Here is a 54,634-nt window from a genome sequence, read left to right as displayed (position 1 = left end):
ATAAACATAGATTCTTATCTGGTTAGCGCTATTGACCCCTTAATATTTATTTTTACAGTTCTGAATGATCTGCCACCAGACTACTTTAAGGCCTGTGTGAGAAATACAAACCTAAGTAAAAGTTTCAGTAAGCCACTGAAGTTAGGCTTGTTCTTCAAGAGCCTGGAAAGATAAAACAAACAGAGCCCGGATTGCCTCTGAGTTATGCAATGCTGTCCTCTAGGACAGGGGTCTCCAAAGTACGGCCTGTGGGCTACATCCAGCCTCCGATATGATTTTATCCGGCCCGCGGAAGAATTGTGCAGAAATGCCCCAATTGGACTAATTTTCCAATGAGAACCACAAAAACCAAACAAACACGGGGTGTTGATAGATTTCAAATGCATTAATTAAAACTGTGTTCAGAATATATTGATATTCCATATTATGTTAATATTATTCACAACTTTATTTAATACTGAATCGGAACTGTATACTTCACGGTATTTCTTCGTACTTGTTCAGCCTCAATCGACAGTGTCAATTCACAGCATTGTAGGTAGCTCTGGCGCTGTGACTAATCTTTAGATTGAATCTGGAAGTTCGTTAGTAGTCATTACGGTTAATTGTCCATAAGAATACTTGCAGTAGTGCAGTGAAAATATGAAAATTTGCTGGTAGTGTTTGTCATCATTAATATACGATAATTTAATCTCATATACTCTGTAACTAGTTTATAAAATTTTCTGCTTTCAATAAAACTCATATCTAGAGTTATTTATCTTTTTTTTATATATATATATACTACACAGCTAAAAAGTGCTGAAGTACCCAATGTGGCCCTCATGGCAAAAAGTTTGGAGACCCCTGCTCTAGGAAATCTGCAAAGAGAAAATACTGTATATTTTTTCAGAAGGGCTTTTTAAACAGGCCTTCCCTCAGGTTTAACATTCTCAGGGTTATTATTCTGTAAGTATTGCAAGAATTGCTGCAAAAGATAGTCTCAACTAGTCTGTAGCTGGATGCGACACATGTAGAGATTCAGCTACATTTACTGTTGGAGCTACTAATCTTGTATTAGAATGCCCATTTTACCACAGGTTCCATTTTATGTCGTGAAACCTGCTTACTAATTATACTTGTTAACATGATAGTTCACAATTGTAACCCTAGCTCAGGGGTAGGGAACTCCGGTCCTCAAGAGCCATATTCCAGTCAGGTTTTCCCCAATGAATATGCATTGAAAGCAGTGCATGCAAATAGATCTCATGCATATTCATTGGGGAAATCCTGAAAACCCAACTGGAATTTGGCTCTCGAGGACCGGAGTTCTCTACCCCTGCCCTAGCTATTCTTGGCCAGTTGATTCTTCTGTTTGTTTTATTTTACAGTTTTTTTATAGGTTGTTTTGGGTTTGGTTTTTTTTGCTTTGTTTATTCATTATGCAGGACTCGCTAATGCATTCTGCATTAGTTTTGCCATTTGAGCATACTAAGCATGTGATGTTTATTTTTATTTTGGGGGGAGGAGTATGTCAGGAGCAAAAAATAGAGGTTTATGCGCTATTTAACTAGCGTGCTGACATTACCACTGCACTAAATGATTGTGTCCATAATGCTGTAGCTCTTAGGGCCTGACTCTATAAATGGTGATCTAGACAGGCACCGCTAGGTGCCATAATTGAAGCTACCTAGCGACACCTAACTAAATCCCTCCCCCCTTTTATCGAGCTGCGCTAGAGGTTTTTAGTGCAGGCTAGTTAGGTAAGTGCTCCAACGCTCTTAGGAATTCTATGAGCGTCGGAGCATTTACCACACCAACTCCTAAAAACCTCTAGCGCAGCTTGATAAAAGGAGCCCTAAAATCTGTGTTAATAGTAGAATGGTACACCTCATGTCAAAATGATTGACAACTGTCAGAGATAAGGATTGACCAATCAGCGTTCACTTCCGGGTTAAGCCCCGCACACACCACGCCCCCCACTTTCCGCCCATGCCCCGTCCCTCCCATATGAATGAATGGTGGTAGCTCCGCCCATGTCCCACCCCCAACCATGGCCCCCGCCACTCATGCCCCGCCCCTCCCATAGGAATGAATGGTGTTAGCCCTGACCATGCCCCACCCCTGCCCACAGCCCCACCCCCTCATGCCCCGCCCCAGAAATGCACTTTCTGATGACATCACTGGAAATGGGGTCATGTTTGACCCCGGAAATTCGCTTTCTGATGACATCACCGAGGGGGTCTAGGATGATACATCATGGCCATTTAAGAGCCGCCAGTTCAACGTGGTCCTTTCATTACTGCCTTTAAAAAAACTACCAGTTCAGTGCAGCTCTTTCATTGTGGGACTGTTTAACACACCTGAGGCTCCAGGGCTCACCCCCCAGCAGCACTTGTCTGTGACACGAGGTCCCCACCCCACCCCACCCCACCCCACCCATCAACACCTCCCCTGATGCAGCATGGTGTGGGGGGGAACCCACCAGCAGCACTCATCCGTGGAGCGATCGCCCCTATCAGCACTGAGGCAGTTACAAACAATCCAAAATACATCCATAAAAATCATTACAAATTCAACCACGTTAACACCTCTTTTGAAAAATGCACATTGGCTCCCAATCACATACAGAATCACATATAAAATAGCCCTAATAATCTTCAAAATTAGAGCTTCAAGTCTTCCAGCCTTTCTCGATAAGTTATTAATTCCTTACAGTCCATTGAGGTCTCTGAGATCAAACGAACAACACTAGTTATCTATCCCTTCTCTGAAGGTTATTAATACATGACGCACTGATATTTTTTCAGTTACAGTCCCCCAAATGTGTAATCTATTACCTATCTATCTATAAGAGGAAACCTCATTAGACAGATTTAAAAGTTCACTGAAGAGTTTTCGCTTCAGAAACACTTTTGGCTACTAAAAAATTACATATTTTGACCGCATTTGGCTCTTTGATAGTCTCTCCTACCTGGTCTTTTTTATGATTTTAATATTGTTCACATCCTTTCACCACCCTTATGTTCTTACATAAGAACATAAGAATAGCCTTACTGGGTCAGACCAATGGTCCATCAAGCCCAGTAGCCCATTCTCACAATGGCCAATCCAGGTCACTAGTACCTGGCCAAAACCCAAGGTGTAGCAATATTCCATGCTACCGATACAGGGCAAGCAGTGGCTTCCCCGTGTCTTTCTCAATAATAGACTATGGACTTTTCCTCCAGGAACTTGCCAAACCTTTCTTAAAACCAGCTACGCTATCCGCTCTTACCACATCCTCTGGCAAAACGTTCCAGAGCTTAACTACTCTCTGAGTGAAAAAATATTTCCTCCTATTGGTTATAAAAGTATTTTCCTGTAACTTCATCAAGTGTCCCCTAGTCTTTGTAATTTTTGACGGAGTAAAAAAATCAATCCACTTGTACCCATTCTACTCCACTCAGGACTTTGTAGACGTCAATCACATCTCCTCTCAGCCATCTCTTTTCCAAGCTGAAGAGCCCTAACTGTCCTATCAGGCTATGTAGTTCCTCCCTTTATCCTAATGTCTTTGGTTAGTCAGTTGTTTTGTTTTTGGCTTATGTGAGATTGAATTTGTACATTACTGTGTTCCCTCTTTTTATTTTGTACATCGCTTAGAAATACTGCTAAGCTTTTGAATCAAATTTTAGTAAAACTTGAAAGTTGTCCATGTCACCTGTGGTGGAAGGGGGGGCAATGCCCCCCCCCCACACACACACTCCCCTGATCCTGCGCTCCAGCAATAACCCCCACACATCAGCTCTCCACCTCGATTCAGCAACAGCACTCCACCTCAATCTAGCAAGAAGGGTGGCGTTAAACAGTTCCATGACAGAATGGCCACACTGAACTGGCAGCTCTTAAACAATGGCAGTGAAGGGGCAGCGCTGAACTGGCGGCTCTTAAAGGGCCACACTGAGTGATCCCATTCCGGTGCCTGAGTTAGACACCGGTAAATTAGGCCCAGTAAAACCTGGCTTAATATACCAGGGCCTAGTGGCACCTAAGCATGCCTAGGTGCTGCTAAGTGGGATTCTATAAACAGTGCCTCGTGGTTGATTGGCAACCACATTGAGCAGTACCTACAATGTAGGCACCATTTATAGAATCTGGCCCTAGTGCAGGGGTAGGCAATTCCAGTCCTCGAGAGCCAGAGCCAGATCAGGTTTTCAGGATATCCACAATGAATACATACGAGATGGATTTGCATGCACTGCCTCCTTGAGGTGCAAATCTATCTCATGCATATTTATTGTGGCTATCCTGAAAACCTGACCTGGCTCCGGCTGGCGAGGACCGGAATTGCCTACCCCTGCGCCTCCTATATAGAAGTTGGTAAGTTCTCCTGCATTGATTTTTTTTTTAATGGTTATGTGCTATTGCTAACATTAATGCATGACCAGAATGCAACAAACAGATATATGGCTGTACTAGAAATGAGGCTTAGTATGTGGGAAAGTCTCACGTTATGATACACTGAGCCCTTTTATTTGCATATCTTTGTAAAAAAGGGCTCTCCAATTTTCTGTATGCAAATCATCAAGATTCACACATAGCAAATGAAGAAGTATTACTGAAATACATTCAGATGTTCTCCTCCATTATATTAGCATTCATTTTGGACATCTAAGTGAGCTGCATGTTCTACTGTTTCCAGATATCCTGATTGTGTAATCTTAAACAACAGAGTTACCCCTTCCTTTTACTAAGCCATGGTAGAGGTTTCTACCGTGGCCTGGAGCACTAAATGCTCCACTGCTCTTAGAATTCCTATGCGTTTTGGGAGCATTTAGCGCCCCAGGCCACAGTACAAACCTCTATCGTGGCTTAGTAAACAAGGGCCTCAGATTGTATGTCTCTAGAGTGCCAAAATTCATCAAAATTCTCTACTGACTCAGTTGCTATCCATGTGGATTCTAAAGTTACAACAGTCCATTATTCTCTTCAGCTGAGCCGTTGATGTTAACTGGCATTCCACCATCAGAGTGCTCCTGTCCTGGTCTGCCAGGGGTTATCTTCCCAGATATGCTACTCTCTCCCAACCTCAATATAGTGCAGACGGAGCCAGGGCAGCATTATTTCCAACCTTGTTCAGCTGCCTGAATTGAGCTTTTTGTACCTGCCTGTGATAGTCCAGTATTGAATTTGCCCCATCCTTGCTGATGTCATAGTTTAATTTTATAATTACAGTATATTTTGAATTGTTATGCTGTATTATCTGTGGTATATTGCTATGTATTATTTTGTTACGTATGATATTGTATATTATTTGTTATGATTATGTATGCATCGAGTATAGGTTTCATCCATAAAAAGGCAACTCAGGATTCCCAACTTCACACTGCCTTTGGCATTCCCTCTTTATTTGTTCTCCCTTTGTGGGAAGGTTGCTACTGTATGTGCCAGGTGCTGTAGCTAGATGAAAGTCTCTGAGGATAACAGTATAGATTTTCTTTTGTATTGATATTGTATATTACTGTTCTTATGGTTATTTTTATAGTGTCAATTACTTATTTGCTGTAATTTGCTTTGGTTTCTTGAGACAGAAGTAGAACATTAAAAGTGCTAATAAATTTTAAATGTTTTTTTCTAATTTAGATAAATATTTATGGAACTGAAATATTTGGTGCTATTTTGAAATTTCACACTTCAGCATAAGACATTTTTGGCACTTTGCATATGGTCTCTTAAAATTGGGGTAGGTTTACCTCTAAAATATCTTGCCAAATGTAACTTTCTATATGCAAGCACCAAAATATATTTTCTGGGTCCCGAGACACTTACCCCCTCTTCTACTAAACCGCACTAGCGGTTTTAGTGCAGGGAGCCTCACTGAATGGCCCGCGCTGCTTCTGTTGCTCATAGAGTTCTTATGAGCGTCGGGAGCAATGCAGGTCATTTAGCGCAGCTCCCTGAGCTAAAACCGCTAGCACGATTTAGTAGAGTCCAGCATATCTTCACCGCAGAGCTCTAAGCAAAGTCAGGTCTTTCCGCGTGTATTCTGTTTTTTGATATTGAGTTGCCTAACTTGAACTATGAGTTTTGTTTACTCTCTTTTCTTGGCAGTCACTGCCCCTCTCATATTGATGCACTTAAATTGGGAAGTAGAGGATATTACTTTGGATTGTGTAGTATTGTTATTGACTATCAACTCTTCTGTTTGTGCATATTCTCATTTGATTGTCTAAAAATTAAAATATTATTAAAGAGACAGTAAAAAAAGGAGATATTCATGGCATTTCTATAACCACCTTCTCTTCACAGGCAGAATTTTTTTTATAGAGCCCCTTATATGATGTAATATAAAGTTCAAATGACTAGGTTCCAGCAAATATCCAACAGCATAATATCCATCATAAAATATTTTGAAACAGAGGTTTTCTGAATCTTAGTAATCCCTCATCCTATCTCGACTAGACTACTTTTAATGTAACACCAGTTCTTTGCTCTAAAATATTCCAATCACACCAACTAATTCAACATGCAAAAGTAAGACTCGTATATGGACTATGGAAATCAGAACATCTACAGCCCTACTATATGAAACTACATTGGCTGCCCATAACCACAAGGATCAAGTTTAAATTAAGCATCACTACCTTTAAGATCCTCAAAGGCAACGCCCCAACTATCTAATGGAGTGAGCCATCCTACTCCGGGGTGCCTCCAACAGATATTCCACCAGAAACCTTTTCCATTTAAAATTCCTAGCATGCAACAATATAAAGTCTACCAGGCAAATTACCTTATCCATCCAATATCAACTAGCAAAATGCTGGAGCCAACTACCACGTACACTATGATCTTGTGACCACTATCTCCAATTCAGAAAAATTTTAAAAGCATTTCTGTACCAAGACAGAGAGTAATCTGAAATGGTAATTGTAAAAGCCCATTTCTAAACTTTCCAATGCAATTCCTGAAACAACCATGAGCAAATGATGACCTACTTGAACTTGTAATGTATTTGTAACTATGACCCACTGTCAACTCAATCACATAAGGGGCTGAAATCTAAAACACAGGCTAAGTTGTGGGCCAAATTTTTTTATTAAGATACTTAGGCCCTCTTCTATCAAACTATGATAGCAGTTTTTAGTGTGGGGAGCCACGCTGAATGGCCCGCGCTAAAAACCGCTATCGCAGTTTGATAGGGCCTTAGTCTTAGTAGAAGGATTCTGGGTTAGATGGACCATTGGTCTGACCCAGTATGGCTCTTCTTACGTTTTCATGCTCCTCAGAGCGATCTCCATTGACCACTACCCTCTGTCATCTTCCACTCAACCAGTTCCTAACTCAGTCTGTCACTTTGGGGCCCATCCCGAGGACACTCAATTTATTTATTAGACATCTGTGTGGAACACTTCTCAAAGGCTTTGCTAAAATCTAAATCTAAATACACCACATGCAGTTACAATCAGAGAAATAGAAACATATGAATTTCTTCCTGAACAGTGCAAAATATAGACAGATGTAAATTTTCAAAACAAACATATTTCAATCACTGAACTGAAAATAAAATCATTTTCCTACCTTTGTTGTCTGGTGATTATTTTTTAATCTTTTCCCAGTCTCTGGCTGCATTTCCGTTTGTCTGTGCTCTTAACTGTTTCCAAGACCTTCTTATCAATTTGCTGATTTTCTCTCCTTCATTTTCTGCCCTAAATCCATCTTTGGCATTAACCTTTAACATTCAACTTTCTTCTATTCTGCTTCCTTCTCAATCTATCCCTCGCTGCTCCTTGTGACCCTGGGCAAGTAACTTAATCCCCCCATTGCCCCAGGTACACTAGATAGAGTTTGAGCCCACGGGGACAGATAGGGAAATGTAATAAAGTACCTGAATGTAAACCACTAAGGATATAAGTGGTATATAAATAAATAAAAAATAAAAATCTATCTTTCCATATCTTCCCCGCCTCTCCATACATGTGCACCATTTTCTCCCTCCTTTTCCCCTAGTTTCATCAATCCTAAAAAGCATTTATTCCATCTCTTTTCCCTTCCCCACTCCTCCCATCCCTGTACACCATCTCCTCCCTCCTGTGTTCTGACATCTCTGTATTCCTTCCTATTATCTGTCATATTTATTCTTTCCTTCCTACAGTTTGACATCTGTATCCTTTCCCTCCTTACTGTGGTCTGGCATCTCTCTCCTTCCATCCCTCTTCCCCATATCTGGTATCACTCTCTTCTCTTTCCCGCAATCTGGTATATCTCTCACCTTCTTCCCTTCTCTCCCCTTCCCATGGTCCATTTCCCTTCCCCCTTCCTGTGGTCTATCTCTCCTCTCTATGCAGTCTATCATATCTCTCTCTCCCCTCCTCTTCCATCCCTGCTCTGCACCATTGCGCACTATCTTTTTCTCCCTTCTGTTTCCAACGTTCCCCTTTCCCTCTCCACCCCAGTCTCCCCCCATTCTACTTAAGAAGCTGGTCCAGGGGGCTTCCTGGCCTGGCATTTCCTCCCCCTTCTATTCACACCAGTCCGACGTTGTCTTCACCTTTAGTCTTGCAACAAAAATGGATGTGTCTGCAGGGGACCACCAGCCTCGGCAGCAATTCTTAACCGCCGCATGCGGCCTCTTTCTGTACTTTCCTTCTGCAGTGGTTAGACCCCAATGATGCAACTTTCTGTTTCTGCCTGGATGAACCATGGCAAAAGGAAAGCACAGAGACGGATCGTAAGTAGTGGTTGAGAATCTGTCAGGGACGGCAGTCCCCTGTAACAAAAATGGGTGTCTGCAAGACCAGGAGAGGAAGACAGACTGTCATGGATAGAAGGGGGTGGACATGTCAACCCACTCGGGGCCCAGGGCAGCTGCCCTGTTTGCTCCCTCCTAACGCTGGCCCTGTGCTGCAGCAGTCACTGCAGCCACATAAAATAGCCAGGTGGGCCAGATTCGGCCCACCGGCCTTGTGTTTAACACATGTACTCTTAATGCATTGTCACTTTGGGTTTTTATGATTGGCATGTTTTATGTGGAAATTCATTATTTAAAAGAATTAACCAGTGTTATCCAACTTGGTTATATGCTTTTTGTGGATATAATTCCATGCCAAGATTTAATCTGACTTGGGCACTGCTTATGAAGGTTCTATCTATGTTGTAATGACTGGAATTGTGCTGATGTGAAATCACAAATCTTTATAAATTTAAAATGTATAGAATATCCCACTATTTATTGATGGGGGTCTTAACCATCTGAGAAAGTACTTCCAGATTACTTATTTTGTGGATTGCAAGTGGAGGTGTGGAAAACAAAAGTAAGAACATCAAATTTAAGTTTGATATCTCACTGCATGGACAGTATGAAGCAACACACACTATCCTTGTTGATCTTGCTGTTGGATTAAAGAAATGGGTCTTTTGATAGATTTACAGTGTATTTGCAATTTGATATACTGCCATATGGATGTACCAGCATAGTGGTTTACAGTACTATAAGGAAAATAAAGTGGAATAGAGCAAGGCAGAAAGTAGATTGAGAAATTATAATCTATATATTAGAGAAGTAAAGAACAAAGTATTTGTTTTGATCTCTAAAGAGAAGGACTTTAAAGCTTTTTTTTTAAGTAAGATAAGATGGCTCTAACCTTAAGATATATAGTAGGTGGTCCCTAGATTAGGGCCAACTGCATTAAAAGCCAAGCAGCATCCAAACATATGTGATAGAACTGAGAGCAGATTTTCTGTGGCTGAGCATAGTGCATATGGGGATGAGCGAGGTATCCCTTCAAGCCCATCAAAGATATCTCTTCCAGGGGTTCATACAGAGCTCTAGCGAGCACTTGTAGGACCAAATTAAATTTCCATGTCAGAAAAGGCTGGCGCACTGGTGGATGAAGGCGTAAGGCTCCCCTTTAAAATCTGGACATGTCTGGATGTGAAGCCAGTGTTTGTTTACTTGAATGTCCCCTGAAGCAGGAGAGACCCACAGTCTGCACTTTGAGCGAGCTCACTGCAAGGCCCATTGTCCCTTCCAAGGTGCACCAGATCTGCGTACAATGGCCACCTCGGCCAGTCTGGGACAATCAAAATCACCCAACCCAGGTGGGACCTTATTCTTTGGAGGACTTTTCCTATCATTGGTCACAAAGGGAACACATACAGGTGTTCTACCTGAGGCGAAGGCTGAACCAGTGTGTCCAGACCTTTGCTTCTATGCTCGTATCTATGATTGAAGAACTGAGTTACCTTCCTGTTGCAAGGTGATGCGTCAGAGGAGAAGCTTCCGCCCACACACGCACACGAATGCACGAACACTCCGGCGACTTTTAACAAGTACTCTGAAACCTTAAAACGCGCCGAGAAGGTAAGGGGGAGGGAGATGCACGGACCGCTTGAGGGGTGCCGAAGGGCCGTGAGGGAAGGGTGAATGCTGCAGGGGTGGTGAAGGGTACGGATTTTTTCCCATGTCATTCTCTATTTGACACCCCTGCATTAGAAGTATAAAAATGTTTAAACCATTTACATCTAAATCTGATTTCTAATGACTCATCCAAGGAGGAAAAACAGGAAAGTAAGAGAAAATAAAACTTGGCAATTGCTCTGCAGTTCTATCATAAACACAAGAAACTGTTTCATAATCAAATTAAACCCTCTCCATCTCCCACACACCAGTGGTTCATTGGCATACTGGGAGGGGAGAGAGTAGAAGGTAATTAAATATTGAACTAGGCCAGTACTGGGCAGACTTGCACGGTCTGTGCCTGTGTATGGCCATTTGGTGGAGGATGGGCTGGGGAGGGCTTCAATGGCTGGGAGGGTGTAGATGGGCTGGAGTAAGTCTTAACAGAGATTTCGGCAGTTGGAACCCAAGCACAGTACCGGGTAAAGCTTTGGGTTCTTGCCCAAAAATAGCTAAGAAGAAAAAAAAAAAATTTAAATTGAATCAGGTTGGGCAGACTGGATGGACCATTCGGGTCTTTATCTGCCGTCATCTACTATGTTACTATGCAATTCAAGGAATTATTTCCAATATTCTGGTGAAATTATAAATCAAGACAAATTTTAAATGCTCTCCCACCCCAGAACCTAAGTATACAAATGTTTTTTTATACTACAAAAATGAAGGCCTTCTACACAAGGTACATTGAAGCCACCTTCTACTAAGCTACCACATCCAATGGAAAGGGGGGAAAATTAAGGCATTAGAAGAATTACAACTAGTCTGATGTCAGGAGGCATTTCTACCTATTCAATCCAACCTCACAACCCTTCTAACATTCTTTTTTAAGGATGGCTCAAGTAACTGAAGTTAGCCTACAGTATATTTACATGAAATTCAGAACTATGACAAGAAGTAAAGAATTGCTTTATTGGCAAAAAGTATTTCACAAACAGTATTTCTGTTCATAGTTGTGCGGTAACTCAGCCGCTGCTTTGCTTGGCTGCCAGTCTCTTGTCTCTCTCTTCAGCAATGGTGAGACGAATACCCTTTCCTCGGGGCAGGGAGATCCAAGGCTTGTTACCCTAGAGTTAAAAAGAAATCATCAATGCACTTTGCAGACACTCAATCTCATGAACTTACTAAAAACAAATTCCCTGGGAAGATATACTAAAGGCTTTCTTCTATAATGTAACATCCTCTGGGTTTGGAATAACAATTTTACACTCACACTAATCTCTAATCTACAGTACTAAACTGGCAGACTCAAACATGGGCAAAAGGCCTCTATTTTGTGTAAATGGAAGCATTCATGCATATAGATTGCATATACACATAAATGACTATTTTAGAAAACCACTATTTACAAATGAAATTCATCACACAGAGATTAAGGAGCCAATGTAAAGGTGGAGCTAAATTCTACACGTGTTCCCCATTTCACATCTATGGGGAAATATCTCCACCAGGTTCTACATCAGCTCAAAGCTATGCACACATTGTTTTAAGTGCTCATTTCAGCAAGGGCTTAACACAAAGGATTAAGAGAGGCATCTCTTTAGTTTATATCTACCTCCGAAATTGAGCAAAATGATGTAGTAGCCATATTAGTCCACTTTTAAAGGTAATATGCAGAAAAAAAGCCCCCCAAATGAAATAAAGTGATACTTTTTTTTATTGGATTAATAATGCAAATGTTGATAAATAAAAGAAATAAAAATACTCCTAGAATTGGCTAAATCCCCTTGTGCCTGAGCCAGAAGTCTGTAACTGCACTAAATACAAGAACAGTAATGGAGTTAAGGTCAAAGATGTATGAGCCCACCATGAATCATGGGAACCTTTTGGCTCAGGCTAAGTCTCACAGGTGACTAGCACCAGACGTACGTCTAAATGAGAATTGCCTCATACATCATAAAATCTATGACCATCTCCCATAAACAAAATCATTTGTTTCAAATGAAAAAATACAGGCTTAATAGTTCAGGAACAAGGGGAACATAAGGACATAACAAACAAATACCCCATCACAGACTGAACCAACACAATAAATATGATAAGTTATGAAAACTAAGGAAAATATGTGAATGGTGGTTGAAGATTTACACATGCATAATTCTAAGTTTCAAGTTTAATAAATACTAAGACATTTAAATTAATAAGTTAATGTATAACATCTAAAAGTTAATCTGAATAAATATGAAAATCCATTAAAAGGATTATATTGTGCCAATTGTGCTAGATGTGCAAATCTGCCCAGACCCTGAGAAACAAATAACTACAGTACGATAACAGATTATATGCTCATGAAAAGTGCCAGTGCCAGCACCAATACAAGAATTTCTACCTATAATAGCAGCAAAATCTTTCTCGTTAAAATAAAGTGCAATGACTCAAGTACCAATTGAATTTCAAACATTCAAATGCAAATATAAAAAATATATAAATATCACTCATATGACCCAACTATAGTGGCTAATAAAGCATCGGTACTATAACATATAACTATAACATATAACCAGGGGCTCAGACTATTACCAACCCCACACATATACACACACAACACCACTCAAACCAAGAACATATCGTCATTCATCACCACTCGACAGAGCTCCGTTTCGTGTCTTCATCAAGAGCAGGATGCCAAATAATATAATATAATGGCCCAGTGGGAAACACCGACAACCAAATTTCACAGTTAGTCGGTCCAAAGTTTCAAAACCAAAAATCAAGGAAAATAATCAGAGCTAGCGTGTACAAATCAAACAACGCTGCGATAACTATATTGATAAATAAAAGAAACATAAAACGTATTCCAATGGCAGTCTCACAAATAGTTGTGAGCTAGAATGAATTTTATTAATTTTGTAATAGCTTTTGGTAAATACTGATGGTCCAGGGTAGATGTTTTTAAGAAGTTATCAAAAAAAATCTAATTCATTCTAACTCGCAACCATTTTCACTTTAACAATAATATTCGTATCTATCTGCAAATCATGGGTACTGCTATTGACACCAGGATGGTACCACAATATGCAAACCTCTTCATGGTCCCTGCAATATACCAAGTGCAAACTGTGCCAACACATTTTACAGGATCCCACCAGTATTTTAGATCCAAGTGAAAAAATGTAAAGCCTAATATCAATAGGAGTTGGATTCATAGAGGAGTCATACTCGGAGTCAAAGATTTGATTTGGCCAAATAGATGGTAGTAGAACAAGGAATGGATCTATATTATCCTAGAGATATTTGGTCTGACAAGCATGACTTGTGCTTTTTTTTTTTAATAGCTCTGCTTTTGGAAGTAAAATACTAAAGATCAAAGGTATGAATTTTTGTGCACATTCAGTTTTTATTGCAGCTTAAAAATTTTGGGATGCACTAAAATAAGTATGTATTAATCAATTTAGCATGCATTAATTTGTCAGTGTGTGTTAAATTAATTTAAGAATACAGTAAACTAAAAATATCCTATTAAAATAAAGGTGTGAAAATGAAAACCAAAAATCAGGGAGAATTCATGAAAAATAAATATATCTCAATTTTTCTTGTCTGCACACATCCCTATTAAAGATGTGAATTATTCTTAGAATCTGCTCCTAATCAAATCATTTATTGTCCATTTTTCTGCAAACTTTCCACTTTTTTTAAGGCATGACCATTTTTTTTACCTTCCTCTGGGCTGCTAGGTCAGGCAGAACAGAAGCTGGGATCTTGTGCCATAAGTTTTCATTTACAACTCCCTAAGGATTTTTCCCCCCTACTGTACATCTCCCAGATTTAGCTAGCCCACACATTTCTGAAACAGTCCTCCTGCAGGGACCATGCACCATGAATCCTTCCAGAATACAAAACATAGGCCATAAATCCAACTACTAAGTATCACTGTAGGAAGATGACAGATTCCATTGCCCTAGAAGCTGTGCATGTTGCTTCTGCAGTATCTCCAGCCCCATCTGACTTGAGCAACAGAAGACCTGACCTGGACATTAATCTCAGGTCTTCCATGAGTGCACACAGCACTGCTACTGGGCTGGCCCAAACCCAACATTTTATTATTTTTCCCTAGCAGTTTCCTGCTCCTTTTCAGACTTCTAGTTCAATTGAAAGCCACCTTTATAGATCTACAATGCTATGAATTTTCATTATTTATTAGAATTTATTAATCACCTTTATGAAGAGATTCGCTCAAGGCGGTGTACAGCAAGTACATCTTGACATAAAACATACAATTTTTTCAATGTAAGGTTTTTCAGAAGCCACCTAACTGAACCATAGCAGTGCCACCACTTGGCCACCTTGCATTGGAAGCCACTATGCAACTGTTGGTTAACAACCGAGATTCCCTCCCACCAGGAACTGCAAAGATTATCTCCACCACATTTCAGAACTAGCTGTGCCTTGAAAACGAACACAAATCTTCCATATTATAGAGCACTGCCACTCACCAAGCCTTTGAACAGGCAATTCAGCAGGAATTTTTCAATAGAATTTTCAACTTGGAGCTCCTTCTTGATAGAGCAGGATTTACAAATAAGCTGGCACGTCACAGAATAGTTCAGGAAAAAAAAAAATAACAGCGCTCCTCTACTTAAAAAAGCCATCTACCTAAGCTTTCTATACAGAGCATATGACCAGAGTTTAAGTCTGATTTCAAGGCTATCTTTCAAACATGCTAGTAAGGGTACAAGCAGAAAATGAGAGGGTGATCTGTGCTACTACTTTTTGCAGAACAGACACTCCTGTTCCTTTTTGCAGACATGTTTTTAAAATTACCTTTTTCAATATTGCACTTACTTTGCCAATCACAAAGATGTTTGAAAGCCTAGTGGCAAAGCTGTTGCCATTGGCATCCTTTACGTGGACAACATCAAATGAGCCAGGGTGCCTCTCCCTGTTAGTGATCACACCAATACGACCCAAGTTAGCACCTCCAGTCACCATGCACAAGTTACCTGGAGCAGCAGAAAAATATAGTTATTAAATATGCACAGAAGTTACAATACGCCTTTCAAAGAAAAGCAATCCCATAGAAGTATTTCCTAGTAGCAGCAAACTACAAGGATACTTGTCCTTTCAGCTAGAGCTGGTATTGCCTTTGACCACCACTACTCAAGTAGCTGGCCATGGGCACCAGTGCAACTATTTAGACTACAAGTTGTCTTCTTGCTACAGTATCATGCTGAAATATTTCACAGTGATACTACATAAACCATAAACAGAACAAACAAACCACAGTGGAGATATGAAGAGATGTTTAAATCAATAATCATAAAATGTCTGTGTGATGGCTCGACATGCACATGTTTCAGCCAATATGGCCTGCTTCAGGAGTCTTATTCAGATTACTCAGTTACTTAAGTGGTGTAGTCTACTATAAGTGAAATACCTCAATCAAGTATTATGATTTCTAATGAACATACCGTACAGGTCTCTACACCCTCAAATAACTTTTTATGATTATTGAATAAACTGCACACCAACATCTCTTCATATCTCCACTGTGGTTTGTTTGTTCTGCTTGGATTGTGAAGGACTCTCTCCTGGTTTGTCTTACCCTCTATTACAAACAGAACATGAAATTTCCCCTTGGTATAATACAGAAAGGTGCAAGAGCAGGTCAAAAATCAAGCAAGAGGCATTTTAAAAGAACAGTGCTCCTAGGCAGTAATATTTTTATATTAGGAATTCTTTAACTTCTTTTTATAAAACACTCAAGGCAGTGTACAGCAAAAATAAGTTAAACATAGGCATTGGAAGATTAGGTTTTTACCTCAATAATCTTCTTTCCAGTAGAAAAGCACGAGTCCTGAACCTGTAGGAAGTGTATCTTCACCCGCGAGGGATGAAGAAGGCACCATCTACTCCCTGCATCACCAGGCACTGCCCTCTCTCCTCAATTTGTACCAAAGCAAAGAGTGCCCCTGAAAGAGGAGAAATAAGGGGCAAAGGGAATCTCCCCAATGACAAACTATTGACCTGCGCTGCAACAAAATACAAGTCCTTAACAAATGCAACATAGCATCAAAGAGGTGGAATGAAAACAAAACCACCAACTACCTGTGTAGAACCAGCACTAACACTTATTCAGCTCTGACTTGTCAAGAGCAACCCTACATACACACACCTGTCTCTTTGAAGCCTTAGCTACACTGAAAACTGATAGGGTGGGGCTTCAGGAATCATGTGCTTTTCTACTGGAAATAAGATAGAGGCGAGAACCTAATCTTCCATTCCAGTGCAAAAAGCACATGAGTCCTGAACTTGTGGGATGTATCAAAGCAGTCCCTTGAATCTAAAGTGGGATAGATGAGCCTGCTGTTAGCACCATAGACCCAAAAGCAAAGTCCCCTTGTGCTGCTACATCCACCCTGTAAAACTTAGTAAATGTATGTAGAGTGGTCCATGCCCTACAAATCTCTTTGGGTTAAACTGTTCTGGACTCCTCCCATGAAGATACCACACTTCTGGTGGAATGTGCTTTCAAAGAAATTGGTGGACTTTTGCTACATCTTATGTAAGCAGAGTAAATTGCTGCCCATATCCATCTGGCAATCAAGGACTTTGAGGCTAGCCTTCCTCTGTGTCAAGAGCCGATTAGGGAAAAGGAGGAAGTGACGTCACCGAGAAGCATGGCTGGTTAATTCTCGAGCTCCGGAGGGGCTCGATACAGTCAGTGTTATAATACATCTCTACGGAGCGGTGGGAATTCAGTGGCCGGTGATTTGCACTCGTGAATGGATGGCGAGTAGGAAAAAGCTGGCAAAGTTTCAATACTCAGCAGCGGGGAGCGTGAAAACAAGATCGCATGCTGTGGAGTCCCCGACAGCCTCGGTTAACATGGCGTCGCAAGCGGGGCCTAAACAAGCAGGATCACAGATGACTAGTACTGCACAGGGAGACAACTCGATGGAAGCGACTTTGGAACGATGGTTCCGGGACCTTAAGGAGGAGATGGTGGGGCTCCGCGCTGATGTTCGAGTGGCCTTAGCAGAAATAAGGTCGGAGGTGAGCGAGCTGGGCACCCGGGTGACGGCGACTGAGGAACGTCTAAATCAGGTGGAACCTACAATACAGGCCTGTTCCTCGGAACTGCACGTGGCGGTATCCCAGCTAGATGAACTGCGGAGTCAAGTGGAGGACTTAGAAAATCGCTCGAGACGCCATAATTTACGCTTTAAAGGAGTTCCGGATACAGACCAATACAAAGATGCGAAGACTGTAGTTAAGGATTTTTGTACAGATCTGCTTCGGGAAGAAGACCGGGAAGACATGAGCCTTATAGTCTTGCAACGGGCTCATCGGAGCTTAGGTCCAGCGAGGGGCTCGGGCAATAGAGACATCATTGCATGTTTTGGTGATTTCCCGCTAAAAGAACGGATTCTTCAAGCAGCCCGGCGCCATCCTAACTTTGCATGGCAGGGGATAGCGGTGGGGGTCTATCAGGACTTAGCGGCGGCGACCCTCCAAAAACGTCGCGCATTCAAAGACGTGACTCAATTCATGAGAGCCGAGGGCTACCGATACCGCTGGTTATTTCCATTTGGCCTGCTAGTTACAGTAAACGGGAAACATCGCTGGGTGGATTCCTCAGTGGATGCTTGGATTGCATTGAAGGAGCTGGGATGCAGAATGACGGGGGACAGAAGCGATCGGGGCCCTGCAGGAGAGGAGGAAGAACTGAGACCTGGGAATGGGGAAGTCCCTTCGGCGAGCCCACAGCCGTCTACATCTGGCACTTGAGCAGCTTCACTGTACCAGGACTGGACAGTTCTTGATTTGTTCCCATACAGCGGGGGGGTTATGGGGAGCGGAACGTTGGGGTTTGGGTTCTCTATTATATTGATAATCCTCATGGGTATATTTGCAGAAGGGCGACATGGTTATATAAGGGGGAGGGCAGATGTTGCTATTGCTTGTACTTCCATAGGGGAGTGAGTTGACCTTTCCCTTATTTATTGTTAATGCTTTGGGCATGGAAATACTTGACTGCTGGGTGTACAGAGAGTGAGGATGGTATGATGGTAAGGGAGAATGTGAAGATTGTCTGGGAGGGAGAGCATATTGGGAATATGTGTGATTTCATAGTATGTTAGAGTAGTAGTGATTTATTTTTGCTGAACGGGTGGCTTGTTTATACAGCTCTCCTCCCCCCTGTATGGTACTAATGATTTTAATTGGTCATATAGGTGGGGGTGACGGGGAAATCTGATTATAGTTTTCAGATGTATCACTCTGGGCTTTGTTGAGGGGAATTAGTTAATGATTGTTGGTTCATTATGGGGCTATTTCCTCCCATACGAGTTACTTACGATTTATGTTATAGAGAGACTGCAATGTATGTAGAGATGCCTTATACTAATTATATCTGAAGGGAGGAAGCATGAGTGTTCATTGTTGAAACATTGGGGAGAGGGGGGGAATGGGACATTTGCATGGAAAGTTGGTGGGCTTGTAGAGATAAGAATGTGATAAAAGCTGAGCCTCTTGGCTATGACGTACATTTCTCATATGGCTGATTCCAAAATAGACGGATCAGCTATTAGGAGGGGGGGGGGGGGGGGGGGGGGGCGGGAGGGGAATGGCTGTTGGAAGGGAGCAGACCGGGCAGAAGAAGGACGGGAGTGGGGAGCCGGAGATTCTCATTGGATCATGGAATGTTAATGGGTTAAATAGTCCCGGTAAATGGAGCTTGGTGTTTCGGGAATTGACACGTATGAAATGGGATATATGTTTGTTACAAGAGACCCATTTGAGACCCCGGGATGTAGGCCTCCTTCGAAGACCACAATTTGATTTGATTTGGACTCATCAGGGAGAGGGGGCTACCAAAAGAGCGGGAGGGCTAGCAATACTGATACGAAAAGGGTTAGGCTTTCAGGTGGAACATACATTCCGGGACAAGGATGGGCGATGCTTGGCTCTGCAAGGAGGGCTGCAGGGTCACCAACTGACAATTATTAATATCTACGGCCCTTGTTCAGCTCAGGTTGCCTATTACAAGGGACTTAAGATTGAGTTAAGATCATTTGTCAAAGGGGCTGTCTACCTTGGAGGTGACTTCAATGTTCCCCCGGATCCAGTCTTGGACCATTCGGGTGGGGGGCGTAGATCCCTAAACAAGCCTGCAAAGGCATTATGTAATTTAATGCACTCACTGGGTTTGGTGGATTGCTGGCGCTTGCTTCATGGTACTCAGAAATCGTTCACATTTTACTCTCATGCACAACATATTTATACTAGACTCGATGGAATGTGGATCCATAGAAATCAGATGGGTGGGATCAGCCGGGCTGAAATAGAACCGATGCATATTTCTGACCATGCCCCAGTTTGGGTGGCCTGCACTGGTATGTTGGAACAAGGTGGGCGTAAATACTGGAGGCTCAATGAGTCGCTATTGGGCTCCACGGAGGTAAGCGCAGCAGTGGAACGCACTATCCTTGAATATTTGGAACAAAATGATAATGGGGAGGTAACTGATGCGGTTTTATGGGATGCTCTGAAAGCAGTAGTCCGTGGAGAACTTATTAAATGGGGGGCTAGATACAAACGAGCCAGAACCCGAAGATTTTTACAGCTACGTCAGACGTTGATAGGGTTGGAACGGCTACATCAGGACACAAAGGAGACCGAGGTTTTGATCCAATTGCAGAGGGTAAGAGATGAATTATATCAATTCCAGGTTGATGAACTGGACAGGATTCGATCCAGTTTTCGTATTCAAATTTATGAACACAGCAATAAGGCTGGTGCTCATTTGGCTAGATATATTAAAATTAAGCAGAACAGGGCTACAATAACATCGATACGGGGGGTCAGGAGGGGCGATCTAAAAGTGACGGACTCAGAGATCAGGGGTGAGTTTTTCTCATTTTACTCTTCCCTATATAGTGCTCCGGACATGGCACATCGAGATGATCAGGCTGCTTTTCTTGATTCCCTTCCGTTACCGAGATTATCGGACTCAGATAAAGCATACTTACAAGAACCGATCGCAGTGGCGGAAATTTCGAGAGTGATTAATCAGTTGAAAAATGGGAAATCACCGGGACTTGATGGATATACGGGATGTTTCTATAAACGGTTTTCCGGGCAGTTGGGACCTTTATTGGCACGGGTAGCGAATGGAGTAACACAGGGAGCACCCCTTCCGACTACTATGGGGGAGGCGGGAGTTACCATACTTTTAAAACCGGGGAGGGATCCCTTAACTTGCGGGGCTTATCGTCCCATCTCGCTCCTGAACATAGATGCAAAAATATTGGCTAAGGTACTCGCTCTGCGTTTGGGGAAAGTCTTGCCATCTATAATCCACCAAGACCAGGCGGGATTTATACAACGTAGACAGGTGAGCGATAATATTCGGAGGACTCTTAATCTACTCTGGGGTGTTGGTCAACAGGAGGATAAAACGGTCTTGGTGTCGGTAGATGCGGACAAAGCCTTCGATAGGGTTCTCTGGGGATTTCTTTGGGACGTCTTGGATCGTATGGGACTGGGTCGGACTTTCATTGCATGGATCCAGGCTTTTTATGCAAAACCACGGGCTTGTCTACGCATAAATCAATCTTATACCGATTTTTTTCCCATTTTTCGAGGGACCAGACAGGGGTGTCCGCTCTCACCGCTCTTATTTGCTCTTTCTATAGAACCATTGGCACTGAGTATTCGGAACCATCCTTCTCTGAGTGGGTTTGAGCTCAATGGGGTTGAACATCGGGTAGCGTTGTTTGCGGATGACATTTTACTTTATGTGGGGCAGCCAGAGGTCTCTTTTCCGCATCTTATGCAGCTTTTTGAGAGGTATGGAAGCCTCTCTGGGTTCAAAATTAATCTGGATAAAACAGAAGTTTTGAATTTGACACTTACGCCTTCTGAGGTTGAGCATATTCGGGGGACCTTTCCTTTCCGATGGGTGCAACATGGACTTAAATATCTAGGCATATACATCCCTAAGGATCTAACCCAGATCCATGAGAAGAATTACCTGCCACTTTATCAGCGAATTCGGACTGATATTCAAAGGTGGCATGGACTTTGGTTATCCTGGTGGGGCAGGATAGCTTTAGTAAAGATGAATGTGCTACCAAGGTTGCTGTTCCTGTTCCAGACATTACCAGTGCAGGTCCCAGCTCGGGAGTTGAGGGGGATTGGGAAAACATTACGTAATTTTATCTGGCAACGTAAATCCCCAAGGTTATCCCAATCTCTGTTGTGGGCGGATAGATCGGCTGGGGGGAGGGGACTGCCGAATTTGGAATGGTATTACCAATCGGCCCAATTGAAATTGATTTTGGATTGGGAACTGGGGGAACATAAAAGTGGGGTTCAGCTAGAACAGGACCAGGGGGACAGTATGAGGTTGAACCATAGGTTGTGGATCTCTGGATCCAGCCGTTCTTGGATTTCAAATATTGCTAATCCCTTTGTAAAACATTTGGCCATGGTGTGGACCAGAGCTCGAGCCCAGTTGGGTAATGGAGCATTAGTCTCATCGCTGGCTTCAATACAATTTGAGCCCCAATTTCAAGCAGGGAGTGATAACAGGGTCTTTCATCGGTGGGCCCAGAGGGGATTGAGGGTCTTTAGAGACTTGATAGGGACCACAGGGATCTTACCTTTTGGGATGCTCCAGAAGAAATTTGATTTGCCAAGCCGGGACTATTTGGCTTATTTTCAGATAAGACATTTTTTGCAGGCCCAGGGATGGGGAAAATCTCCCAGTGTCGAACGGGAATCTTTTGAGAATCTTTGGTTGCTGCTTAGGCAGGTGCCCCGGCCTTTATCAGTGTTGTACCAATATTGGAGAGGCCATTCGCCACTTATACCATCCTTTCAGAAACAATGGGAACGGGATATAGAATTTTCCTTTTCTACTACGAACTGGGAAGTTATATGCAGGGAGGTGTCCCGGGCATCGACTTGTGCTTTGATCCAGGAGAATGCGTACAAAGTGCTCACTAGATGGTACTATACTCCAGAGCGTTTACACAAAATGTTTCCCGGGACGCCAGCTCTCTGTTGGCGTTGTGGGAAACAGGTGGGTACTTTTTTACATATTTGGTGGGCCTGTGATTCTATTGGACCGTTCTGGAAGGCTGTTGCCACTACCCTGTCTAACCTGTTGGGAGTTCAGGTGGGGGTTACGCCGCAATCGTGTCTTTTGGGGCTCTATAATGAGAAAGAACACCTCTGGCAAACTAAATTGTTGCGCTGGGGTCTCGCTGCAGCTAAATGTCTCATAGCGAATCACTGGAAAAATACTGCAGCCCCATCTCCATCGGCATGGATAACGAGATTCCTGTCTATCGGACGCATGGAGATATCGGTGGCTACTCGGCGTCACAAATTCCTGTCCAGGTCTTTTACCTGGGATAAAATTAGAGATTCACTGAACACTCTGTAGAGTCTTGATAGTTATTTCTGCCTGGTCTGCTCCTTGGATGGAGCGAGGGTAGGGGAGGGGGGATTTCAGCGGGGAAATTGTAGATGGGAAGCTGTGCATTGCAAGGGGATGGGGGGGGATTTGGGGGGGTGATTTTGTGTGAGGTAGGGGCATTCTTTACTTTTGAGCATTTCTTGCAGCTGTTGATTTTGATGTTATTGTGTCTGCAGCTTGAGATTCATTGTGCATTGTATAATTTGAAAAATTTGAAATAAAAAATTTAAATATTAAAAAAAAAAAAAGAGCCGATTCGGACACAGAGATGATCTGACAACCAAAAATCATTGATCACCACCAGGTAATGGGAGAACCCTTCTGACATCTAGTCGGGCTAGTATCTTGTCCTGCTTCTTTATGCCTTTGGCCTGGAATGTCAGTAATCAGATTTCCTGATTCACATGGAATGACGACACCATCTTTGGTAGAAAGGACCATATGTAGGGACACTCCTACCTCCATGATTCTGAGGAATGGTTTCCTGCATGACAAGGCCTGAAGCTCTGAAATTCTACTAGCAGAAATGCTTACCACCAGAAAAACTGTCTTTATAACGAGGTCCATCAGCATGGCCACTTGTAGATGCTTGCACAGGTCCTTACTTAGGGCCCTCAACGTGAGGTTAAGGTTCCATGAAGGACAAGTTTGACACACAGGTGGACACAACCACCCTTCTCACTTCAAAAACCTGGAAATATCTGGGTGAGAGGCCAAGGAACCTCTCTCCAATCGAGCTTGAAAAAAGATAGACTGGCCACTTGGACCTTTAAGGAACTAACCTCCAAACCCTTCTCTAGACCTTCCTGAAGGATCACTGTTCTATCAGAGCCCTAACCAGCTCTCTCTGTTGCTCTGAACATCAGTGTTGAAATAATTTCCAATCTTTCTTGGAGCGAAGGAGTGTGGCTATGACTACCTCTGAGAACCCTTTTTGTATTAATAATAACAGTTTATATACCGCAATACCGTGAAGTTCTATGCGGTTTAAAAAAGATTAAAAGAAGGTACAAATTGATTGAACTTAGGAGAGGTGTAAGAAAGAGATTAATAGGTCAGGAAAACCGTTGTTGAGGAGAAAGAGATAGATGGGTCAGTTTTCTATTAAAGCCATGTGCATAAGAGCCATGCCTTAAGACCAAAGCGTTCTGCACGCTCCAGGGCAATCTGGCCCTTCGAGAGCAGTGTTGAATGGAGAGGGAGTCTCAGTCTCTGGTCTCTTTGCAGCCAGACTAGATCCGCTTACCATGGGCAACACGGCCAATCTGGAGCTAAGAGGATCACTAGCCCTCGATACATCACTATTCTTCGGATGACTTGGCCTAACATTAGCCAAGGCGGGAACATGTAAGAGAGATCCCTGGCAAGCCAATGTTATATTAGAGCGTCTACACCGGTACTTCCCCACTCGCTCCTTCGACAAGTATTATGTGGTCTTGTGATTGTGAGCTGACGCCAACAGATTGTGCTTCCTTGTCTGTTGATATTTGCTACTGCTGTGTCATTGTCTGAGAAAACTCTGACCACTTTCCCTTCCAGGGTTTCCTCTCAGTTCCAATCTGTTGGTGGACCATGTTCTCTGTCAAGACTCCCAGCAGTCCTGGTATGAATGGCCTTTGCAATGACCTCCCCAGGCTGGCATCTGTAGTCAGGATCACCCACATTGCTATGCATACAGGCAACCCTTTGGACAGGGTTTTTGGCCTTAACCACTATTGCAAACTCCCACTGTCCACTCCAAGGGCATCTGAAAAGAGTCCTTCTGTGGCAACCAGCAGGATAGTAATGCGCTCTGGAGAGGTCGAAGATGAGCTTTTACCTACGGTGTCACATCTATTGTTATCACCATCGACCCCAATACTTGTAGATAATGCCACACCATGGGGGCATTATCAGAATTTCTAAAATCTGCCACTTGAACTTTTGTTGGCGAGCCTCTGGAAGGAAGACACGGTCTTCTGCTGTGTTAAATACAGACTCTAGATACTCCAGGGTTTGTGAGAGATCCAGATGACTCTTTCAAAAATTGATGAGCCATCCCAGTTCCTGCAATAACTGGACTACTTGTGCCACTGCCTTGTGGCCCTCTGCTTGGGACACATCCTGATGGTAAACATGTGTGGTGCTATTTCTAGCCCAAACCTTCTGCGAGCCTGAAAAATGAGGACATGCAAGTAAGCCTCTATCAGATCCAGAGGGGCTAGATATTCTCCTGAAGCAACCGAGGCAATAACTGATCTTACTGCCTCCTTAAAAAAACTTGAGCATTTTTAAGTCATCCAAATCTCTCTTTGGCACAATGAAATATACAGAGTATCTGCCTGAGCTCGATTCAGCACCCGGGACTTCTTCCACCACTTGGAACTGTAGCAGCTGTTTCACCATTGCTCGTACTGTAGCTACTTTCTCTGGCCTCTCTGCTGGGGAGTCTATGAAAAAATCTCAAGGCTGCTGAAAGAATTTGAGCTTGTATCCCTCTCGAATGATGTCCAGCACCCACTGGTTCGTGCAAATCCGATATTCCACCGGTCTCCCGCCCCACCCCTTCCCACCTCATACAGGGAAGATCAGAGAGAAATTTGGCATCACTGGGACTTTTTGGAGTTGTATGCCAAACGGGTACCTGATGCAAAGTTTCTGCCAGAGGCACCAAAGTGCTGCCTAGACCCTTAAAATGACCAAGAGAAGTTTGCCAAAGACTGCTGAGGCCGCCTGTAGCCTTGAAAGGAACCATGACTTGCCCCTCGAGACACACAAAGCTTGCTTAATCCCACCAATGCCCCAGGTACATTAGATAGGTTGTGAGCCCACCAGGACAGAAAGGGAAAAATGCTCGAGTACCTGAATAAATTCCGTTCTGAACTCCCTTGGGAGAACAGTATAGGGTCATTCCATGTCAAGTGGACCAGAAGCCCACGCTCTTGAAATCCAACCAAATTTTACAGGGATGTTGTCTAGGGTCTCAAATAAGAACATAAGAAACTCTGCAAATTTTTTGGGATCCAATCTCAATTTGGTCAGGAGCTAGGGGTGGTTGAACAAAAGCAATCGATCCACTCCCATGCCTCGTGTGACCTAAAACGCCAACTTTGCTTAAGCACTGCGGCAGAAGGAAACTACCTAGGAGTCTGAAATTTTTCAGTCTGGTACAACACTTGGGGCAAGTTTCTGTGCCAAGTTTGAAATCTTTTGCGAACGTGCTTCCATTTCTACAGGTTAGCAAATTAAGCAGAGAGAGGGAAGGGAAGAAGACAGAGATGCCAGACCAATTGGGGGGGGGGGGGGGGTAAAGGGAGAAGCACAGTAACAGAGCGAATGGAAGACGCAGAGAGAAGACAGACAGTGAATGGAAGGAATTGAATGAGAAGATGGGAAAGCAGAAACCAGACAACAGAGGTAGAAAAAAAAATTTCTATTTATTTTCTTTTTTTTTTATGCTTTAGGATAAAGTAGTATATTAGTTATGTTGATAAAAATCTATAAACAAAGCCCTGCCAGCTGAACATCTCTTTGATTTATAAGGAAGGAATAAGCTAAATATTGTAGTACTGAGGCTTGTATGGATGCTGTGGGGACAGTAGTCGTGGGGGCGGGGACAGTGATCGCAGGGACGGGGCAGGGACAGTGGTCACAGGTACAAATTTTTCCCCCATGTCATTCTCTAGCCTGAAGTTCCAAAACCCTTCTTGTCAAGGTAATAGCTACCAGAAAAACTGTCTTGACGGTCAGATCCATCAACGACGCATCCTGTAATGTAAGGGCTCTTATGGGGCTTTACTGAGGGCCCTTGGCACAAAGTTCAGATTGCATCATGAGGAGGGAACAGGCAGAGGGAAGGCCACCAGCAGGCCTGTGTGGGATCAGCTGGCTCTGGAAGGTATGTGTCAGCTGGAGTGAAAGAAGAAAGAAGCTCAAGGAGTGGTAAGCCTGGGGTCCCCCCCCCCACCCTACCAATGGAAGCAAAGCTTTTTACCACTCCCACAAAACAGTGAAAAGCTTTGCTCCTGTAACCACGGTAAACGGCTCAAATTTTTTCCTGTTTATTCATGTCATTCTCTACTCTGGTGAGACCATAGGGGGCTAAGCCCAGCACTCCCACCTCCCATCACATAGCACATGGACGCTCCTCAGTCGGCCATCCAACACAAAGCTGATACAGGTAAAGAAAGGCCTGGGAAGTCCATAAAATTAATTATTATCAAAAAATCGAGGTATTTGAGGGCAGATAGAGAGGCTTTTAAAATAAAATTGGGAAATCCAAAATGGCCGCAGCAGCAGCATTTTGGTACCAAAAAATAGCTCAGGTGAACAAAATAAAAGTTTAAAAAAACAGAATAGGGGTTTTTGGAGGTGGGAGACCCTATAAGAAGCCACAGAGACCCTCAACAGTCCAGTTCTTGAACCACCCAGTAGTCTCTCACTGACAGTAAGACTGTACTCATAAAACTGCTTGGTGCTCTGCCTGCATCAGCTCACACTGCAGCTGGACAACAGAGAAGATTTCTGTCTCAGACAAGCATAGAAGAATACCCAGCCGCTTCCTCTTCGGGCTGCCTTTTAGACAGGCTCTGAGAACCTGAAACTCTCGACCCCACTAACTCCTAACGTGTCTTCAGGAGGGGGGACACAGCTGGCACCTGTTACAACCCTCTGGACCAATAAGGGGCCACTCAGCCTGCACTCAAGCACCTGATAAGCCGAGCTCCCAGGGGAACGCACACTGAGCTATCCTTAGTGTTAGTGCAGGCTGGCTATAAAAGGGTTGCTCCCCCCAAAAAAAAAACCCCAAAAAACAAAAACTCCAACAAACTATAGCCCTCTGAACCAGGCAGAAGTGTCCCAGAAATCCTGAGAACTTCTGGAGCACCATGAAGCCTCTAACTTTGGATTAAAATCCGAAAATAATAAATCAGTTGCAAAGCGGAAGAAAAGACACTTTCTCTGCATAAAACTGGAGATGGGACACTGCCCACTGACACAAGGAGGCAGAGCTGAAAAGCTGTAGAGGATTTCTTCTGCAAAACTGGCGGATAAGACGGATAACCCACTGGTCAGAACTCATGTTCCTTTTGCACTGAAAGCTTAAATCGAGCATAACAATATAGGTATCAAAATGCAATGTTTACATCTGCCAGACACAGTATGCTTTTGCAGTGATCTGTACACTTTGGGGAGAGAAACATATGAAACCCAACACCCAGTATCTCTTCTTTCATGTCTCAGACACACTACATTGCTGAGCTTTTGGGTCTGTAATGACAGACATAAATACAGCAGATTGGTCCTTTAAAGTTCAAAGCTAACCCACCAATGACATGTGCTGATCACATAAACCAGACACTCAATTACAGAAGGAGATATTGTGCAAGAGTAGATATAACATAAGAATTTACTACATCTGGTCACGTTCAAGGTTTCAGCTCTCAGGCAATAGCTTCCAGGAGTCCAGCAAGAACTAGCACTATTACCACTAACTTTGAAGACCAGCTTTTCAGTTTTACCAGCACAGTAAATGTCAATTTAACTCGGCTTCACGATCAGCATTCTTACTCTGGGAGTAGGGGGTGGCAGATTTTCATACCTGTGTCAAACTTGATGAAGTCTGTAATCTTGCCAGACTCCAAATCAATCTGGACAGTGTCGTTCACTTTAATAAGTGGGTCTGGGTAGCGAATAGTGCGGGCATCGTGAGTCACCAGATGTGGGATTCCCTTGGTGCCAATTAAAATTTTCCTCACTTTACACAGCTTGTACTGTCAAAAACAAATACAATAAGTAGGCAAACGTCCAATTCTGTTACTATAAACTTCTGCAGAAATAACAAAATACATCTATCCTTTTTTTTTTTCCAATCTTTATTCATTTTTACATCTTACAAGTGAATCAATAAATTGACAATTGAAATTAAGTACATCACTTGAATTTCTTTCATATTTAACAGTAATACATAAAATTTAACCCCTTCCCTCCCACTCTTACCATAACAAATGTAATATTTTTTCATACTTATTAATACCCTCCCCTCACCCACCAAAGCTTTTCCAACCATTTCCAACCTTATTTACCTCCCATCCCTCCCCCCCGGATGCGCATATTATCTTATGACAAACCATAACTATAGAGATTCTACAAAAGACATCAATGGGCCCCAAATTAATTTAAAATTTTCATTATTCCCTAATATGGCAGCATTCATTTTCTCATATTTATATATTAGACATAAACTTGCCCACCAAAATGTAAAGTTGAGGCGATCCCAATTTTTCCAGTTTCGTGTAATCAGTTGTATAGCTGTACTTGTCATAATTAAAAAGAGGCGTCTTTTATGTTTATCTAGAGGATCTTTAATATGCAAAATAGTACATCTATCCTGATATTAAACAGGATAGCAAAACTTAGGTTTACTTCTATATGACTGCATATAAGCACATTTATGGTGAAGCACACATTATCTAAAGATCACATGACCAACAGCAGCATTAAAAAAAAAAAAAAGGAACAGACTTCCAGTTTTCCTTAGCAAGTGACCCAGCATCAGAAGGATTTAAGTATATCGTCATGTGTCAGCCAGACCAAGGGCTCCTTTTATTAAGTCGCGCTAGCGGGGTTAATGCACGTGACTTTTCATCACGCGCTAACCCCCGCATGACCTAAAAACTACCGCCTGCTCAAGAGGCAGTAGCAGCTAGCGCAGCCAGCGGTTTAGCGTGCGGTATTACACGCATTAAACCGCTAGCACATCTTTGTAAAAGGAGCCCCAAGTTCTGTTCACATTTTACATGGCTTTTATGAAACTTATTTTAGGGCCAGCCTACCATGCAGAGGACCTGGACTCAATTCCCAGACTGAAAATGTTGATGTTTCATTCATTTATTTCAAAATATGTGCCATGTCCCTTGTACAATCCGAGGCAATTCACAAAATATTTGCTGCCATCACTAAAATGTAGAAATTAGATCTTACCTGCTACACTGAAACATACAATTTGACCAAGTGTGCCTAAACTTTTCACCCAACCATAAGTCAGAAGGGGACAAAGCAATCTCAGTGCTAAAATCTGAAAAGTAGGAGTTCAGGTAGATGAACTGTGCTAACCCCATGGCTTTGAACATTCTAGATACAAATTATTTTTATAAGTTAGTTCTCCTTACCTTGGCCTCTTCAGCAGTGATACGGTGAACTGCAAAGCGCCCCTTTGTGTCATAAACTAGACGGAAATGCTCGCCTGTTTTATCAATGCTGATGACATCTGCAGAAAAGCAAAATCTTTACATTAAGTCAGCACACCTAATAGTTAACCAATCAAAATGTTTCCCACTCCAACCAAGAATGGCTGCCCAGGTATTTATTTATTCAATTTTTTAGCCCATCCTCCCAAAGGAGCTCAAGATGGGTTACAAATCAGGTGCTCGAGCATTTTCCCTATCTGTCCCAGTGGGCTCACAGTCTTATCTAATGTACCTGGGGCAGTGGAGGATTAAGAGACTTGCCCAGGATCACAAGGAGCAGAGCAGGGTTTGAACCCACAACCTCAGGGCACTGAAGCTATAGTTCAAACCACACCGCCACACTCTCATCTGGAAGTTTTCATTGTTAAGTCTCAATTTCTGCCCTGCATTTTTTCCAAAACATTAAAAAGCCCATCAAGAGCTCAGCATATACAATTATACCATAAAGCATATTTTATAAGTAAAAACTACAAAACACTACTAAATCCCATATTAAAATCATTAATCTTTAAGACCTTTCCTTCAAGCATAAGATGACTGGAAGCATTTAAGTGATTTCTATAACCCACCTCCATGTGCCATTAAAACTGAGTGCTCAGATCCGAAGCAGCAGTATTGACTTAGCTTACAGTAATGAATCATATAAAGTACGGTAAGTAAAATACATATTAATAATGCTTGACAGGAAGAACAGGTATCAAATGGAACTTCCTCCCCTCAAAAAAGCATTTAGTGAATAAACAAAGTTTGATCCTCAGTGCTATGGGCCATTTGGCTAGCTTGCCTCATCTACTAGGTTCAGAATATAGCTTGCAACATCATCTTCTGAAGGGACATACAACACTACCCACGAATCTTTTGACTCAGCCACCTGTAGGCAACATATTGGACAGTTCCTACTGCGATCGCTCCTGTTTAAGATACAGCCCCCACCTCCTAGAGATAAAGTTACTTGTCCATTTTAAAATGTTTTTCGAAAGTCATTACAAAAACAAGGAAAAGGTAGGGACTTCCAGAAGGCACTACTTTTAAAAGTCAGACCCTGAGGCATAGCCAGTTTTACTGACCCAAACTACTTCTCTTTCAAAAACAATCCAGAAGGTTTTTCAGAATTAGGAAGTTAATGCATAGGCAACCAAAAATTTTAATTGTATGTGCCACTTGAAAGGTAACATAACAGACAAAAGTCAATAGTGATTTTTCAACTGGTCTCCCAATGTCCTGCCTTCTCAGTAGGGCTCATGTACAACATTGGTCCCATCAAAAAGCAAAGCCACAACTCCCCTTCTGCAAAAGGATCCAATCAAACATCCAGAGAAGAGGCTTTTGATGCGTTTTATGTGGAAAGCAAAATTGCCTATCTATAGTGTGGGTTCTCTGTAGACTGCAGGGGAATGCAGTCATACTTGATGGTGAAGTCCTCAGACTATCCTGCGTGTCGGTTCTCTTCCCTAGCTATAGTAAACTTTGGGCTTATTGGGAATTCCCACATCTGATGTGCTCCTCCTCGCCTTCAGTTGGTCCCTAGCTCATGGGAGTATAATAGAAGGGATGGCAGGAGGGTAAGGGTGGGAGGGAGCAGGGCTGCATCTTTAAATGACTTGGAGGCATTACCCTTGTCTATCTTTATGCATGCTTTCTTTTGCTAGAGGTTGGGGAGGACTGCAAGGCTGAATCTAGGCCAGCAGAAGCCTTACCTTGCTCTGCCCTGCTGGGAAGAAACAGCAGAGTGCGGGCTTCTGATTAGCATCACCACCATTGCCAAGGCTGGAGGCGTGGAACATCAACTGTTGTCCGGCATCTTGTAGCTATGCCCCCCTCCCGGAGGCAGCTCACTCTTTATGCCGAGAATACTGGTGATCAACAAGTTATCTCCCCCAGCAGCGACTAAACAGGGCATTGGCCTGTGGCTGTTGAGATGCCATGCAGTCAGATACAGAGGAAGAGCTGCGGCTGGAGAGTTGCTGTTAGTGCCAGCTTCTGGCTGTTTGTTTTTTTCAGGTGCAGTTCAGCAGTTAAGCCATGAAGGTCTTTTTATTTATTTATTGAAGACTTTCTATATCACTTTTAATTATTCAACCATTCAAGAGCAGCTGAAGGAAAAACTGGAGGAAAGGAGGAGCAGCACATCAGATGCAGGAATTCCTATGCATTCCCAGTAAGTCCAAAGCTTACTATAGCTAGGGAAGAGCACTGGCAAGCAGGATCATTCTGAGGACTTCACCAAGTGAGCCTGCATCTCCTCTTCTGGTCTCTGGAGAATAAAACATTCCACATTGCAAAATGCACATTACATTGGATATAGGTTTCATGGCTAACAGCTTAACAGCCAAATTTTGGTCACCATGCTGGAATCTTTGTTGATGGCGACAGCTTATTGAACCAGTCAAATACCATTGCACAAAAGCTTTTGAGCCCAAAGATCCTCTCACCAGAAGTCTATAAAGAGGAGACTTATATGATTTTGAAACTTCTTGTTCTACAGCATTGTTGGTCCAAATAAAAGTTATCACAAACTTGTGAACATTTTGAAACTGGAACTGAAAAGAAAATAGAATGACAGTAAATAAGGACCATAAAGCTAATCTAGTTTTCCCAGTTTACTTCCAGGTGCAATGCTACCGCCTCTCCTGTCATTTCTTCAGAGTTAGGAATTCTCTGATTTTATACCAGGCGTTCTACAGTATTACTAACTGCAAGTCACCAAAAGGTTGGTGAAACTGTCGGTGCCTTTGAAACCAAATGAAGCCAAAAACTACAACATACAAGAATACAAACATGAAACCAGGATATCTTGGAGTCTGCTCAATAGTGGACTGAGAAGGCTTACTGACAAGCAAAACTCACAGTAAAATATCAATGAAGCACTTAACTTCCACATATACATCACTTTTTTTTTTTTTTTAACTCATGTTCTAGAACAAACAACAGAGAAATAAAATATCCTGTTTAGATATACCTGGATTACTACTTCTCACTTTGTTGTCCTTGGTCCTTAGGGTTATTGCTGTGAAACCATGGTAACCTGCTAACAGACCTAACAGAAATTCACCACAGTGCTAGGAAAGGCCCTTCATTAGTTCTGCATTTGAGCCTTACCCATGAAGCCGGCGGGATAGGTGATGTCAGTGCGAACCTTGCCATCGATCTTGATAAACCTCTGCATGCAGATCTTTTTGACCTCATCTCCTGTTAAGGCATACTTCAACCTATTCCTGAGGAAGATGATGAGAGGAAGACACTCTCTCAGTTTGTGTGGACCTGTTGAAGGGCGAGGAGCCTAAAAGAAAAAGAAAGTTAATCATTAATAACAAAGACAGTCTTACAGAATGAAAATCAGAACCCATTTGTTTCTTACCTGGAAGCCTAGAAAACTGTTCTAAGCACAAAAACTACCACCACAATTCTACTTCATCTGGGGTCATTCTACTTAAGACCAGCTTACCCTCAAATTTAATTTAGCAAATTCTAGGCTCCTTTTACAAAATGGTGCTACCAATTAGTGGCATGCTGAACAAAATAAAGCTTATTTAATTCCCATGGGCTTCTTCGCATTCAGTGTACACCAACAAGTAGCACCGCTTTGTAAAACAAGCCTGCTACCCTTTGGTAGCTTAATTCTCCACAAATCATAACAAGCTTAAAGAGTTCATCTAAACAGATTAACAGTAAAATGTCTTATCACCATTTAAAGCCGAGCATGGCTAAGACTGAGCTCCTTATCTTTCCTCCTAAACCTACCTCTCTCCTCTATTTCTGTGGATAACACTCATCAGTTCACAACCTCGAGGTTTTCTTTAACACCTCTCTCGCTTTCTCTGCACAAATCCAACAGACAGCTAAAGCCTGATGTTTTTTTCTCTATAATATCACCCAAATCCAACCTTTCCTTTGTGATCACACTCCCAAAACCCTTATCCACGCTCATAACCTCATGCCTAGATTGCTGCAACTTACTTCTCACAGGTCTTCCATTAAACCTAGGAGCTGCAGAGTGAATGCACTTATAAGCCACTTTTTCCTCCTTTTCTGATATCACTGACAAGGAAACTACACATCTTCTCTCCTCCTCCAAACCCACTACCTGCTTCTCTGATCCGATTCCCACCCACCTACTCAGCTCTTCCCACCCACCCACCTACTCCCACCCTCTCTTCAACTGTCATCCCTTCTGTCACATCCTCAACTTACTACTCTCCACTGCAATGGTCCTCAATGTCTTCAACATGCCATAGTTACATCTCTCCTCAAAAAACCCTCACTAGACTCAACATATCCCTCCAACTATTGCCCCATCTCCCTCCTCCCTTTCTTATCCAAGCTACTTGAACATGCTGTTCACTGTTGTCAGAACTTCCTTCCATTTTAAGCTATTCTTGACCCACTTCAATAAGCCCACCATATTCCATGGAAACTGTCCTTGCTAAAGTCTCTACTGACCTGTTTGTAGCCAGATTCAAAGGCCTCTTCTCTATCCTCATCCTTCTTGATCTATCTGTTGCCTTTGATACTGTTGATCACCACCTACTCGATATGTTGTCCTCGCTGAGATTCCAGGGTTCTGTTCTCTCCTGGTTTTCTTCCTACTCCTATATCTCCCATTACACTTTCAGTGTATGCAATGGTGGATCCTCCTCCACTGCTATCCCACTGTCAATCAGTGTACCTCAAGGCTCTATCTTGGGCCCTCCTTTTCTCCATTATATCCACTTCCTCAGTGCACTGACTTCCCATGGTTTTCAGTATCACCTCTATGGTAATGACTCCCAGATATACCTCGCTACAGGCATCTAGGCCCGACATGGATGTCTTGCTACCATCTAAAACTGAATATGGCCAAGACTGAGCTCCTTATCTTTCCGCCTAAACCCACCGCCCCCATTCTCTATTTCTATGGACAGCACTCTCCTCCTCCCTGTCTTGTCAGCTCACAACCTTCGGGTCATCTTTAACTCCTCTCTCCCCTGCACTCACATCCAATAAACCACTGAAGCCTGTCACATCTTCCTTTATAGCAGACCCTTTGCGGGGCCACATTTTGGATTTGTAGGTACTTGGAGGGCCGCAGAAAAAAATAGTTAATGTCTTATTAAAGAAATGACAATTTTGCATGAGGTTAAACTCTTTATAGTTTATAAAACTTTCCTTTAACAGTTTTACCTTATGCAAAATTGTCATTTCTTTAATAAGACATTAACTATTTTTTCTGCGGCCCTCCAAGCACTCTATTTTTTCTGCAACACTCACATTTAAAGTTTAATATCTTTTCTTTCTCAAAACTGGCACATTTCTATTACTAAATTGAAAATAAAATCATTTTCCTACCTTTGTTTGGTAATTTCATCAGTCTCTGGTTGCACTTTATTCTTCTGACTGTGCATCCAATATTTCTTCTCTTCTTTCAGTCTTCTGTATGCTTCCTCTCCTCCAGACCTCATTCCTTCCCCCAACTTTTTATTTCTTTTTCTATGTCTGTCTTTCTTTGATTCCTTGTCCCATTTTTTGCTTTGTTTCTGGCTCCTTGTCCCTCCCCTTCTTTCTTTTTTCCTTCTGGCTCCCTGTCCCCCCCTTCTTTCTTTTTTCCTTCCTTCCTGCCCTCCCCCATGCCACCGCCGCTGGGGAATAGGCTGCTGCTGCTGCCGCCGCCATCGGGAACAGGCCGAGATCTCCACGGGGCCGACCAACTTTCGCCGCCCGACGTCAATTCTAACGTCGGAAAGGACGTTCCGGGCAGCCAGGCAGCGATTGGCTAGCCAGAACGTCCTCTCGACGTCAGAATTGAGGTCGGGCGGTGAGAGAAGCAGGGAGATCAAAGAGCATGGTGCCGGCGATGGGAAGGGAAGCAGTTGGACACCCCTGCTCTAGACGAGCCGTGAGCCGCACTCTAGGAAGAACAGTGGAGGGTGACCAGCTGTGCGGACCGCCCCCCCCCCCCCCTTGGTACGCCACTGGAGCAGCAGCGTGTCTGGCCGGTTCATTCCATTCAAAGCCGCGGGTGGCGGCTCCTTGCAAGACCCACGCCTGCGTCTGAAGCCTCTCTGATGTTGTGATGTCAGAGAGGCTTCCGATGCAGGAGCGAATAACGCAAGGAGCTGCCAACCCGCAGCTTTGAACGGAAAGAACCGGCCAGACCTGCTGCTGCCCCAAAAGGAAGGGAATAATCCAGTCCAGACCGCGGGCTGCAAAAAAAACTTGGAGAGCCACATGTGGCCCGCGGGCCACGTGTTTGAGACCGCTGCTCTATAGTATTACCAAACTCCAACCTCTACTTTCCAAGCACACTACCAAAACCCATATCCACACTCTTATCACCTCTCGCTTAGACTACTGCAACTTGCTTCTCTCAGGTCTTCTACTCAACCACCTCTCTCTCCCCTGCAAACCATTCAAAATTCTGCTGCACGACATATATTCTCCAGAGCCGCCATACTCACATTACCCCTCTCCTCAATTCACTTCATTGGCTCCTCATCCATTTCTGAGTAAAGTTCAAACTTCTCTTACTGACTTACAAGTGCATTCACTCTGCAGCCCCTCAATATCTCTCTTCACTTATCTGTTCGTCGGATAAGTCTCTCTTATCCGTTCCCTTCTCTTCCACTGCCAACTCTAGACTCTGTCCCTTCTATCTCACTGCACCATATGCCTGAAACAGACTGCCCGAGTCAATATGTCAAGACCGTCCCTAGCAGTATTCAAATCCAAACTAATAGGCCACTTTTTTGAAGCTACTTTCAACTCCTAACTCCCACTCACTGTAAGATACCTATGTCCATACTATTCTCTCTGCAAGAAACTCCCCAATCCCTATCTGTCCAAATTAGATTGCAAGCTCTTCTGATCAGTGACTGTCTATTGCATGTTAAATGTACAGAGCTGCATACGACTTTCAGTGGTACAGAAATGATAAATAGTAGTAGTTATAGTAGTATGCATTCATTCTGCAGCTCCTCGGTATCTCTCCTCTCATCTCCCTACACTCTTCCTCTGGAACTCTGTTCATGGGTAAGTCTCTTATCTTTCTCTTCTTCTCTACTGCCAACTCCAGACTCCAACCTTCTATCTTGCTGCACTATATCCCTTGAACAAAATTCCTGAGTCAGTACATCAAGCTCTTCTCTGGTTGTATTCAAATCTAGGCTAAAAAGCAGCCTCAAAAAAGTGGGCTTTAATGTCTAATTTTTACTCCCTTATAAAGTACCCATGTCTGTTTTAATTATTTCCACTACAAGCAATTCCCTAACCCTATTTTGTCCTGTCTGTATGATTTGATTAGACTGTAAGCTCTCTGTCGAGTAAGGATCATCTTACGTGTTTTTATGTACATCAATGTGTAAGCCTAGCAATGCTATAAAAAAAAAGATTAGTAGCAGTAGCATCTCTGCAGTTAGAATTATAATTTTTGGTAAAAACTTGCAACCTCTAACCTCCTTATTGGAGCCAGATGGAAATGTAGTTCTCAACTGCTTATTCAGCCACAGGGATAGGTTTCCCCCCACCAATTACAAAAGTTTGAATTTATTCTGACTTTTTAAAAAATTATGCAGGAAGGGGAAATTTCTATTTTATGCTCTAAGGCTATCCAGTTAGAGACAGTTTCTTGTAACAGAATTGTGAAGCATAAAAACTAAAAGCTTCTAATCCAGCTCCTTAATAAATGTTTCTAGAAAAACATGCAGTCTCAGTGGATGGTAAGGTATGAATTAGGATCAGGTATTTTTTTAAGCCTTTTAACCCTACTCTTTTGTTTTGGTTTCATTATATCCATCCCATCCTTTATTTTGGAATTTAAGCTGTATATGTATTTAATTAAATCACTAGATTCCAATCCTGGAATTAAGCCTAAACAGCATTTTATACCTCCATCAATGGCAATATTTCTAGCCATATAACTAAGAAATACAGTCAAAAACTTCCAAAAAAGTATTTTGATATTACAGTTCAAAAACCTCCTCAATCTACAAATAAAATTCCTTTCACTTTATTATAACCCCACACAAGGCAGAACAGAAAACAAGTGGGGAAGGGACTGTGCACATCAACCTTTAGAGCAATTACAACTGATTGAAAATAATCATAAACACATATCACATATATAGAACACCAAGCCTTATATAGAGTCCTTTCACTTATATCTTTGGACCCAACACGGTTCGTGTTTTGGCTTCCACTAAAAAGCCTTCTTCAGAGTTAGACTTGTGATCTCAGGCTTATAATACTGTGCTAAATGACTCAATCCAAATGCTGCATTAAAAGACTGGCAGCGTCGTAACTAAAAACAAAAGCCACTATAGATTGGATAGAAATAAATTATATGGTACTTACAAACACACCGGTCAATTTATCCAGCATCCAATGTTTTGGAGCCGCTACACGTTTCAGGTGCTTCTTGGGACCACGAGCCTTGTGGAGAGAAAATAAATATGCTACCATTTATATACGCTTCTATACGACACATTTGCATCACACAACATTAGTTCAGGTAGAAAAATAGTAAGCCTCTAATTTTCAATTAACTACCAATGTCTACATCTGAAACATTCCAGTCCTCAAAGCAGAGGGCTGCTGCTTATGAAGGAAGAGGACTTCTCATGAAGTTTAGAGAATGGCAGGAACCTGGTAAGAATACTAATACTGTAAATCCTTTAGTATTCATGTGCTTGCAACTACTTTAGTCCTTGTATGTTCCTTGAAAAATTCTGTTCCCTTTGTGAAAGATTTATTGAAACTGGCTTAGGGCCCTTTGAAGGCAAGTAGGTTTATCACAGGGGTCTAAGTCCCTCCTTGAGAACTGCAATCCAGTCAGGTTTTCAGGATTTCCCCAATGAATATGCATGAGATCTATGTGCATGCACTGCTTTCAATGCATATTCATTGGGGAAATCCTGAAAACCCAACTGGATTGCGTCAAGAAACTCCCCAACCCCTCCTGTTTAATGTCTTCTCCTTGATTTTAATGACTATGATTCTGTGAACCGCTTAGACAATTTTTTAAGCTGTATATCAAATTTCAAATAAATAAATATATATGTCCTGTCTGTCCAAATTAGACTGTAAGCTCATCTGAGCAGTCAGTGACACCAGTGTAAACAAGCACTCAGTAGAAATAAAAAGAGTTAAACTGTCATGCATAACATCTACTTAAATCATGCACATCACTTGGCAACAAGACTCTTGGACATGACTGATTCTTTTAATAGAGTCAAAGTGCTGATAACTACTTGCATCAAAATCTTTTAAACCTTGTGTTGCACTGTCTATTGTGCTGTGAGCATTCAAAATAATATACACACAAAAAAAACACCTCACTTGATTAGGAATATGATATACTCCTGTGAAAAATACTTAGGCATTTGCTTTTCTCTTTTTTTAAATCAATAAATTATGAGGAATACTGTAATAAGGACAATTTGGCGACTATGACTGGACACCTATTGTCTATAGAGAATTAAATCTCTCCTGTGATGTCTACTTCTCCTTATTACTCCTGGGGGAATTCTGCACATAAAGTTCAATGCTTCCAGCAAAGACTTTCAGCACAGGACCCAAAGCAGTACAGCATCTCCCTCTCTGAATTTTTCTGTGAGCTTTCCTCTGTCCCCGGCACATACAGTCCAGTTTTTGTCCTGTTAATTTCCTAAGGCCCCCTCCTCCCTGGCATTTGACAAAAGAAAAGGAAAACAATTGCACACTGGGCCATCCCTGCTCACCAGCCATTCTGATTTTCACTGCTAAATTCCAAACCCTGGGATTCTACGATGTCCCTTGTTGTCCAAATTCAACAGTGTGAACCAACTGGCAGAAGAGCAGGATGCAGCCCAACATGCAACCACTCTCATCCTACTCCTCTGCTTGTGTTAAGTGCCAGGGATGGAGGGGAACCAGGAGAATGAAAAAACTGCACTGCACTGTACACACTGGGAGCAGGGAAGAGGAGATGAACGATGTAAGCTGATGAGGAGTACCTGTAGAAAGATGTGCATATAAGGAACAAGAAAAAAGAAGATAAGGAGAACAAGATGAAGTGCTATGGGTGAAGTATGAGGAGGAAGGTGTTCAAGGGGCTGCTGAAAAGTTCTCAGCCCAATCTGCAAAGTTGGGACAGTCTTCATCAAGGGCTATACACTTAGTCCAGTGATTTTCCACTTTTTTCTTTCCTTTGAAATAATATGTAATGAAAAAAGTGGTTGGGCTGAGAACTATTCAGCAGTCCCTTGTATGTTATATGCCAAAGGGGATAAAGAGAGAAAGGGCTGGCGGATTCACAAGTTATAGAATTGTGTGTGTAAAGTGGGGATGCTAAAGAGATTAAGAAAATTATGGTGGGGTGTGCATTAGATGGAGAGCAAACATAGAACATAATGGTGGAGCACTTACTGGGGGGATGTGTGTATACAAGAGGAAGGTATGACAGCACACTCTGGATGTCTTTTTGGGGGTTTGACAGACATATGGAACATGTGCACTGGGAGGAACAGGGAGAAGTTTAGGGAGGGGTTCAAGAGAGAGAGTGAAACTGCTGGGGTAGGAGGGAAAACGAGTTCAAGCTGGAAGATAGCTTAAATATCAGCTCTGGAGCATGGAAAAGCTAGCCATTTTTGCTGGAGAAATTCTATACAAAAAGTTAAAATAAAAATACAGAACTTTAAAAAACCTACTGAATTTTCAACCTTATAAAAAGCTGTATCATCATATAAAATATTAACACAAAGTATGCTACAATACTCTGAAATTCTCAGCTAACAGTCAGCTAGCTCACTCAAGTGAGGGCTTCTAATTTCTTTAAATCTTCCTTACCTTCTTATCTCAAGACTGTGTAAGTCAAAAATAGACAAAAGTTAAATCACCCAGAAACAGAGACCCACAACGTGCTTAGAGATACGCAAGACGCACGAGCGTTTTGTGGTTCGAGCAAAGCGACTTCATTTATTATATGCAGGTACTTTCTCTGTCCCTTTGAGAGCTCACAATTCTAGGCACTTGTACCTGGATCAAGGAAGTTGTTCACGGTCACAGGGAGCTGCACTGGGGATCCAAACCCGGTTCCCCTGCTTCTCAGCCCACTGCACTGCCCACTAGGCTAGTCCTCTGCCGTCCGAGCCTGCCTCTTCATGCACTGTTCCCCACCACAGGGCCCAAGCAGCAATGGCTGTTCCTCTGTCCCCATCATCTAACCCCGTCACTAAGCCCAGATTCAGAACCTAAAGTTCTCGTAGGTTTGGACTATCTAACGAGAACCCAACAGCATGGCGCAAAACAAAAGGATGGGAGCGGATGGTCCGCCGACACTCAAAGCAATCTCCTCTTACCATGGCTGCGTCGGCAGGAAAAAGGATCGTCTTCTTCCGGTCCGCCGATGATAATGGGCCTCCGGCAACTGGGAACCCACACGGAACAGAATTGTGCGAGCACCTTCCGCCTTCGCCGACACCGCCCCTTTCCTATGGAGGACTCTGTAAAGCCGAGGCGAGTGGGATAGAGCCAAAGGAGAGGAAAAAGGTAAAAGATAAATCGGCACGTGTCAGGAGTCCTCCGGATCTTTCCTATACTCCAGGACAATCTGAGTACGCCCTTAACAGAAGACGACTGTTTTAGCGATCCTCTGTGCTAATGCACAGTACTTACTTTTTCTCTTACTAGCAGCGGGTGTCTTGAATTAAATTAACGGATTTAATTGTGAAGTTGGAGTGAAAGCTTTGGAGAAGCAGATACCCCAGAGAGCCAGACAGGAGGATTCTTAAATAAATTATATGATTGTTTTATTGCACAAATATCTTTAAAAATATAAATATTCAGGTTCAATTAAAAAAACTTTCAAACAATTAAAGTGCATTCAGAATGAAAAGACTTTTAAGATCAATTAAACTGCGTTGAGATTAAAACCATGAAATATAATTCATTATGCTTATTAAAACTACATTCAAAATGGTGAAGGCTACTCTTTTAAATATAAAGTGCTACACAAATGTTCTCTTATTGGGCATCCCTCCTGCCATGGATTGTTTGGGTGATGGCAGGAGGGATTGGGCATCTCTCCTGCTGGTTGGGGGTGTCTCTGTCTGCAGCAGCTGGCTCAGTTGATCCTGGCAGGGGAATTTTCCCCCTCCATATATTGTATGCAGGTACTAGAGAGAACCAAATATATCATCAAACAAATACCTCTCCTATTGAGAATCATATTACTGTCTTTAAACAGCTCTGTACTATGAAGAGCCTTACAGTTCACTGATGAACTATTGTAATGTATTTAAACACCATTAAAGGAGGGAAAAAAGCCTCTGATTCCCATATGCTGCAAGTACAAAACCGAGCAAGCATACTAGAGAGGAAAACCCACTCATCAGCTTTGAAAAAAACTGCTTGAGCAATATTTATGCAAGGCTTAAATCTTTCAAACACTCATCAATGTAGCAATTTAATGTGCATAGAACAGAAGGACTTATCTTGCTCAAGTTCTTGTCAAGTTTGCTGTGTCAACCTCTCAATCCGTTCTATGCCTCTGGTCCACTGTCATCCACTGCCGACAATGGCTAGTCGGCGTTTCACTGTGTGGCTATTTCAGGGCAAAGGACTCAAATGCAATGTTAGCGGCAACACTGCGGGGGCACTGTTAGCGGAAATTAATTTCTTTCTATTTCTGGTATTGTACTGCATATAGAGTCTGGCATCTTAGGGTTTCATTTGTATATATTAGTACTTTTAGTTTGTGGTCCTGTACTGTGTTCTGAATGTGTGATCAATTCCAGGTGCTCTGGTAGAAATGAATGTTGAGAAGCATACAGTATGCTTTGTGTAGTTTAATTTTGTGGTTAACAATTATGTATTGTTAATAAGATTATATGAAATGAAAAAGTGTTTCTCTGCTTATGGCTGGAGCCATTCTGTATCTGAATTCCTTAAGTACTTGTCCTTATCACATCTGTTTGAAAGTCCAGGGCTTTTGCAGGATACTCCCCAGTACTATGTAAACAGTTCTTTGTTAACCTCAATTACTGAACTTTTAGGAGTTATTTAGTGCCATTTTAATGTCTTTTGTTAGACTGAATGGGCAGGAGTCATTCAGTCTGCTGCACTAACATTCCCAGGGTCAGATTTGTTTAATATATCCCAGAATCCTTTGCTTGCACTCTGGACCACTGACATGTGACAAAATTCATCACCATTCTCATCCCTGCAGATAACCACGGGAAACAATTCCATGTCATTCTTTAGTAGCTATCTCAATCTCAGTCCTTCTACACTAGCATTCTTCAATGCAAGGCTTGAGGGCCAGTGGTTGTGCCCATTCATACTCTGATTCTTCCCTCTCTCCTTAAACATGGGTATGGTTTCCTGCAGTTATCTGTGGAGACTGGAACGGTGATGAATTTTGTCACCATGTTATTCTCTACCACAGTAATCTAATGCTGACAATATGGAGTTCTGGGAGCTAGCTTGGAGGCTGGCTCTGAAACAAGACCTATGGTGGTGACACTCAAGAGCATTTGGGCGGTTCTTGAGAGGCTGAACTCTTCGGTTGTCAGGTTTTCCCAGGAAGTCGCCAATCTTGTAAGTACTACTGATGGCCTGGGGAAATCCTTGAATAATACTAAAGAAGATTTGCCTCAGAAATAAAAAAGGTTAAAGACAGTGTGGATGATCTACAAGCATTAACTAATGGACTGGTCAAAAAAAAATTTCTGCTAAATCGAAACATTGAACAATTAGAAAACTATAGCCAAATATGTTGAAAAGATTGAAGTACTAAAAATTTCCCCTGAACATATACCGCCTTTGAATCGTATATACTGTTTGCCTGTTAAGAAAGTAGTTGATGCTACTGCAGTAGAGGAATCAAATTTAAAAATGGGTGATCCATTAAATGTTACTGATCTGTTAGACACCACATTGTCCAAAGCTACAGAGAGAGCTACTTTATTAATATCTTTAATCTTTGAGCAAGATGTTAATGCTATTTTGAGATTATATTTTTGTAACTCAAAGTCTGTTTCATGGAAAAAAAGTTTGGATATTCCCTGATGTCACAAGGAACACACAGGAGCAGAGAAAGTTGTTTCTAGCTTTTAGAACAGAGACATTAACTCTCAGAGAAACATTTATTTTGGCATATCCTTGTAAATGCATGATAAAGTACCTTGGAGTGAAATATGTCTTGTCTTTTTTTTTTTACACCAGAACAGTTGTTTGAGCACTTTTTTTGGTGTGAGTCGTATGACAGTTTGAGTTAGAGCAGTTCTTTTTTTATGCTGTTTCTTTCCTGTTGTTTTGTATTTGTTTGTATCTTTTAGTGTGATTTTGTATGTAATTATTGTTCCCCCCCCCACATAGATTTGTGGATAGGTGGGTTATAAATCATTTTAAATAAATAAATAAAACGGTTAAGAGTCTTTCTGGACTTGAAGAAACTGCCAGCTGGGAAGTTTAGCAAATTTTGAACAGCAATTAGGTTAAGGGGGACTATGCTGTTAAGTTTATTCCTTAATGAAATTTTCTATTTTTGAGTTTCTGTTCACTCTGTGTACCTTCTCTTCAATAGGTTGTGGTCTAAGAAAGATTTAAGCTTTTTGTTTTGTTGTTAATTTTGATGAGTTGCTTGTATGTTGTTTCTATCTGTTTTTTCTGAACAAGAGATCTCTTGTAAAATTATCTTAAAAATTGCAATAAATACAAATTAAATAAAATACTTGTTTCTTGTTCCATGAAGACATACATACAATTATAAAACTCATTAGATATTTTGGTTATTCTTATTTAATCAATGTTTTTCATAGTTTATTATAAATTAAATAAAATTACCAAAAAAAAAAGACAGTCTTTTCCCGGTTCTTTAGTGTTTGACGGGCTGCCGACAACTGGAAAGCCGAAAGGGACAAACTTCTTCGTGCACCATCTATCTTCGCTAATTCCACCCTCCTGCCCGTACAGTGGAGGATTCGAAGTAAGGCGCAGGTCAAGCGTCATCTTAGGCGATAGTAAACAAAAGGAACGTCGGCTCAACGCAGAGCTCGTGAACGGAAATGAGTGCAGTTTGAGCTGTGCAGGATTCCGTATTTCCAGGAAGTTTTCTTGCGGGCGCCCTTCGCAGCCAGGTCGCTTAGATGAAATGGCTGACGGTCCGCCGCTGGTGGTAGCAGGAGGCGGGATCGCCGGAGTGACCTGTGCCGAGCAGCTGGCGCTGCTTTTTCCATCCCGCCAGGTACTCCTGCTGACGGCGTCGCCCCTAATCAAAGCCGTGACTAACTTCAAGCAGCTCTCCAAGGCGTTGGAGGAGTTCCAGGTGGAGGAGCAGGCGAGCACCGTGCTGGAGAGCCGCCATGCCAACATTCAGGTGATCCAGTCGGCCGTTAGGCGGTTGGAGAGCGCGGAGCACCAGTTGTGGACGGAGGATGGCCGGCAACACCACTACGAGAAGCTCTGCGTCTGTACGGGCGCTAGGCCCAAGTTAATTTCCGACGGAAACCCCTATGTGCTGGGGATCCGTGACACGGACAGCGTCCAGGAATTCCAGAAGCACCTCGCAAAAGCGAGACGCGTGGCAGTGGTGGGAAACGGGGGCATCGCGCTGGAGTTGGTGTACGAAATCGAAGGATGTGAGGTGATCTGGGCCATCAAGGACAAAGCAATTGGTAACACTTTCTTCGACGCGGGGGCGGCTGAGTTCTTGATTCCAAAGCTGGCGGTGGAAAAGCCGGAGGTTCCCGTTGCTTGCAAAAGAACCAAATATACAACGGAGGGCAAATCAGAAACTGAACAAAAAGTAGGGAGAAAAGGAGAGGATACTGAACTGGGCAGTGCTTTGGGTCCCGATTGGCATGAAGGTTTAAAATTGAAAGCTTGTAAGGAGTTTTCCCATAAAGTTCACATAGAGACCTTGTGTGAAGTAAAGAAGATATATCTCCATGAAGAATTTAAGCAATTAAGTGACGTGTCTTTGGCTTTTCCTAATGGTGAAGATGATGAGCAGAATACAAAGTTAGATCAGGAGCTATGGCCAGTCTATATTGAGTTGACCAATGGGAAGATATATGGCTGCGATTTCATTGTGAGCGCAACTGGAGTTTTACCAAATGTTCAGCCTTTTCTGAGTGGCAACAATTTTGTTGTAGCAGAAGATGGAGGCCTAAAGGTGGATGACCATATGTGTACTTCGATAGATCACGTATATGCAGCAGGTGATGTCTGCACAGCTTCTTGGAAACATAGCCCATTCTGGCAACAGATGAGGCTGTGGACTCAGGCTAGACAGATGGGATGGTATGCAGCTAAATGCATTGCAGCAGATATATGTGGTGAACCTATTGAACTGGATTTCTGCTTTGAACTCTTTGCTCATATCACTAAATTTTTTAATTACAAGGTAGTTCTGTTGGGAAAATTCAATGGCCAGGGTTTGGGTTCCGATCATGACTTAATGCTGCGATGTACCAAAGGGTATGAATATGTTAAAGTGGTTATGCAAAATGGACGAATGATGGGGGCTGTGTTGATTGGGGAAACAGACTTAGATGAGACATTTGAAAATTTAATTTTAAATCAGATGGATCTTTCTGCGTATGGAGAAGATCTTTTGGATCCAAACATTGACATAGAAGATTATTTTGATTAACAGAAACATTGTTTTGGGTTTCATTGTGTAATATGTAAAAATTAATTATCATTTTATGTTGGGGGGATAAAATGTGTACAGTGCCCAGTAAAGATAATGTGTATTCTTGAAAGTAAGCGCTTAAGTACTATGAGCGAGCACTCAGATGGCAGAAGAAAGGACACTTTAGTGTACAAAAAAATTGTGAAACAAAATGTTGCTCTCATGCTTGAGGAATGAGGATATATAGTAACATCGATGATGCATCTACTGCTACCAGCTTATGTATTTTAATTGGCTGGCTTAATCAACCAACCATCCAGAGTTTAAATGTCACATTCTTCTTTTAAAATTTTTTGATAGCTGCTATTGAAAGAAATAGGGCCTCTAGTTGTCTTCTGTATAAAATGCTTCTTTTGTGTCTGTTTATTGACATTGACTTGGGTATGTGGTAGGGATTTTTAGCTGAGTCTTCTTGATATGATGTCTAAGTTCGACTTTTGACATTTTAGATTGGATTCTGCAACTGGCGCTGGTATTGGCCGATGTCAGTCACATTTCAGTCATGTATCAATGCTGGTTGTAGAATCGCAGCCACATGTAAAGTAGATGCCGGAAATGTATGCCACAAGGGCTCCTACTGGTGCCTATATGGTCTTTTGCAGCACAAGCCATGTCCACTTTGACTAGTTACAAGTGCAGACTACTTTTTAGTGTAACTTAGGAAAATGGTCCCTAAGTTTTATATTTAAGTCAATGGAGGATTAAGAGACTTGCACAGGATCACTTGGTGCAGCAGTGGGATTTGAACAGTCTGGTACACCAAGTACTACTGCACTCCTTTCCAGATCAAGGAACCTGAAGTTGATCATTGTTGAGACAGTGCAGTCTTGGCTCAGTATTCTTTTTATTAGAATTTTTTTTGTAGTTTATATGAACATTCATGATTGAGCACCTATTTATTACAAATATCAAAGAGGGCATATGATTTATTGGGCTGGATACATTTGAGTTTCTTTTGGTAGAAAGCCCAACCATTTGACCTCTTGGAGATTTGATGCCCTCTAAAAAAAAATTTTTATTTTTTTTTTAAACTGCAAATCTCAGTAAGCACTGAACATCCAATTAAATTTTGTAAAGTTAAATTTTAGGAGTGACATTGTTTACAAATACATTTCTCTATAGCAGGGGTGTCAAAGTCCCTTATGGAGGGCTGCAATCCAGTCGGGTTTTCAGGATTTCCCCAATGAATATGCAGTCCAATCGGGTTTTCAGGATTTCCCCAATGAGTATGCATGAGATCTATTAGCATACAATGAAAGCAGTGCATGCAAATAGATCTCTTGCATATTCATTGGGGAAATCCTGAAAACCCAAGTGGATTGCAATGCTCCAGGAGGGACTTTGACACCCTGCTCTATAGTGTCCCTGTAGACTGGCACAGATGGGTATTATGTACTCCTACCAGCAGATGGAGACTGAGAATCATTGAGCTTTGACTTAATCTATAAGTAGGCTGTGCATTAGAGAGTTGCGTGGGGACAGAAATCAAACCCATCCCAATCTGTCCATTCCTGTTGGAATCAAATCCGTCTCCGCAAGTAATTGAATCCATCCCCATAAACTTCAAAAGTAGTTCATTATGCTACTGAATTAGAGGCTAACTCTAGGGACCCCCTAGAACGTTTTTCAAAAGATAAGTTAAGTCTAGCCTTCCAGTGATTTCTTCACATGCAAATTTCAATGTACAAGATTTTACATAAAGAAATTATATATTTAAAACTAAATTGAACTTACAGGTCTCGGAGAGTAATTTCAATATGAAGTTCACAATGACTGGCTGGTAAACTCTTAAATATAAGAGGGGGTTACCTCCCCCTCTTCTGGAGTTTCATATCTCTGAGCGTACCATATAAATATAGGATTACTCCCTCGAGACCAGTTTTTTCACTATAGTCGGTTTGTTCTTGATCTATCCAACAAGCTTTACTGACTCTCATTCTTGGATATATATTCCCTGTTTCAATTGAACACAAGACAAAGACATCTGCTATAGGCATTTCCCAATGCTAATGTATTTCAGTCAATAGATTTCTTTTTTACCTTTGTTGTCTGGAGATGTATTTTTTTCCATCTGGTCGGTTCCAGGTTCTCTTCTTTCTGCTTTCCTCTCTTCAGCAAATTCTTCTTTGGTTGCTGTCCATTGGTTCCTCCTACCATTGACCACCATTTTTCCCTTCCTCTCATTGTACAGCATTCTCACTCCCTTCTGTCCTGGATCAGTCTCCCGCTCTTTCCCCTCCCCACCACTTCACAGCATTTCTTCTCTCTCCACCCCTATGTGCAACATGTCTCCTCCCCCCCCCCCCTTCCTATTTTTGACATTCCTAGTTCAGCTCCCAGTTAGTTCACATAATCATCTTCAGATCCATTGAAACATTTTCCCATGTAAAGCTACAGTATATCTTAGATGTACTAGGATCTGATCAGGTCAAATCCAAGTGCATCTGAAAATTTAGAACTAAAATTAAGAAAATACATATTGGAAACCAGTAGAACTGAACATCGCAGTAACAATGAGAGGTTGCATTAAATGTAGAAACTTAGGAGCCCTTTTTACTAAAACATCCCAGGCTAAATGCTGTGTGCACTATTTTATACCTAAGACTATGTAGCACTTAGCACATGCTAACTAACATCTGCTAGTACACACTAGTTCTGCCCAATTCAGGGAAAATATTTTTTTATTAAATTCCAGCCTATTCAATGGATTTTTCAATCTGATTCGCTTTTCCTGCCCACTTGGGTGTTTTTTTCAAACATCATAGTGGGTTTATTTTGTAGCCTCTTCACCCATTCCACCCAATGTTGCCCTCTCCAACCCCATACTGGCGTTGTGGTTTAAACAAAAAAGACTATTTTTCTCTCTGTTAGGTCCTAGCTCACACTCACTGTCTAACACTGCTCTGGCAGGGTACACATTTCAGATCTGACATATTATAATCACAAAATAGAAAATAAAATTATTTTTTCCTACCTTTTGTTGTCTGGTCATTTTATTATTCAAATCATGTTGGTCCCAGGCTGTGGTTTCTGTTTGCCTTCTGTTAACTCGCTCACTGGGATCTCCTGCCCATTTGACATTTTCTTCTTTCTCTGTGCTCACCATCCATCTTCCATTTCTGTACCTTTCCTTCCACTGCAATATCCAACATTTCTTTCCCACTGTCTACCATCTCTCTCTCCCCTACCTTGTGCCCTGGGTTAAACCTCTCTCTTCCCCTCCATATCTCTTCCTGCCCTCTACCCTATGCATCAACCCTTTCTACCTCTGTTGCACTCCCTTCCTCTCCTCCACCTCATGTCCAACAATTCCTCTCTTCTCCCATGTGTAGCAGCTTTCCATCTCTCATATCCCCTTGTGCAACAGCTTTCCATCCATCTGTGCAGCACTCCCTAACTGACAGCCCCCCTTCCGAGATCTGACATGCCGTTGGGTCTCCTGATGCAGCAGTGGTAGATGGCTAGCAGGCGCAGATTCTGAACAGACTGTTCACAGCCTACCTTACCAGGGCTTCCCTCTGCTGTGTTATCAATGACACGGCAAAGGGAAGGCCCCACTGGGCACGCAACGCAAAGCTTCCCTGCATCTGCTAGCTGTCCACTGTCGCTGCAGCTTTAGGAAGCCCTGAAGGTATGTCAGGCCTCTCCTGGGCAGAGGGCTGTTCACTGAATTGGTGAGTCCAATTTGGGGGGGGGGGGGGGTGAATGAATTGATTCATTGAAGTGAATTGGTGAATCAGGCAGCACTAGTTAAACAGTAGTTCCCAACCCTGTCCTGGAGGACAGGCCAATCGGGTTTTCAGAATCACCCTAATGAATATGCATGGAGCAGATTTGCATGCCTGTCACTTCCATTATATGCAAATCTCTCTCATGCATATTTATTGGGGCTAGTCTGAAAACTCGATTGGCCTGTCCTCCAGGACAGGGTTGGGAACCACTGCACTAGTACATACTAAGCTTTAGTAAACACTTTTATCATAAGATAGCTATATGAAAACTCTGCTATCAAAACTCCAATAAAGGAAAGGGATTGGGACTTCTATAGCGCCTTTTTGTCATTTTACAACCACACTCAACGTGGTTTACATACAGGTACATCAAGCATTGTCTCTATCTGTCCCCATGGGCTCACATCTATGTTCCTGAAATACAAGGGTCATTTCATAAATAATGCACACTATTTTTTTAAATTTACATGTTTTATTTTTTTTCAAGTATTTCTTTACAGTCCTTCAGTATAGTCTCCCTGCTTTGCAATGACTGAGTCCTAACATCTGGGAAGCTTCATTATTTCATCCAAGATAATTGCCGAATGGTTCGGGTACTGGCAGAAGAAAGCTCTTCCAGAGATGCAAAACGATGTCCATGCATAGGTTGTTTCAACTTTGGAAAAGGTCAAAGTCTGGTGGACTCATGTCTGGACTGTAGGGAGAGTGAGGTAACACCTCCCAGTTGTATTTGCGTAGTTTTTCAATGACGACATTCCCTATGTGCAGACAAGCATTGTGAAGAATGAGTGGCCCAGCCAAGAGCAACTGAGGTCGGGTTTTGTGCATTTTTCTGTGCATTTTTGGGGAAATCACAATAATACACTTCTGTGACACTTCTTCCACATGGAACTTTGTGATGATGATGTCTTAAGAACATAAGCATTGCCTCTGCCGAGTCAGACCATAGGTCCATCACGCCCAGCAGTCCGCTCCCGCGGCGGCCCTCCAGGTCAATGACCTGTAGTGATCTATTACTCATTATACCCCTGGATCCCCTTTCCCTTCAAGAACTCGTCCAATCCCTTTTTGAAACCCAAAATCGTACTCTGCTCAACCACCTCCTCTGGAAGCGCATTCCAAGTGTCCACCACCCTCTGGGTGAAGAAGAACTTCCTAGCATTTGTTCTAAATCTATCTCCACTCAATTTTTTTGAGTGCCCTCTAATTTTTGTTGCCCCCGCCAGTCTGAAGAATCTGTCTCTCTCTACCTTCACCATACCCTTCATGATCTTATAAGTTTCTATCATATCCCCTCTAAGTCTCCGTTTTTCCAGGGAAAAGAGCCCCAGCCTCTCAGCATATGAGAGGTTTTCCATGCCCTTTATCATTTTTGTTGCTCTTCTCTGGACCCTCTCGAGTATCGCCATGTCTTTCTTTAGGCACGGCGACCAGTACTGGACGCAGTATTCCAGATGCAGTCGCACCATTGCCCTGTACAGCGGGAGGATAACTTCCTTGGTTCTGCTAGTGATACCTTTTTTGATAATGCCCAACATTCTGTTCGCCTTTTTTGAGGCCGCTGCGCATTGCGCTGCCGGTTTTATTGTTTTATCCACCAAAATCCCCAAGTCCTTTTCTAGGTTGCCTTTTCCCAATGTCATCCCCCCATTGTGTAATTATACATCGGTCTTCATGATCATAAGCAAAAATCATCATTTGTTTGTCTTTTGATTGAGCTCATCAAAATTTGTTTGGTTGTGGGGAAGATGGTGCTCTCCACTCGTCATTGAAAAACTATGCAATACAGCTGGGAGGTGTTACCTCATTCTCCCTACAGTTCAGACATGGCTTCTTCCATGACTGGCTCACTAGCAAACTATGGACTTTTCCTCAAGGAGCTTATCCAAACTTTTTTTTAAACTAACTACATTACCTGCAGTTACCACATCCTCTGGCAATGCATTCCACAGGTTAACTATTCTCTGTGTGAAAAAATATTTCCTTCTATTAGTTTAAAAAGTATCCCCCTGTAACTTCATGTGCCCTCCAGTCTTAAAAATATTTTGATGAAGTAAAAAAATTGGTCCACCCATTCTACAACACTCAGGATTTTGCTTCAGTCTTTACTGGAGAAGATGTAAGAGATCTACCTGAAACAGAAATGATTTTTAAGGGTGATGATGTGGAGGAACTGAAAGAAATCTTGGTGAACCTGGAAGATATACTATGCCAAACTGACAAGTTAAAGAGCGATAAATTACCAGGGTACCGAAAGAACTCGGACATAAATTGCTGATCTGCTGTTAGTGATCTGTAACCTGTCATTAAAATCACCTGTAGTAGCTGAAGATTGGAGGGTGCCCAATGTTATGCTGATTTTTAAAAAGGGTTCCAGGGGAGATCCAGGAAAATACAAACCAGTAAAGCTGACTTCAAAGTCAGGTAAAACAGTGTAAACAATTATAAAATTGTGGCACATGTAGATAAAACATGATTTCATGGGACAGTCAGCATTATTGCCTGATTCAAATCGACTGTGAATCAATTTGTTTTCTTAAAAAATCTGGCTTTCCAATTCAATGCCCAACCTTCCTCCCTTGCATACCTTTGGGCCTCCTAAAACAGGAGCAGCAGCACTCTTGCAGTGAAAAGCCTGTTTTATGCGCTGCCTCTTGCTGGCTGTGCCGCTGCTGCTCCTGCTTCAGGGGGGAGGGGGGGTGTCAGTTAGGAAGTGCTGTTACTCTTGGCTCCACATCTTTAGGAGTTTCCCTGAAGGCTGGCTGGCATGTCAAGTGATGTAGCACTTCTAGCAGGCTGCTGTTGGCCTACACTGCACGTTCCCTCTGCTGTGGTCCATCCCAGACCAAAACAGGATGCGACATCAGAGGAGGGGCGGGATTGCAGTAGAGGGACTGTGCAGCAGAGGCTGACGGCAGTCTGCTAGCATCGCTACATCACCAGTGATCCTGAGCAGGCTTTAATTAGTTTTGAAAGTGAGGCCTGGGGTAATCTGGATGATGGAGGAGAGAAGGGGGAAACATGCCGGCCTTTGGGGGACTCGCTGGTGTAGCTATTAGAAGTACATGGAGGGAGGGGGGGGGTCCAAAGAGAAGTGGATGGAAGGAGAAGAAATAATGGCTCTTAAAAAAGAGGAGAGGGCATGAGATGGTGGACAATGGAATGGAGAGAGGGAGGGAAAAGAAAGGGAGAGAAGTTGAACCCAAGGGATAGTTTGGAAGGAGGGGTCATTAGAGAAATGCTAGACTGTGGCGATGGAGACAGAAAAAAGAAGAGGTGCCAGACCTCGAGGAGGAAAGGGAAAAAGAAGGGGAAGACAGAGATGGAAGATGGGTGGTGAGTACAGAGAAAGAAGAAAACGTCAAATGGGCAGGAGACCCTGGCAAGCGAGTTATCAAAAGACAAACAGAAACCAAAGCCTGGGACCAACATGATTTGAATAATGACCAGACAAAAGGTAGAAAAAAATAAAATTTTATGTTCTGTTTTCTGATTACAATATGTCAGATTTGAAATGTGTATCCTGCCAGAGCTGGTGTTAGCAAATGTGAGCTAGGACCTAACAGAGAGGAAAAATGGTAGCAGCCAAAAAAGCAAACAAGATGCTAGGAATTATTAGACAAGGGATGGTAAACAAGGCTTACAATGTTATAATACTTTGGTATTGGTCCATGGTGCAACCTTACCTTGATTATTGTGTTCCGGTCTGGTCCCCTTAGCTCAAAAAAGATATAGCGGAACTAGAAGAGGTTCAAAGAAGAGCAACCAAGATGATAAAAGGGGTTGGAACTCCTCTTGTATGAGGAAAGCCTAAAGAGGTTAGGGCTCTTCAGCTTGGAAAAGATAGCTCAGGTAAGATGATAGAAATAAGTAGTAATAGTCTTCCCAATATGCACATCAATCATGTTTCCACAGGAAGCCAGTGCAGTCCTGGCAACACTGGAGTCACTATATCACCATCATCCACCCTGACAAACCAGCTGACCACTGTATTCTGGAGTGTTGTGCGGTCACCCTAATTTCTTTGTGAGTCTCAAGGAAGGAATACTACAATAATCCAACTAACAACAAAATCTTTGAAGTGAAAAATATTCCCTTATATGCTTTAGTTGTTTCAATTTCCAAAAATGCTTTTGCTAAGCAAAATAATTTGATGTTCCAAATTGTAACATGGAGCTCACCCAA

General features: G+C 42.4%; 2 protein-coding genes across 2 annotated transcripts; one reads left to right on the top strand and one right to left on the bottom strand.

Moving 5' to 3' along the window:
- Nucleotides 1–11,305: 11,305 nt before the first annotated feature.
- Nucleotides 11,306–41,458, bottom strand: RPS4X (ribosomal protein S4 X-linked). The gene is made up of 7 exons (XM_033944737.1): nt 41,380–41,458; nt 38,396–38,473; nt 33,170–33,350; nt 29,993–30,090; nt 28,423–28,594; nt 15,197–15,354; nt 11,306–11,481 (listed from the first exon to the last, which is right to left on the bottom strand). The coding sequence occupies exons 1-7, from the start codon at nt 41,380–41,382 to the stop codon at nt 11,380–11,382; spliced, it is 792 nt and encodes a 263-aa protein (XP_033800628.1). The 5' UTR covers nt 41,383–41,458; the 3' UTR covers nt 11,306–11,379.
- Nucleotides 41,459–45,012: 3,554 nt separating this feature from the next.
- On the top strand, nt 45,013–49,693 carry PYROXD1 (pyridine nucleotide-disulphide oxidoreductase domain 1). Its single transcript, XM_033944736.1, has one exon. The coding sequence runs from the start codon at nt 45,174–45,176 to the stop codon at nt 46,674–46,676; it is 1,503 nt and encodes a 500-aa protein (XP_033800627.1). The 5' UTR covers nt 45,013–45,173; the 3' UTR covers nt 46,677–49,693.
- The last annotated feature ends 4,941 nt before the right edge of the window (nt 49,694–54,634 follow it).

The sequence above is a fragment of the Geotrypetes seraphini genome, chromosome 5 (genome assembly GCF_902459505.1).
Source record: "Geotrypetes seraphini chromosome 5, aGeoSer1.1, whole genome shotgun sequence".
Lineage (NCBI taxonomy): Eukaryota > Metazoa > Chordata > Amphibia > Gymnophiona > Dermophiidae > Geotrypetes > Geotrypetes seraphini.
Note: the sequence above shows the minus strand (reverse complement) of the source record. Positions and strands in the feature narration are given on the sequence as shown.

Excerpts from the sequence above, each read along its gene's own strand:
- RPS4X (XM_033944737.1), bottom strand. Across the intron at positions 30,091-33,169 it reads CTATCCCGCCGGCTTCATGG|ATGTCATCAGCATTGATAAA; the intron begins GTAAGGCTCAAA and ends GCTTTTCTGCAG. Across the intron at positions 28,595-29,992 it reads TCACTGCTGAAGAGGCCAAG|TACAAGCTGTGTAAAGTGAG; the intron begins GTAAGGAGAACT and ends TGTTTTTGACAG.
- PYROXD1 (XM_033944736.1), top strand. The coding sequence starts at position 45,174 with ATGGCTGACGGTCCGCCGCTGGTGGTAGCAGGAGGCGGGATCGCCGGA.